Source organism: Peromyscus leucopus, chromosome X (genome assembly GCF_004664715.2).
Source record: "Peromyscus leucopus breed LL Stock chromosome X, UCI_PerLeu_2.1, whole genome shotgun sequence".
NCBI classification, from domain to species: Eukaryota; Metazoa; Chordata; class Mammalia; order Rodentia; family Cricetidae; genus Peromyscus; species Peromyscus leucopus.
Genome location: NC_051083.1, coordinates 69,561,886 through 69,633,974, shown reverse-complemented (window position 1 = coordinate 69,633,974; position 72,089 = coordinate 69,561,886). Strand labels below are relative to the sequence as shown.

At 37.5% G+C, this 72,089-nt stretch overlaps 1 protein-coding gene across 1 annotated transcript; it reads right to left on the bottom strand.

Moving 5' to 3' along the window:
• Positions 1-61,383: 61,383 nt before the first annotated feature.
• Positions 61,384-64,744, bottom strand: Pou3f4 (POU class 3 homeobox 4). Its single transcript, XM_028884584.2, has one exon. The coding sequence runs from the start codon at positions 64,567-64,569 to the stop codon at positions 63,484-63,486; it is 1,086 nt and encodes a 361-aa protein (XP_028740417.1). The 5' UTR covers positions 64,570-64,744; the 3' UTR covers positions 61,384-63,483.
• Between the last annotated feature and the right edge of the window lie 7,345 nt (positions 64,745-72,089).

Below are 72,089 nucleotides of genomic sequence, written 5' to 3'. Positions count from 1 at the left end.
GGTGATATTTTATTTGTGCTGAAATGTGGTGTTATTTTACTTGTATGTTAATAAATAAATTTTGCCTGGAGATCAGAGGTAATAGCCAGTCATTAACACAAAAGTCTGGCAGTGGTAGCACACGCCCTTAATCTGATCACGTGGCATGGAAGGTTTCTGTGTAGTCAAGGACACACTAGGGAACAGCCAAAGGTGGTAACACACACCTTTAATCCCAGTACCAACCATAGAGACCTGGAGGTCTATACAGACAGGCAGTGACAAGGAAGTGAGATAGCTGGGCAAAGAGCCAATGAGAGGGCAGAACAGCAAGGCAATAAATGTGTGGGTAAAACTGGAAGTAACTCACTTTTGGTGGCAGAGGTTATAATGATCAGAGAGACAGGCAGAGCAGCTATGGCTAAAGATGCATCAGATACACAGCTTGGGAGCTTGAATCTGTGACTCCACATGAGCAACCCAGAGTGACCACCTAAGGAACACATAGAAAGTACCAACCACACCACTTTATAGACAAATGCAGCACAGGAATGTGAGAAATGGCCTGGCCCTGGCACAGTCCCCATGGTGGGCACAAGAATGTTTGAGAAAGAACTGGGGGAGTTCCATGATTAAAAGAGCTGGACCACATCCACACGTAAAGGAAAACCCAAGGATGAAAATGTTCTCTACACTAAGTCAGAACTTTGGTCACAGAAAGCCACAGTTGGAAAATACATGTGTACTTCAATCATTTTGTTGTTTTATATTAGGTGATACATTACCTAAATGGGATTTTTAGTAACTTTTTATTGAATAAACTTATTTTTTGACAGGTAGACATGAGTATTTAGGAGCATTTTGTTAGCCCTCATCTCCCACCGTTTTCACTCTCTTTGCTGGTATTATACCTTCTCCTTCCCACAGACTCCCTCCCCACATTCCTGCTGTTTGGTTTTGTTGTGTTTTGTTATAAAGTATAGCCAGGACCATCTATGTGGCCAAGAGTTTGGAAGTATCCACTGGAGCCCAAGGAGCTCAGACCCCTCCTCTGAATCCATTAGCTGCCACAAATTTAGCAAGGAAGAGGAGGGCTCCATGAGCACCTTCTTGATTTAAGATTAGCCACTGATTGACCCAGTTTTGTGCAGCCCAGTCCAGGCAACTGCAGCTGCTGTAAGGTAATGTTTGTATGGCTGTGAATGCCATGACCTGAAGATAGCATCTCACAGTCCTCCCAGTCTTCTGGCTCTTGCATTCTTTCCCTTCTCTTCCCCAGAGTTCCCTGAGCCATAGAGAGGGTTGCATAAATGTTATGTGCAGAGCTGAAAACTCAACTGTCATTTATTCTAAGAATCTTTTTTTATGTGACTTGTTTCTTTTTATTTTTTATAATTTAATTTTATACATCAACCACGAATTCCCCTGCTCTCCCCCCTCCTGCCTCCCCATGCCTTCCTCCAAGCCCACCCCCCATTCCCATCTCCTCCAGGGCAAAGTCTCCCCTGAGGATTGAGTTCAACCTGGAGATTCAGTCTAGGCAGGTCCAGTCCCCTCCTCCCAGACTGAGCCAAGTGTCCCTGTATAAGCCCTAGGTTCTAAATAGCCAGCTCATGCACTGAGGACAGGACCTGGTCCCACTGCCTGGATGCCTCCCAAATAGATCAAGCTAATCAACTGTCTCACTTATCCAGAGGGCCCAATCCAGTTGGGGGCTCCTCAGCTATTCTAAAAATCTTGAGCAGCCATGAGTCACTTCATTTACCAGTACTCATTGTAAAGAGATGCTGGTCGGATTAAGGCTGAAAGTAGCATTTATCTAGAACACAAGCATCTTTAAAAGGCAGCTTAGCATTAAATCAGTTTAGCTAAACAACAGTGGCGAGTCCCCTTTCCCAGAGGCTATGACCTCCACAGCCATGGGGTTTTGACCAGATTTTCCTACCTGAAATGTATTGTAACCTGTGCAGAATGCCTCATAATAGTTACCACCATAATAATCATGCCACTGTTGCACCAATAAGTACATCTTAACTATCAGGTTGGCCTTGTAGTTCTCAGGATTTACAGTTGGGTAACACCATGATTCCTTGTCTCCCTTGGTAGCATGCATGTTCTACACCATGAATGCTAGATAGTCAGAAGGAAGTGTCCAACTTAGTGATAGGTTGCTTTCTCTACTACATCTTACAACCATAGCATTTGGCATCTTCTTCAGTGGAGCCTTATTATCTAGTTTTAATGGTTAAGCAAGAGAAAAACTCAAGATAATTTCACTAAAATTAAGACCAAGGTAAGTATGTTCATTCTTTCCAATATTTTTCAATATAGTTCTTCAAGCATAAGCTATAGCAATTAAACAAAAGAAGGAAATAAATTAGATGCAAACAGGAAAGGAAGAATTGAAACTATCAGTATTTGTAGATGTCATGATTCCACACCTAAGAGATCCTAATTTCCAATAGTTTAGTAACACTTTCTCAAAAATGGAGGACATGAGATAAATGTATAAGAATCAGTCTTCTTTTACATCTGCAATAAATATGTGAGAAATGTATTGTGGTGGTATTGTGTTCCCCAAAATATTGTGTACCGTAATAAACTTATCTGGGGTCAGAGAACAGAAAAGTCACTAGATACTTAAGATAGGCAGTGATAGCACACGCCTTTAATCCTAGCATTCCAGAGGCAGAAATCCATGTGTTCAAGGATACAGCCAAGCATGGTGAATCACACCTTTAATCTCAGAAAGTGAGCCTTTAATCCCAGGGAGTGGTGGTAGAAAGCAGAAAGGTATATAAGGCGGGAGGACCAGAAACCAGAAGCATTTGGCCTGGTTAAGCATTCAGGATTTTGAGCAGCAATTCAGCTGAGACCCATTCTGGATGAGGACTCAGAGTCCTCCAGTCTGAGGAAACAAGACCAGCTGAGGATCCGGCAAGGTGAGGTAGCTGTGGCTTGTTCTGTCTCTCTGACCATCCAGCATTTCACCCCAATAACTGGCCCTGGGTTTGATTTTATTAATAAGAACTGTTAAGATTCCTGTTACAATGTACCATGGAAACAATTCCATTCACAATAACCTCAAATCCTTTGGGATGAAATTAACAAAGCAAGTAAAAGAACTATGTAGTAAAAACTTAAGATACTAAAGAAAACAATACAGGAAGACACTAGAAGATGGAATGACCATACATGCTTATGGATGGACAAAATTAATTTGTCAAAATGGCTGTCCTATCAAAGGCAAAATACATATACAATGCAACCCAAATCAAAAGTGCAATTCCTTTCTTCCTAGATATAGAAAATTAGGATGGAGATACAAATGACCCAACATAGTAAAAGAAATTCTAACCAATAAGAATACTGCTAGAGGAATTAACATACTTAATTTCAAGTTAAACTGCAGAACAATAATAATATAAATAGCATGGTACAAACAACAACCAGATACATTGTTCATTGGACTAATATAGATGATTCAGATATAAACTGACAGAGCTACAACCACCTGATATTTGACAAATATACCAAAAGTGCACACCAGACAAAAATAACCTCTTCAATAAATGATTCTGGGAATACTGGGTAGCCACACATAGAAAAATAAAAGTAGATCCTTTTCTCCAACTGCACAAAAATAATTTCCAAATTCATAAGAAAAAAAATCTACATAATACTGGAAACTCTGAAATTCCTTAAGGAAAGGCATAGTATTCTAGGAGATATAAACATAAAAAAGGACTTTTAAAATAGGACCATGGCTGCTCATGAAATGAGGCTAACATTTGACAGATGAGACTTCATGAAATTAAAAACCTTTTGTACAGCAAAGACAACTATCAATGTAATATAGAAGCATCACACAGAATGGTAGAAGAACACTTCCAGCTATACATCTGACAGGAAGAATAATATCTAGAATACACAAAGAAGTTGAAAAGCCTTAAATATCAGGAAAATGAACAATATAATTTACAAATAAGCTGTGAACTGGAACAGAAAATTCTCAAAGAAGAAATACAAATTATGAACAAACATTTTAAAAGCAGTTCAACACACTTTTCCATCAGGGAAATGCAAATTAAAATTACTTTGAGATTCTAACTCACCCCAGTGAAAGTGGCTATTATCAAAAATCAAATAACAATAGACATTCGTGATGTTATGGAGGAAAGGGGAATCTGTATTCACTGTTGATAGGAGTGTATAATGGTACATTGCTTATGGAATTCAATGTAGAAGTTCCTGAAAAACTAGAAATAGAATAGCCATGTGGCCACTTATACCACTCCTGGACATTGTGTTAGTTACTGCTCTGTTGCTGTGAAGAGACACCATGACCAAGGTAACTCTTATCAAAGAAATCATTTAATTGGGGTGGGGTGGCTTGCTTACAGTTTCAGAGGGTTAACCCATTATCATCATGTAAGGAAACAGAACTGAAGCAACAGTTGTTATATTTACATCCTGACCTACAGGTGGCATGCAGAGAGAAACAGAAGAGAGAGAGAGAGAGAGAGAGAGAGAGAGAGAGAGAGAGAGAGAGAGAGAGAGAGAGAGAGAGAGAGAGAGCCCATTTCTATGCACAGGCTTTTGAAACCTTACAACCCACACCTCCTCCAACAAGCACACACCTCCTCATCCTTCTCAAACTGCTTGGGACTAAACATGAAAATAAATGAGCGTATGAGGGACGTTCTCATGTAAACCACCATTGACATATACTCAAAGGACTGTATATTATGCTACAGAGATACTTTTTATAGCCTTGTTAATTGCTCTCTTCATAATAGTTAGCAAAGAGGATCCACATAGATATCCATTGATACATATTTGTAATATTACTGAGCTATAAAGAAAAATAAAGTTATAAAATTGGAAGGTAAAATGCTCCAGAGAGAAATGTTGTGTATTCTCTTCCAAATGTGGATCCTAATTTTGAATCTTTCATTTTATGCATTTAAATTACAATGTCTTTAGGAGATAGGAAACTAGAATGGGTCCTGTAGTTGTTTTTTTTTTTTAACTCTTTGGGGGCTCACTACCCAGCTCTGGAATAAATGGATGTAGACTTATTCTTACTTATGAGTGCCCAGCCTTAAGCTTGACTTGTTTCTAGCAGCTTTTCTGACTTAACACATGCCTTTTCTCTTTAACTACATTTTGCCTCTGGGTCTTTTACCTTTCTTTATTCTATATATTTTTATTTCCTTATTACTCCATGGCTGGCTGGGTGGCTGGGTGGCTGGCCCCTGGTGTCCTCCTTTCTATTTCCTTTTTCTCACTCCTCTCTTTGATGTTCTCTGAAGCCAAGATTTCTCCTCCTATTTATTCTCTCTGCCTGCCAGCCCTGCCTATATTTTCTCCTACCTTGCTATGGGCCATTCAACTCTTTGTTAGACCAATCAGGTATTTTAGGCAGGCAAAAGAACACACCTTCACAGTTAATCATATGAAAGAGAAAAGAATGCAACACATCTTTGCATCATTAATCAAATATGCCACAGCATAAACAAATGTAACACATCTTAAACTAATATTCCACAACAGGGTCCATTGTGGCGGGAAGATGTCTTAGGCTAGGGAGGCTGTTAGAACACAGGTGATATGAAAGTGGAGAGGGAGAGTATTGGAAGTATATAGGTTTAAGTAAGAATGGGAATGGGAGGACAGGGAGATGAGTGACCAAGGAGAGTGGGTTAACCAAAGTGAAGGATCTATGGGGAAAAAAGCTAGTTGGCAACTTACTGCTTTGTAATAAAAACATAAAGATAAAATAATAAAAAATATAAAGATAAAATCCAATGAAAATATAAGACAAAATAATAGGTAGAAAGGAGATAGCCTACATGGCTGGATAATGTTGTACATAGAGACCTTTGTTTACATAATAAAAATCTGAGTGCCAGTCCCCCACAAACAATAAAGAGCTGAGTAGGATTTTATGACTGTCTTGTTTTTTTTCTGTATCTCTTCTACAACACTTCTCAATTTTCTAATACTGCTAATTTTTACACACACACACATATATTTCTTTTTCTTTAATATATTCTTCTCTCATATAATACATTCTGACCACAGCCTTCTTCCACTCTTCCTAATTCCCCACCACCACATACTTCCTCATTCCCCCAGATCCACTGCTCCTACATTTTCCTTCAGAAGAGAGCAGACCTCCCAGAGATATTAACTAAACAGGGTACATCAATGAAACAATATTAGGTGCAAACCCTCATATCAAGCCCTGTTTAGTTGATTCTGTGGGCCATATTCTCCCTGTGTCCTTGACCCATCTGCCTCTTACAATCCTTGATATCCTGTGTGGTACCTGCAGGTGTCATACAGGGAAGTGAACCTTGATGTGATAAGAATGGAAACCCGATGCAATTTGACTTTGCCAACATGGATCAGACTTTGGCAAGTCTAATGATAGGCTGTTTATTCACAATGTATTTAAGCTCAGTACAATTTGAAAACAAAGTTCCTGATGTAATAGAATCCCTGGTATACAAGGAATTGTAATTACATCAAAACTCAACGCAAACCTTGCAGTTTTTCAGTGTCTCTGTACTGCATGACAAGGTTGTGGCTAGCAGTGAACTGTAATGGGCATACCATATAAACATATATAAATATAAATATATAGTTTAAATGAAATCCTCCCATTTTGGCTAACAATGCCTCCTTCAATCGTCAAAAAACATGTAACATAAACCTGACACCAGGCATGATAATCCCCCTTTGAGTTGTAGGTCAGGGTTGTCTAAGAAACTCTCAAAACATTGTAGATTTTAAACCCTACTGCTCTTTCCCTTGGTTGACCCCCAGAGGTATAAGGTAATTCCCTATTACTACAAACAGCATGAACCTCAGACACAGGGCTCAGAAGCTGACCTGAACAGGAACTGACAGAAAACCTTTTCCCTGAAAAAGCAACCAACACATTCAGCTATGATATTTATAAACTGCAACAACAGCCAGCCTTGAATGACATCCCTAAGTTTGCAGTAGGGGCATTTACACATTGGAGGCAACCAGCAGCTCCCTAATTGGACTTCAGACCTACTCAACAAGAAGGAAATCATCCCTGGTACTGGCAACCTAGCCAACTACCTGGAACTAGTGAAGTCATGGATCTTGGTCAAAAGCCTACAACTGCCATTTTACTAAACCAGCATAATCTCTAAATACATTGTAAATATTTGTCTTTATATCCACAGATAAGGGTAGTCCTCACTCTTCCTCACAAGATCACTAGCAAGTAAATTACTATAATATGTTAAATAACAATCAAGAATGTACTGATTGGTTCCAACTAAAAGAAGAAGATCAGAGTATGACGGCTAATCTTGATTGTCAACTTCACTACATTTGGAATCAATTGAATCCCAAGTCAAGCAGCTGGCCACTTGTGAGGGATGTTTCTTCACTGAATATTTTTGGGTGGTTAGAAATACCCTAAATCTGGCCTATATCTTCTGGTGGTAGACCACATGAATTACCATAGAAGAAAGCTTTTTTTATTTTGTCTGCTTGATCTCACTCTCTCTGGAAAGTTCATCTATCCTGCTGCTGAGGCAATCTTTTACTGATATTATAACCTATTTCTTTGGCATTACATTGTATACTAATGAATCTCTGAGGATTCCAGCATCACAGACTAAACAACTATTGGATTCTTGGTCATCAGATAACAGCCATTATAGTACCATCATGACTACAGCCTATAAGTCATACTAATACACACATACATACATACATACATATGTGTGTGTGTTTGTATATATGTATATATGTATGTATATATGTGTGTGCATATGTATTACTTATAATATACACATATATAATATTTTTAGAGTATAATATTTTAGAGTACACACACATACATTCTATTCCATCTGTTCTTCTAGAGAACGCTAATAAATTCCTTATAAAAGAAACTTTTTTGTAACATATTGGACCATTACAGAAAACTCTAACCAATCAAAATGCTGAGTTATGGAGACCATTCCCAAAGGGTATATCTATACTACAACTCCTATATCTAAAGCTCAGGGATCACTGGGGAAGAAGCAGTGGAAAGATTGTAAGATCCAAAGGAACAAGGAGTTTCCTGTAAGATTGTATCTCCTAGTAATGTCAGAAGTTATACCCATAAATTTTCATCAACATGACTTCCTCAATACAGGGTGAAGAAGGACAATTGACATGCTAATTTAGACAGAGAAAAAAATCAGGCCTTAGCCCTACACAAAAAATTGAAGGCAGCTAAGAAATACAGATAGTGGTAGAAACAGTCTTCTTCAGAAAGTTATCCAATACCAAATGATAAGCCCTGAAAGCATATATACTAGTAACATTATGCAAACAAAGCCGTTTGGATTTATAAATACAACAACAAATATTGGATAAAGAGGCAATGAATTTGAAAGAGTGCAAGGAGGAATATGTGCAGGGGTTTGGGGGAGAACTGGTATAAGCATACTATAATTTTAAAACAATAAAATAAACAACTAAAATAGAAATTGCTTTTGACTTTACAGAATCCCACAGTTAAGAGACTTTACCATTTTAGATAAACAATGTTTTAAGGAGATTTTAGAGTATTAGAGGGGCTTTAATTTATTAGAGAGATTTTAGATATTTTAGAGATACTGAATTTTTAAAGTGTCTCAAATTTTAAAAAATGTGAGACTTTTAAAGTTGGGGCTATGTTATATTGAGGTACTAATATTAACATTTTATTGTGTGGATAAATGAAAAAGGAAAGGTTCTAGTTGAATAGTGATGTGTTTGTATGTCATGTTGACAAGGGGTCAATTACGATGGCTAGTTATATGTCAGTTTGACACAAACTAGAGCCATTTTAGAAGCAGGATCTCAGTTGAGATCATATACCCACAAGATTGGCCTATGAGCATGACTGTGATTCATTTTCTTGGTTGATCATTGATGTGAGAGGGTATAGTTCCTAGTGGCAGGTTCTACCCCTGGACTTATAGTCCTCGAGGTTACAAGAAAGAAGGTTGAGCAAGCCATGAAAAGCAAGCAAGTAAGGAGCACTCTTGCCTGGCCTCTGCATCAGCTTTTGCCTTCAAGTTCCTAGCTTTACCTCCTGCCTTGACTTTCCTCAAAGATGGATTGTGATAATGAACTGTAAGCTGAAATAAGTCCTTTAGTCTCCAAGCTGCTTTTGGCCAAGGTTTATCACAACAGTAGAAACCCTAGCTAAGATGGAAACGAACAATGAGAGCTGGGAGGAACCATCATGTCCAACACAATAACCCAGTAAGCACCTAATACTAACAAGGAAAGAAGAAAAAATACAAATAGCACAAGCAACAAGAAAAACAACAACAACAGAAAAAAAAACTAATAGTGAAGAGCAAGTATCTTTTACTGTGGTTGGTTTTAATGTCAACTTGCCACAAGTTAGAATCACTTGAGCAGGAGCCTCAACTGAGGAATTGTCCTGAAATACTTCATTGATGTGGGAAAACACACCCCAAATGTGAGCAGCACCTTCTGGTCACAATCCATTTTTTAAAGAAGAAAATGTAGGAAAACATGGAAGGAAGATGATTATTTCCCCCTTTCTCCCTGGTGTTTGTTTCCTTTCACTGTTTAGTTGATTTATCATATTGTTGCCAGCACTGATTTCTTTACTGATGTCAGAACCAGAATTTCCATGCTTCCATAATTGATTAAGGGCCAGTAGCTCTTTAGGATCACTCCAGGCTTTGGGCACCATAATGGGACTACTGAGACACTCAACCTCATAGAGTGAGCAACTACTGTATTGATCGCTCCTCCAGTGTGAGATAGCCACCTAAGGACTACTCCAACTCTTGACGTATTCATCCTTAAGAGATGAGCAACCACTGTGTTTCAGAACCCTCTAGGGTATGAGTCAACTCTTGTTATTATTTCAATAGAAGCTTATTTAATTAATTTCTCATATATTATGGTGGTTTGAATGAGAATGGTTCCCATAGGCTCATATATTTGAATGCTTGGTCCCCAGTTGGCTGAAGGTGTAGCCTTGTCTGGGGAGATGTGTCACATGGAAAAGACCATGCCATTTCCAGATAGATACCCATCTTCTCTGTCTTGAAGTTGTTGTTTCAGCATATAAGCTTTCTCAGTTCCTTCTCCAGTATCATGATTGCCTACCTCTTGTCATGCTCCCTCTCCTATGGCCATGAACTCTAACCCTCTCAAATTGATAACAAGTCTCTAATAAACTCTTTCTTTATAAGTTGTCTTGGACATGGTGTCTTTTCACAGAAGTAGAAAAATAACTAAGTATAATTATATATATATATATGTTTATATTCATCAATCTGTTTTGTTTCTCTAGATAATTCTGACTAATACAAACTGTGGTAACTAGAGTAGTTCTGTAGAAATGGAATTGTAAGGATGAATATTTTAGTGGTAGTACCTGGAATTAGTTCTCTAGCTAGATAAATCCTATGGTTACTAAACAGTCCTTTTTAGTGTGGAGAGACCAGAAATGCATGGCATGAGCTATTTAGCAGACTATACAAGATAAGATAAATTGACTCTTCTGATTTTCCTATGGTGATCAAGGAATTTAGTTACTTTGTATATGAAGCTTATGAATATTTATGGAAAAATAAGGAAAATAACGATACTGGCTTGTTCCTTTTAAAATCTTTGGACAAAGTAACAAAAGAAAAAAATGAGGTGAGCAATAGCATTGGCCAGGTCCAGATGAACACAAATAATCTAAATCTTTCTAAGCAAAGCCTGGAAGAAAATCTTTCTAGTATTCATAGGGCTCAAGTTGCAGAAAAACAAACCCAAGCTCTCATTATATGATTACTTGACTAACAACATAAATTTAATTACCAGCCTCAATGTGTGTGAGCGGTTAAAGTAAGGACACTGATTAGAAGAGAATGGGGTCTTGTGACTTGGGATGGTGATGTGTACAAGAAACTTAAGAAAGTAGGGTGTAGATGAATTTCTAAATGGTCTTATTAAATAAAAAAACACAGAGCCAAATATAGGGGTGAAAGCCTTAGGGAAATAGGGAAAGCTACCAGCCAAACTTACCTTACCAACTGTGCAGCTTCTACTCTGAAAAGCAAAAAAGAGAGGATATAAATATGATGTAGATAAAAAGATAGGTTATTGAATCTACTTTTAAAAGACAGCTACTAGTTTTAAATATTTTATATTGGATTGGACTTTATACATTGTATACAAGTTATATATATTGATACAAATTTGAGAATGATTTTGTTAGAAAATACTATATGTATATTTCTAACCTTGTTGCAGATATTGTACTTATATAGTTCATTTAACAATATAATGTAATTTGCTAATCCTTGAAGTTATTATTACCAACTATTAGGATATAAAGAAATGAAAGTTAGTAGTTAGTCATGTTAGATATGTTTTCTTTTCTTTTTCTTTTTCTTTTTTTTTCTTTTCTTTTTTTTTTTGGTTTTTCAAGACAGGGTTTCTCTGTGTAGCTTTGTGCCTTTCCTGGAACTTGCTTTGGAGACCAGGCTGGCCTCGAACTCACAGAGATCTGGCTGCCTCTGCCTCCCGAGTGCTGGGATTAAAGGCATGCACCACCACCACCCGGTTAGATATGTTTTTAAGATCAAGCAGAGATATATTTTAGATAGACAGGTCATCTTCAAACCCTTCAGAGATCTACAGAATATGGTCATTAAGATGTTTTAATGACATAGATTTTTTTTCTGTTTTTTATGACTATGAGACATGTCTGCTCCTGGCAGCACCAATCTACTTCAGAGAAAATATATGCATTGAAGGACTCCCACATGGAGTTAACTTTCACTATGGCAAAAGTTAGCCACTGGGCAAGAAAATTCCCTCACATCAACTGTTGACAGTACACTGTCCAAAATGGACAAACAGGACACAAAACACAGGACTACCAATCCTTGCTAAGACAAATGTGGTTGCAACTTTGGTAACAGGTGTACCCTGAGGCCAGGACAATATGACACCATTGCTGAAATGGCTTTGCAATCCAGAAAAATACAGTGCCACTTTCTTTGAATTCAGCTGAACAGGCAGTGGATTGATGGAGCCTGGTATGCAATGGAACAGTAGCTAAAACAGTTATTCTTGGAGGAATAACTAGGCTGTCGGAGTCTGGCCTCTCAATGGTAGACTGGCATGTCATAAAGGAGATGAAGCTACCCACAAGCCGAGAAGGATGGGAAGCTGAATTCCAAAAACACAAGCAATTTCCAGAATTTAAAATCCTGAATCATGACATGACTCTGGTGGAATTCAAGTTTATGTGGTACATGGAATACTCACACTGAATGTGAGGTCAAGCTGTAGGCCTTGTGTACATCCTGCTCCACAAATGAGTCTGTCAGATATGCTAAAGCCTGTATACCAAAGATGATGCCCCAATGTTGCAGAGAAACCTCAGATGACTGTCCAGGCAGCTGGCTGTTTCTGTCATAACTCATTTTTTTTATGTCACTTGTTTGCCCTTCCTGTTTTACTAGGTAATATTATTTCCTTCTCAGTTCTCCAAGGGAGTTAAAGATTAGATAGTTATAGTTTTCCTTGTTAAGAAATTAAAAAAAATCACTACAAGATGTTAAATGTATCAGTTTAAAAGACATGGTAAGATAGTTTTCTGTTGATAATACAAGATAGGATAGAAAATGAATTAGATACATTTTGGACTCACCAAAATAGGATAGATAATGGAATATTTTTTCTGAACTTGTCAAATGCAAATGGACCAGACATTGTTGATATATTTATTGCTTGCATATACTATATATAGTTATTGTACTATTTATATATAGTTTATCTTATATTAGTTATAACTTTTTTATTATTTTTATTAGACAAAAAAGAGGAAATGTGGTAATATTTTATTTGTGCTGAAATGTGGTGATATTTTATTTGTGCTTTAATAAATAAAGCTTGCCTGGAGATCAGAGGAAATAGCAAGCCATTTTAAGTAAACAAAGAAGTCGGGCGATGGTAGCACATGCCCTTAATCCTATCACTTGGCAGGCAGTATCTCTGTGTGTTCAAGGCCACACTGGAAACAGAGTCAGGTATGGTGGTACACACCTTAAGTTCCAAAACTAGTTAACTATGGAGGTCTGAAGGTCTGTACAGACAGACAGGAATTGACAGATCTGAGCAGGGAGAGGAAATGATATAGCTGAACAGAGAGAGCAAATCAGATGGCAGAATAGCAAGGCATATAGGCGTGAGTAAACAGGAAGTTGTGGCATTTGGAAGCTGCAAAGTTGGTGAGGTAAGGTTGGCTGGTGGCTTTCCCTATTTCCCTGATGTCTCTAAGGCTTTCACTCCTATATTTGGCTCTGTGTTTTTTATTTAATAAGACCATTTAGAAATTCATCTACAGTATAGGGCATTGAATTATCATATTCTGATGGACTAATATCACCAGAGGAAAATAGTCTCCTCACTTTTAGCAGAGGATGTATCATCACCCCAACATCATGCAGTACTGGCATCTATGCCCTTGTCTGAGGCAATTAATTCTGCCTCATAGATAGAGCTGGCATTGTCTTTCCCTAAAGGAGATCAGAGGAAATAGCAAGCCATTTTAAGTAAACAAAGAAGTCGGACAAGACAATATTGATATTGCACAGGGAACACATGCTATTGCCTTTAGACATGTAACTAGACTCCAGATTAAGCAGGGGTGAAGTACAAAGTATGGTCCAGGAGGAGATGAACTACATTCTTCCAGTGGTTTGAATGAGAGATGTCCCCTGTAGGCTCAGGTATTTAAAGTTGGTCTTCAGTTGGTGGTACTTTTTGTGGAGGTCATAGACCTTTAGGAAATGTGGCCTGGCTGGGGAAAGAATGTCACTGGATGAAGGTTTAGAGAGTTTGTAGCCTCATCTCCCTGCTAGTTCATTCTCTGCTTTGTTTTTCTTATGGAAAATAAGACCTCTAAGTTTCCTGCTCTGGCTTCCTGGTCCTTGCTTTCTTGTCATTATGGATTCCCCCTCTGGAACCATAAGCTAAAGTAAACTCTTCCTTCCATAAGCCACGTTTGATATTTTACCAGAGAAACAAAAAGTAACTGATATAACTCCTAAAATGCATTTGTTTTAGAATCATTCAAGCAGAGGTCTAAAGAATGCATGTGGGAATGGAAGTTGAGGGTGTGGGATAGTGGGGGAAAGGACACAACACTAGTTAAGGTGCAGAGGCCCTAAGTTTGATATTGAAGCTCACACAGTTTAAAATGCCAAAAGTTTATTGTATTAATTGGTTGGAGTATTTGTGAAAAGAAGACCTACTTAGAAAAAGCTGGAGATCCCTACTATTCCTTGGATCAAGGTTGATGAAGAGATTTTTTTTTTTTGATTTTTCGAGATAGAGTTTCTCTGTGTAGCTTTGCGCCTTTCCTGGGACTCACTTGGTAGCCCAGGCTGGCCTCGAACTAACAGAGATCCGCCTGGCTCTGCCTCCCGAGTGCTGGGATTAAAGGCGAGCTCCACCACCGCCCGGCTGATGAAGAGATTTTAAAGCCCAGGAAAATTGGAATTCTTGCATGCATTTTGTGTTTAAAACCTACTTTTCCAAAATAGGAGAGACCAGAAGACATGCCTTTCACTGATGCTTTAAAACACAAAATGGTGAGAGGGGCACCAGCACATTTGAAGAGCTTCGTTCTGCTCTTAGGGACTCTTTTGATGAGATGGGCTAAAACACAATGAATTAGCAATCTATAGTTTTGTGAGGAGTTATAAAAATAGAGAAGCTAAGTTACTGCAATATTAGAAAAATACAAAAACAGATATAAAACAGAATATGTGGAAAAATTAAAAAGAAAAATACAACAGAAGCATACATACATACATAATACATACATACATACATATATACACACCTTCCAAAAATCAGTAATGATAAGAAACAAACAAAAAATGGGCTGGAGATTTGCACTCCATGTTTATTTTACATTTATTTTTTTAGTAATCCAGGGATTTCTTCCAAAGTCCTATTTCTTTACCTGCATGAATTTCATCTGTGGGATGATTGATGCTGAGTCACTGAGATGATTCTGGACCAGTTAGGTCAGAGAAGGTCAGCAGGCGGCATTGAAATTTCAACACTTGTGCTCTGATCCCAGGGCAATGTTCAGGGCAAAAGTTTGGCACAGACAGAATGCTGTGTTCACTTGAAAATCCATGTGGAAACAAAGTGAGAGTGTGGGTGGTATCATGTGCCAATGGGGTTATTGGCAGTGGAGCTGAAGTTTTGGAGTACACATACTAACCTCAGTTTGACTAGCAGCAGACCTTATGTTTCCACATTTGCACTGATCTCACAGAGTGACTGATTGTGAGTCAAAAATCTAGGGGAACACACTGACTTCACATGGCAACTGGTGGACATGCCTAAATTCCTGCAAGCCTTAAATCCAGTTGCTTATTTTTATGCAGTCTTTCATCTGGCAAAATGGGTCATCAGTGGAGAAGGAATCTGTTTTGTCATTGCACACGACACAGAGTGTTGTGTCTAGGTGCTATCATGTGAAGAAACATATTCTTTAAAATTGATTTACACTACTGTCATGGTTTGAAAGAGAATGGCCACCCCATAGGCTCATATGTTTGAATGCAGTCCCCAGTTGGTGGAACTGTTTGGTAAGGATTAGATGTGGCCTTGTTGGAATAGGTGTGGCTTTGTTGGAGGAGGTGTGTTACTGGGGATGCAATTCCAGGTTTCAAAAGTCCACCACACCCAGTCTTGCTCTCTCCCTCTCTGCCTGCAATCTGTGATCAGAGATAAGCTCCCAGCTACTGCTCCAATGCGTTGCCTACCTGACTTCTGTCATGCTCCATACCATACTGATAATGGACTAATCCTCTGAAACTGTAAACAAGCCTCCAATTAAATGCTTCTTCTGTAAGTTTCCTTGGCCACAGTGTTTTGTCATGGCAATTTGAACAGTAACTAAGACACCTAGGAAGCCTGAGGTCATTGAACTATTAGCAATCATGAAGTCTGATGTCCACCTGCCACATCACCGGTGCAGAAAACAGCCTCAGGAGGCTGCACTGGAGAGTAAGAGTTGTGAAAGATGAAAAGCCTAAAAGCCCAGTGAGCAAGCAGCTTGCCTTAGGCAGCAAAGTATAGACTGAGAGGTCACCTGCCCCTTTGGAGAAAAAAAGCTTACCTCATTACCTGAAAAAAACTTTGGACCTAGCTGTATATGAAGATTAACCTTTATAGTCCCACATGGGCTAAACAGTTTACTGATGTAGACATTGAGACTATTTGACATTTATAAGCACATCTCTCCAATTAATGGATTTAATTCTTAGTGCATTTTGAAAGTATGTAGACAGTTCTACTTTAAAAAAATCTCAATGCTGTTTCTTTTCCCCCTTTCTGAACCACATATAAGACACTCCATACCTAGAAAAAGGATACCTCGTAGGCTATACAAACTAGAATTTTGGGAAGAGACTGATTATCTGAATATCTGATTATCTTTGACATATTTTGAATTGATTTGTGCATGTGTTTATATATATGCAATGCTGTGTGTCTTTTCAGTCACTCCACATTAGTTTTTGAGATAAAATCTTTTACTAAACATGAAATTCACTGTCTCAAATATGCTGGCTGGACAGAAAGCCTCAGGGATCCCCTTATCTCCAGCTCCCCTGCACTAGGGTTATACATACGAGCCATCACATCCAACTTTTAGATAGGTACTAGGGTTTGAACTCAGATCCTCATACTTGTACAGAAATCTCTTTTACCCACTGATTCATCTCCGCAGGTACCTGAATTGCTTGTTGTGCTCTCTAAGGGGTATGAATTGTTTTATTGTTTTACACATAGATATCAAGTTTTACAGGCTCCAGTTGTTGATCAAGCTAACTTTTCTTCAATGTACACTTTTTGACACAATTGTGAAAGATTAGGCAAATGCAGCTAAGTATGTATATTTTTGGCTTCCCTGTTACATTCCATCAGTATATGTGTATGTGTTTGTGTCATTATCACAGTGCTTTGTTATTTGGCTTTTGTAGTATAATTTGATGTCAAATATTGTGGTGCATCTAGCATTGTTCTTTCTGATTACATTGGCTACTTGGTGCCTTTTTGTTTTATTATAAATTTTATGATTCATTTTTCTACTTCTTTAAATGAAGTCAATTGCATTTTGATGTAGATTATATTAAACCTATAAATCACTTTTGGTAATAGAGCCACTTTTATAATCTTTATTTTGACATTTTGGGAGCAGAAACATGGGGCATCTTTCTATCTTCCAGTGCCCTCCATGGTTACTTCCTTCTGTGTCTTAAAGCTTACATTGTAGATGTTTCTCACCTCCATGTCTAAGTTTATTCACAGGTATTTTTTGTTTTATTTTATTTATTGAAGCAACTGCAAATGGGATTATATAACTGATTACTTTTTATGCTAAAAGTGTTTATTTAATTTGATGATTTTTTGCATTACTACAAACAAAATTAGAGTAGAGAAAAATTTCTTAGTTACTGATTAATTTTCTTTTCTACATCTTAGAGTAATCAATTAATTATTGATTATTTTAATGTTGTAATTTGTTTTATTAATAGATTTTACAAAGAAACCATTTTGGTTTTTGACAGGTCATTATAGTTTATCAGTGAATGACAAAATGGGTTTGAGATATTTTTAAGTAGGCCTTGTAAGTTTTATAAATTAAATCTGTACATTAAATAAGGATAAAGGATTACAAACTAATAAATTATTTTAATTAATATTTTTTGAATTAAGTTTTTTACTAAAATATTCGATGAATTTGTCTGACCCTGTGCTTTTCATTGTATGAAGTTTTTTTAAATTACAAATTTCATCTCTTGTTCTGAATGTCTATACTTTCTTTTAAAATCATTTAATAGCTTCTGTGTTTTTCTTTTACATTTTAGTATTTGACAGATTTATCTATACATGCATATAGTTTTAGTGCTTTTTAACTTTTATTTCCCTGTCTCATCACCCTTTCTTCTCCCACTAAAATGCTTCTTCCCAATAAGTTCCCATTCTACTCTTAATGAGTATGAGTGTGACCTACTGAGCTTAATTAGGATTGTTTCCATAAGCATGAGTAGGAGGTTATTAATTTAAGCATGGGTCAATTTATCAGTAGCTGTACAACTGAAGAAAGTGACAACTATTCCCCCAACCACCATTATCTGTCAATAGCTCCTTGAGGAGTGATAGAGCTTTCTAAGCCAGTCCCCCTTTCATGATGAAATGTTTGTGTCCTAGGTCTATGCCACCATTTCTTGGGAGATTTAAGCAAATGTTTACTCATTTCAGGTAGGGAACTAATGACATACCAAAGTAAGGATGCCAGTAAAATCCAACTTGGTGAGTGAATGAATATCACTTGTGCAGTTTACAAGAAGGTGGCTGAGGGGTTAATTACAGAGAAAGAAATGACTCAAGAGCAGATGTATCACCAAAGCCCACACAACATGACACTTGCTTGAGAATGGTAGAAACCTGGAATACATTACATAACCTGCAGGCAGTTCAACAGGTTGGAGTATGTTTGTTTTAGGTAGCTCAGTTGATCTCAGCCTCTTTAAGGCAGCTCAGCAGTCCTTGCTTCTTCCAGGCAGCTCACCTTGCCTGGGAATATTTCACAAAACTCTTTACTGTTTGTAAAAGCTTGGAAATAGAGAGACCTAGTGAACCTAGGAATTTCATGGAGTTCTGTAGCTGGAGTTTTCTCCAGTCCCACTCGGGCCAACAGCTCCTCAGACCCAAGTAAACACACAGAGGCTTATATTAATAAAAAGTATATAGCCTAATGGCTCAGACTTCTTGCTGGCTAGATCTTACATCTTAAATTAACCCATTTCTATAAATCTATACCTTGCCACATGGCTCGTGGCTTACTGATATCTTTACATCTTGCTTCTCTTGGCAGCACCTGGCAGCATCTCCTGACTCAGCCTTCCTGTTCTCAGAATTCTCCTCTCTCTTTGTCCAGCCTATACTTCTTGCCTGGCTACTGGTTAATCAGCATTTTACTTATTAACCAATCAGAGCAACACATTCACAGCATACAGAGTGATATCCACAGCAGAGTTCCTGAATTCATTTTAAGTTGTTTACTCACTGAGCTCAACAAGCTTCCCTGTAGGATAAATTGTTTAATTTCCTTTTAGGACATCCTGCTGTTTTACCTCCCTTTCAATGTCTCTTAAAATATCCCAATATTTCACCTCACCTTTAACATCTTGTGTCTTAAGGAATTCCTATATATGATGGAAGGTTTTAGTCTTGGAGCAAACTGCTATGTCACACCTCTGATGCTTGCAATGGGAATAGTCCCAAAGTAAACTCTGTCCTCTATAGGTTCCTTTAGGTCATAGTGTTTATCATAGTGACAAAAAATGTTTAATACAGATTGGTACCAGAGAGTAGGGTATTGCTGTGAAGAAAATTATGGATTTTAGAGGAATGTGAAAGACATTGGAAATTTGGACTAGAAAAGTAGTTAAATGCTTTAGGTTTAACAGGCTGTTGTAGTAGAATCCTAGAATGTATTAGTGGTAAGAATGATGTAGACTGTAGAAGTCAAGCTCACATTATTTCAGCGGGAAACAAGGAAGGGCTCTATTAGCAACTATGGCCATTCCTGTGATATTTTGGCAAAGGATCTGACTGCATTTTTCCAAGGTCTTAATATCTTGCCTGAAACTAAATTAAAAAGTAATAGACTCATTCATTTAGCAGAGGAAATTTCAAGACAATAAAACATTGAGTCTGTGGTATGGATAATGCTGATAACTTTTATGCAAGTTTACAATTAAAAAGAAAAATGTGATAGAAAGCAAAAGATATGTCATTTGGAGACATAAAGCACCCTAGGAAACATAATGTTAAAGCCAAGTCATGTATTAAAAATGAGGCTGTAAATGACATTAACACAACTAAGGAGATATCACCTATTTTCTACTATAACATTGGGAAGTGTACTCTCAGGGCAAGACCACCTAACCAAACTTCTAACTCATGAAAGAAGAATGCCTAAGGTTTTTGCTCACAGAAAGTAATTGCTTCAAGTTAGAAAATCTACTGCTAATGTGGTCACAGGGAGTGAAGGTCTAATCCAAACTGGCAGCTCAGCTTGGCAATGTCATACATGTGGAAACTGGATTCTTACTCCATGATTTAATAGAGTCACTGACATCTGACTATGTGTTGTAGTGCTGGAGTCACTGCTAAAAGATGAGTGTGAGAGGTCATTGTATGGAGCCATGAGTTTGGTGGAACCCACAGGATATTGGAGCTGCTAGAGCTTTGAGGCATTGTCCAAGGAGAGATGCATTCAGGGAGTAAAACCAGCCCAAGGTACAAATGTTTGTTACAGGCAGCATATCTGGAGGAGACAGAGCCATCTAAGCCCTCCAGATTTGCTAAAACTAAAGTCTCAAATATCTGTCACAGAGCTAAAGATTTGTCTCTTTCATCTAATGTCTCAGCCACTGTGGCCCTGTTCCTCTTTTTTTTGTAATATAAGGATATATTCTATGACTTTTTATGTTGGAACTATATAATTTTTATTTTATTTTATATGGGTATACAGTTATGAGATTGCCTTATATTTAGACATTTAGCAAGCATGGAGAATTTTGAAGTTGAACTAAATACATTTTTCACCATGAGCTGGACTTGAGCCTATGGTAACCAGGGACTGGAATGCACTGGTTTAAATAAGAAACATTTCCCATAGGCTCATGTTTATCTGCTTGGTCCTTAGATTTTATACTTGGCTCCACTTCTGGTTTGCTCTCTGTTTCACATTTGCTGTTGAAGATGGGATCCAGTAGCTTCCTGTTTTAGCTAACTGCTGCTATCTTCCCTCACCATTATGGACTTTCCTCCCTAAAAACATAATCCAACACAAAATCATCTTTAAGTCAGTTTTTGTCATGTTGCTTTATGACAAGAACAACATAAAAGTAACAAACACAAGTCCAATATGCACACCATGTGCCAATAACCACAGCTGCAATGAATTCATTGGTACAGTGGCCATGTCGTGTGGATATCGCTCTATATAAATAAAACACTGATGGCCAGTGACCAGACAGGAAGTATAGGCAGGACAAGGAGAGACAAGAATTGGGGAAACAGGAAGAAGGAGGGAGAGACACGGCACCCACTGCCAGGATAAGCAGCATGTAAAGACGCCGGTAAGCCACCAGCCACGTGGCAAGGTATAGATTTATAGAAATGGGTTAATTTAAGATAAAAGAACAGTTAGCAAGAAGCCTGCCATGGCCATACAGTTTATAAGTAATATAAGCATCTGAGTGATTATTTTATACGTGGATTGTGGGACTGTGGGGCTTGGTGGAACCTGGAGAGAAGCCCTCCAGCAACACCATGTCTTGATGATTTCCAAAAGATAATATTTTGCAGCACTCCTCCCCAAACATTGACCCTTCTTCTACAGTGTTTGCTGAGCTTTAGGAGTGAAAGTGTGTGTGTGTGTGTGTGTGTGTGTGTGTGCGTGTGCGCGTGTGCATGCGTGTGTGCGTGTGCGTGTGTGTGTTTATAGTGTGTGTTTAGGGCCAAGCACTCCTTATTGTCTGCAATTTGACCAATCTCAAGTCTCTATATTATCCCTTGTTCACTACAAAAAGATGCTTCTCTGATCAATTCTGAAAGCTGTACTAGTCTATGTGTATAGAGATATGTGCATATAAGGCAGCTTGATACCATATCCATTTAGCAACAAAATAATCGTAGGTTTGTCCCTATTACTTATAATCTCCCATCCACAGGTTTTTGGCCTGATTTACAGTACCAAGCATGAGTTCCCTCTTGTGGATCAGGCCTTAAGTCCAACCAGAAAGCAACTTTTGAAAATATTTGTGCCATTGAGGCACCAATGGACATTTCTTTAGGGACTGCTATTATAGCTCACAGGATTCTCTCCCTCGGAAAGACTTAATGACTTTTCTCTCACAGCTGTCTTTATAGCACCTTCTGGGTCTCTGAAAGGTAGGTAGCCAACTGGGAGGAAGCTTCAAGGTCAGTTCCAGTTTGCTTTATTCCTATGCTATAATCAATGTGTATGGACTATTCATCAATATAGTTTTATCATCAAGTTCTAGTGGGAAATCAAGAGCAATGACAACAGCCCATATTGTTTTGTGGGCCTCTGAGAACTCCTTGACAAACAACTCACATCACCGGGTACTGGGATTTTTATTTATTAATGTATGGCTTCTAAGAATGCCATTATCCCCGACGTACAGTCCTTACATTTAAACTCTTTTTCTTTAATTGTGTTTTAATAAGCTTATAAAATAGTAGGTTTCCATATATCTTTTTCATTTTCTTTATTTGTTTCTCCATAAATTCATATGGTGCCTTAAAAATATACTTTTTTGAAAAACGTTATCTGTCTACTCTGTTGTAAACATTTGTGATACTTAAGAAAATTCTGGTGGATTTTTAAACACATTTTATGCATACTATCTTGCTGTATATAAACAATGATAATTTGACTTCTTCCTATTCTTTTGTTTCTTTGTCTTGTTTTACGACAATAGCTAAGACTTTAAGTTCTATATTTGAATAAGAACAGAGAGAGTGGGTGCTCTTATTTTATCCTCAGTATTAAGGAAATTCTGTGAGTTTTTTCACCACTTAGTATAAGGCTTGCTATCTGTTTGCTTTATTTTGTCTTTATTGGGTTGAATATATTCCTTCTCCTCCTAGGTTTTTTTTTTTTCAGGACTTTTATAATTAATGGATGTTGTACTCTTCAAAATGCCTTTTCTGCCTCCCCTAAATAATATGTATTTTCCCTTAGATTTATATATTTATAAAAACCTGAAGCACAGAGCACAGACCATGAAGAAACAATTCTTACTGGCTTGCTCTCCATGGCTTTCTTATAACCCAGGACCACCTGCCCAGAGCTTGCACCACCCATAATGGGTGGATCCCTGACACATCAATTATTAATTAAGAAAACAAGATAGTCTTATGGAAGGAAGCATTTTCTCAATTGTGGTTACCTCTTTGCAGATAACTCGACCTTGTGTCAACTTGACATAAAACTAGTCAGCACAAAGGAGTTAGTATGTGCAACCTATAAAGAACTAGAAAACAAAGCATAAAAAGAAAATCATCTAATCAATAAGTGTGCAAATGAGTTGTTCAGGCAGTACTCTAAAGAAAGAATAAATATGATCAATAAATATTTGAAATAATGTTCAATATTCTTAGCAATTACAGCAAGCTAACAGCCAACATCAAATTAAATGGAGAGAAACTCAAAGCGATTCCACTAAAGTCTGGAACAAGACAAAGCTGTCCTCTCTCCCCATATTTATTCAATATAGTACTTGAAGTTCTAGCTAGAAAAATAGGACAACAAAAGGAGATCAAAGGGATAGAAATTGGAAAGGAAGAAACCAAACTTAAAGTATTTGCAGATGATATAATAGTATACATAAGTGACCCCAAATATTTGGCCAAGGAACTCCTACAGCTGATAAACACCTTTCATTATGATGCTAATGCACTTGTAATGTGGCAGGATACAAGATTAACTCAAAAAACATCAGTAACCCTCCTATATACAAATGACAAATGGGCTGAGAAAGAAATCAGAGAAATATCACCCTTTTCAATAGCCACAAATAATATAAAAATACCTTGGGGAACTCTAAATAAGCAAGTGAAGGACCTGTATGACAAGAACTTTAAGTCTCTGAAGAAAAAATTTGAAGATACCAGAAAATGGAAAGATCTCTCATGCTCATGGATAGGTAGAATTAACATAGAAAAAAATGGAAATCTTACCAAAAGCAATCTACCGATTCAATGCAATCCCCATCAAAATCCCAACACAATTCTTCACAGACCTGGAAAGAACAATACTCAACTTCATATGAAATAACAAAAAACCTAGGATAGCTAAACGAATCCCGTACAATAAAACAACCTCTGGAGGCATCACGATCCCTGACTTCAAGCTCTACTATAGAGATACAATAATAAAATCAGCTTGGTACTGACATAAAAACCAACATGTGGACCAGTGGAATTGAGTTGAAGACCATGACTAATCTCCACACCTATGAACATATAATTTTTGACAAAGAAGCCAAAACTGTACAATGGAAAAAAGAAAGAATCTTCAACAAATGGTGCTGGCATAACTGGATGTCAACATGTAGAAGATTGCAAATATATCCATATCTGTCACTGAGCACAAAAATTAAGTCCAAGTGGATCAAAGACCTCAACAGAAAATTTAAATTATATTGAGATTTTATCTCACCATGTTAGAATGGCTATCATCAAGAAACCAAATGTCAAGAAATGCTGATGATGATGCAGGAAATGTGACTCTATTTCTCTGCTGATAGTACTTCAGTTTGGTGTGGTCACTGTCCACTGTGGAAATCATTGTGTGAGTTCTTAAAAAATAAACTAAAATAAAGAAGAAGAACTCTTATTATGTATATATGCATTTGCTGAGTATATAAAAAATAATCTAAGTTGGGGTAGCATAGATATACTTTCACACACATGTTTAAAGCAGTACTAGTCATGATAGTCAAGATAAGGAATCAGCCTAAGGATTCATAAACATAGAAGTGGATAAAAATGAAGTAGATATACACAATGGTGTTCTATTCAACTGTAAAGAATATAATTATATCAATTGCAGGAAAATGGACATACCATAATGTTAAAAAACTCAAACATACAGACAAATACCACATTTTGACTCATATATGTATGTATATATGCATGTATATATGCATATATGTGCATATATATGCATGTATGTGGTATAAAAGCAAAAAAAAGAGCACTGTGTAGGGGGGATAAGCTGGACTAGTGAAGTTCAGGAACAATGGGGAATATAGCAATGAGGCAAACATAAGCAATATACAATGAGATACACGCATAGAAATAGCAGAATGAAACATTATTTTGTATGCTGACTGTATAAGTTTGTTTTTTCAGTCTATGAAAAATCACCATAACCAAGTCTCCTTATAGAAGAAAGAGTTATTTGGCTTATAGTACCAGACGAATAAAAGTCCATCATGGTGGAGAAATGTGGTATCTTGCTGCAGGCATGGTGGCTGGGACACATGCTGAAGGCTCACATCTTAAACTGCAAACTGAAGCAAAGGGGCTAGTTGAGGAATGGTGAAATGAAACCTCAAAGCCACCTCTAGTAAGACCCTTTATCTAACAAGGCCACACCTCCCAAATCTACTTACATTGTGCTACCAACTGGGGACAAAATATTCACACACCTGCGCCTATGGAGACATTCTCATTCAGACTACCACACTAAGAATTATTAATGACAAGACAGACATTTCTGTCAGCTAATCTACTGATTTACTGCTTTTTATTATCGTATTTAACCTGCTACATGTTTCCTCAAATGTTCCCTTATACCACACACCTCTAGTTAAATTTCATGTCCTCTAACAGATTTTCTTCCTTTTATTCATGATTTGTTTACTTGAAGTATCCTCCCCTGACTGAGTTTGTCAAAATCCTGCACATTATTTAATCCAAGCCCAAATAGTGTTGCCTCCTCTCTGATGTTTTCCAATGGCTCAATTCGAATAAACATCACTATTATAGTTACTTTAGTGTTTTATAGTTCTAATATGAAATTCACTCACTTTTTATACCTAAATGCTTTAAAGGGTTTAAAGAGGTTTTACCTTTAGGGTAGAATGCTTTATTGATATATGATTTACTATGATTTGCAGCAGAGATTGTTTACACAAAAAATAGGTGTGTGAAACTGACTAGATTCCTTATTCCTTGGATTTAGGAATATGATTTGACTATATTTTGTTTAATGTTATCTGCTTTACCTACCATAGAAGTTATGTTTTTAAATACTAGAGCATGAAAGAACTCTATCAGTTAGTTTTTCTTGTATTGTAACAAATTCCTAACAAAGGCCACTTATGAAATTAAGAATTTATTTTTGGAGTTCATGGTTTGTGTTGAACAGTTTACAGTTTATTATGGCAATGAAGGCATGTTATTTGTGGGACCAAAGGCTGCCTGCTCCATTGCTTCAGGAGTCAGGAAGTACAGAGAACTGAATGATGCTGCTCAGCTTGCTGTCTCCTTTTTGCGGTCTAGGATTCCCATATCACAGGTTGCTGAGAGTATCCACATTCAGGTTTAGTCTTCCCTACTAGTTAATACTTCCTGGAAACACCATTGTACCCAGAGGTGATGCACAATTAATGGAAGGTAAGTAAAAGCCAAATCAAGTACAAGGTATATGCATTAGCATTATGAGTGTAAATACCCTATGCGGTCATTTTTTTTTGCACTAGAATTTACTTCAAATACAGAAAGCAGAACCAAAACAATGGAATAATCCTTTTTTTCTTATTCAAGCTACTTCTTTCATTTGCCAAACCATGTTTTGGGATATTTGTACACTGCATGAAGGTGTATTGCTCTGATTGGTGTAATAAAAAGTTGAATGGTCAATAGTTAGGCAGGAAGTATAGGCAGGCCTTCTGGAGAGAGAAAAAAAGAGGAGATTAATCGAGGCACACAGGAGATTCCATGGAGATGCGGGAAGTCAGACATACAGAATAAAAGAAAGGCAAAAAGCTACGTGGTAAAACATAGATTAATAAAAACAGGTTAATTGAAGTTATAAGAGCTAGTAGGAAAAGCCTAAGCTAATGGCCAAGCTTTCATAAAATAAGTCTCCATGTTGCTATTTGTGAGCTGGTGGCACAAAGAAAAATCCAAATGCAGAAATAATTCCCTGAATAGGATTACACTGAATGAAACGGAAAAGATGAAACAATCTCTAGTTCTTTTTTCTTTCAGCCCAATTTTAGAAGCCAGCAAGAAAGTAGAAGGTATTTGGGAGAATACTTACCTATCATGATTGTAATAAAGAATAGTCACATGAATTTTATGAAGCATGCCCATTGCTCTGGAAAAAAAATACATAGGCATGTTCAGGCTACAAAATAAGAATTGTGTTATATAGGTGATTCTATGTATGAATTTTGTTTGTTTGTAAATGCTTGTATTTTTGTTTAAAACTTGCACTGTACCACACAAAAATGAAAAGGAAAATAATTTAAATTGAAATTGCCCTTTACTTTAAACAGTAACACATAGAACATAAAAATCTGTAGAATGAGTACAAAAGGAAATTGTAGATAAAATGTAAAAGCTTAGGCCGGGCGTTGGTGGCGCACGCCTTTAATCCCAGCACTCGGGAGGCAGAGCCAGGTGGATCTCTGTGAGTTTGAGGCCAGCCTGGGCTACCAAGTGAGCTCCAGGAAAGGCGCAAAGTTACACAGAGAAACCCTGTCTCGAAAAACCAAAAAAAAAAAAAATGTAAAAGCTTAATATTTTAGCTGAATGTCAGTGCTTTTTCATTTTGTACTAGAGCCTACAAATTTCATTGCTAATAGTGAAGGGATTAAAGCTTGGTCAGATTTTATTCACTGCTATATCAATCTACTTTGGTTAGCATTTGGCAATCAGTCCTTTAGTAGACAGCATAATAATTTTCTTTTTTTTTTTTTTTTTTTTTTTTTTCGAACAGGTTTCTCTGCGTAGCTTTGCGCTTTCTGAGCTCACTTGTAGCCAGGCTGCTCGAACTCACAGAGATCCGCCTTGCTCTGCCTTCCGAGTGCTGGGATTAAAGGCGTGCGCCACCACCGCCCGGCCAATAATTTTCATAGGATATGATTTGAAACAAATTCAATCAGGGTGTGAAACCTAACTCCATTCTTTATTTTTGAGCAAGTTACATACCACCTGTAAATCAGCCAAGCTTCACCCTCAGAGATTTTGATTCAGTAATTATGGTGCATGAATCAAGGAGTCTGACTCTGTAATCAGTTTTCCAGGAGGTTTAGATATATAGCTTATCTTTATGTATACTGGTTATTTGGGAGACTCTAGTTTGGATCTTCTCTTTCCTTTTTGTGTATTTTTTATTTTTTTTTTAGATTATTTCTTATATTTTTTGAGATTGTAATATAACTAATTCATTTATCCCTTCCCTTTCTTCCTCTCAGGCCCTCCCATGGGCCTTCCTTGCTCTCCTTCAAATCTGTGGTCATTTTGTCTAGTAAATGTTGTTATATTTCTTTCTTAGAATCAGGGTCTCGGGCTCTAGACTAGGTTGGCCAGGAACTCAGTGTGCAGTTCAGACTGACTTCAGGGCTTTGGCAATCTTCCTGTTCTAGCCTGACAGGTGCTGTGATTACAGAATTGTGCCACCACATCCACCTGGGTTGCATCATTTCTAAATTGCATCTGTCCAAAAATTTGTGTTTCTATGGAGAAGATGAACTATACAGATCCTTGCTCTGCTGTGCATCAAGATTAGGTTCTTTTCATTCATTTTAACAAAGGCCAACCTCACCTTTATGGTATACTTACATAGCTAAATTTTTCTTATACCCTCTTCTGGTATAGGTGGTTGGTGGAATATGCATAAAATATTAAGGACAATTTGCATAACCAGTTGGATGTTGGTCATGAATAGATAGATCCATTTGGATCTATCATCAGTTACCCTTTAAATGAAAAAAAAAAATAGACACTGATACTTAATAACAACTAAACAAATTTCTATTCCACTGAAACAACAATGCTGAAAAGATCAGAACAGGCTTTGGGTAAAGGGAAAAGTAATGCAGATGCTTCTCAGAGCAAAGATGAGACCTGTTTGGGGGGTAAAATATCTTGGTGACAGAGGGCAGATGCAAAAAATGCAGACAGTTGGAGAATAGATTTAGCAGAACGCAGTGGCGCAACAAAAATTGAAATGAAGTTAGACCTTTCAATTTCATCAAAGGCTTTTGTGACACAGCCCCTGGGAGTGCCACTGTTAATACTCCTATGGCTTTACTGCTACCCAGGTGTGATTGCTGCATCAATTAAACAACATTACAAGAACACATGGAGTACCTAACTATGCCTGTTCCTACTCTCTAATATTTTCACCATCATAATTATAACCCCAAATGGTTCATTATAGATAATTAATATTTACTCCATACTTTAACACTGTAAGTGTTGCCAGGAGGTGGCAAGGTTGGGTTTCAGTATTAAATAATTTGCCAATTTGTCCTGCTCTGCTTGCTGCCCTGTTGGTTTCCCAGTCATTTCATCTCTCCCGCAGCTATTCTCCCATGGTGGGGGAATCAGAGAAGCTGAAAAATCAGTAGTTCAGATTCTTAAGCAGAGAGACCACGGTTTTCTTGTATGGCTGCACATTCTCTATATGGAAGAGCATAAGATGATGCATTGAATGTCATCTCCCATGATATTCTATTCTAAATATGAGGTGGGTTGGGGTCTATCAAGGACGTAAAAGAAAGCCACCACATGGGTTTTCCCTCTTCTCAGTGTCTTACTTTATACTAACAAATTTAATCAGACCATTTCTCTTTCAAATAACTTTGTAATTTAAAAAAATATGTGAGAATAAGTCATTATAGAAGTACACTTAAGAAAATAACTCAGAAACACTGAAGATAATTTCTGTTCAACTTTACAATTTGGAGAATGTATTTTAAGGGAACCAGAGAAAAAGTGTTTTGTTTTATAAACCAGTCAGGAAGGCCTAAGTTTAAGGAATTTTTGCAAAGAAAAGTTTAAAAGAAAGTATGCCAATTGGACACTTTAAAGGATTTTTGGAACATGGGACTATTAGAGTGAGTTCTTTATTTCATGAAACTTGGAGCATTTTCTGAAGTAATATGAATAAGTGTTTTTCTCTATGAATTTTTAAATATTTGAAGATAGGGATTATGGTCCTGAAAAGTCATGGCATATCTGTATCTCATAAGAAAGAGATAAAGAAAACTGTTTATGCCAGTTTTAAATATCTGTCCCTATTCTAGCATAACTTTCTGGATGCAAGAAAATAAAAAGAGATGAGTCTTATACTACTGGTATCTGGTACTCCAGGCTCTTTACCAAGATTTGATCATTTAGTTACACCATCCTTCCTGTTGAACTTATTCCTAGTCCCTGTATTATATAACATAAAACTTTGGAAAATTTAAAATGTTTCTTGCATAAAATATTGACAGTGATTCTTCTATCACTGTCAATTTGAGATTTAATAAAAACTGGTTTGTTTTTTAATTGTGCAGCAATTATATTACATAGATATGCAAATATACCACACACACACACATGCTTGCACACACACACGCGCACACACACACCCTAGACTTTCTCTCTTTTCTTGGACTCACTTCTATGTGTTATCACTGTGTAACAATTTTAAAAAGAAGCTATTCAATAAATGGAAAGTGGATTTCACATTAGAATGCTCTTCTCAAATATGATTTACTTTGTAAGCATACATTCTTATAATTTCCTTCATTTAAAAACACAATAATATGAAAAGTACCATCAATAACATGATGTCAAACTAGCAGAACAATTCATCAAGCACTTGGTTTTGCTCACTAGAGATACACAGGGGATAGCACATGATGCTGAAAACAGTGTTTTGATTTCTAAGTTGAAGAAATGACATCTTGCAATTGCACCCTTTTTTTAGGCAGGAAGTAATGTTTAGAGACTTTTGTAACAAGTCTGTATCATTAAAAAAGAAATTCCAGCTTTCCTTCTTAGTACCCATTTGTCCATTTCCTTTTGTCCTTTTCCAAGTCTTGATTCTATTTCTATTGTAATGATAACAAACAAACAAAACAAGAGAGGGAAATAAGGCCTGTCTTTACTCTTTTATTTCTCCCTTGGCTATCAGATGGCTTAGTTTTCAGAAGCATCTGTAATGCATCCTTTTGCTTGATGCAGTTTTGAATGACATGGTTACAGTTGACAATCTCTTACAAGATCTTTTGCTCTGAGGAGAAATATTTTGCTTAAATATTAAAAGGTGTCTTAAAGTCTTTCCATATGTAAGATTTTCATCCATTTTTATGTGGAAATAAGCTCTCTTAGTTTCAAAAAAGTGTCTTTACACAAGAACCTGTCATAATAGTTTTAACAGGGTCACCATTAATACAACTAAAAGTAAAAAAAAAAAAGAAGGAAAAACCTTTGTGTGGTAACTTGATGACTTTTGTCCCAGATAGGCACATGCCCAGACCTTACCTTCTCCAAAAAGTCTTTCTTAGCCACTCAGCTTCACTGATCTCTGCTTCCCCCATGTTCTAGTGTTTTCAATTACTTATATAAAATGATTGTAGAATACACTAACTTTCCCACTATCACATAACAGTAAAATGATGATTGTAGAGCTTCAGCCTAGGCACCCTGAACTCTAGTCACCATTCAGTACTCCTACTTTCTTCAATGTAAAGTAAATCCACTTCTCTAGCTTACTCTAGCTTAGTAAACTGGGCTCTATTTCCATTGCACTTAAATTTCTATCTTTTAGTTTACTAACATTCAAGTGTATATAAATATACTGTTTTTCTACTCTAAACCCTTTCTCATTTCCCAGTATATCACGGTGATTTTGGAACATCTTTAGGCTTCCCACCCCTGAGGATGGCCCATTTGTGTTTGTCTAACACATTTGAAAAGCACTTATTTTTCAAAGCTTCTTATAAAATAAGATGAAAGAACTGTGAATCTATAAATGATGAATAAATGAGCCTGTGAAAGCAAATTCTCAAGTAATCTGGGTGATAGAAATGAAAATCATGCTTCTTTTGAGATTCTAAAGGATGTATAAGCTTTAGCTTTTCTAGAACTCAGCCCTGTTGCTTTATGTAGTGTAACTTTCAACAAATCATCTCTGCATCTGTGGTTCTAATTCCTCTGGTTAATGAGATTCTTAGAATAGCTAATTGAAGATCCCCTTAAATATATAAACATTCATAGATTAGAAATTACTTTCAAATGAAAATTAATTTCAGCAGAGAATTGTGTACAATCCCTTTTACTCCTATGGTTGACTTATGTCCCTACATACATATTATTAAGGGAAATGAAGTTATAATCGCCACTATGTAGAGTGACATTCAGTACATACCATTTGATCACCTTCCAAGTAGTTTATGTTCAATACAGTTCTAGAGTAAAGGCTCTGCTATTACCTTAATTTTATCTATCACTTATCTGTCTGTCTTCCTGACTATCTATCTATCTATCTATCTATCTATCTATCTATCTATCTATCTACCATCTACCTATGTATGTGCAATACATACATGTGTGCACATGTATATGGGGGTGTGAATACCTGTCAATTTTTTCCTATCACTTTCCATCTTACTTTTCCAGACCTAAGCTGACTGGCTAGAGAAACTCTCAGATCCACTTGTCTCTGCCCATCAGCACTGGGGTTACAGATTCTTGCTCCCATGCCCAGTTTCTACATGGGTACTAGGGATCCAAGCCCAGGTTCCTAGGTATGCACAGCAAGCACTGAGCCATGTCCTCAGCCTTAACTTCATTTGTTAAGCTAAAGAAATCCATAAAGGAGGGATGATTAAACACTTAGATAAGGTCATATGATTACAAAATTGCAGAATTACAATTGGACTTTGTCCAGCCTGACTCCAGAGACCATGCACTCAATTTCTTCACATAGTAATAATTCTTTTTTATTGAAAATAGATTATTTTCTCATACAATACACCCTGACCACAGTTTCCCATCTCTCCACTCTTCTCACCATCCTTCTTTTCCCAAGATCCACTTCCCCTCCATTTTCCTTCAGGGAAGAGCAGGTCTGTAAGAGGCAACAACAAAACAAGATACAATAAGACAATACAAAAACCCTCATATTGGAGCAGGACAAGACAACCCAATAGAAGAAAAGAGTCCCAAGAGCAGGCAAAAGAGTCAGAGACACACCAGCTCCCATGGTTAGGAGTCCCACAAAAACACCAAGCTAACAGCTATAACATATACACAGAGGATCTGGTACAGACCCATGCAGGTCCTGTGTTTGCTGCATGAGCCCCATGAGCCTTACTCTGATCTCTTTAGTCCACTTCTCCCAAGTTGCCTTTAGATGTACTTTTACTAGCAACTGTTTTACAAGGAAAAAGATGGGACTAAGGTCAAGTAATGATAATGTTGATCTCTCTGACTGGCCAAGTCCACACATACACATAGTGAAGTGGATAATTGAGACAACTATCAAGATAATTCAAGGCAAAAATGGATTCTTGCTTCAATTATCTGACTATTTCAGATGAGTGTTTTTTGAACAGAATTATCCACCTAATTGCTTCAATTTTCCACTTCACTTTGTCTGAGATGCCCCAATTTGCTAGGGTGTTGTGTTGATGAATATACCTCCCCAAAGCCACTATTTTCTCTTTCATATTTCCCAATTTTATTCTAGTTTGACCCTTAAAATTTAAGCTTTTTGGAGGAATTCTATGGTACTTTATTCTTGGAGATTTGTCTAGTGAGAGCTTTGGCAATGGTATCTCTCAGGTCTTATGGAAAACTCAGTGGAATCATTTGTGAATGATTGAGTCTATCTGAAGAGGCTTCAAGAAACAAACAGTGCAGTTTAATGCCAGGTACCACATGTGCAGGTGATCAACACCCATAATGAAGCTGCTGGATATATATAGTATGTGGCTAGACCTGCATCGCCAGAGCTGCAGTGCCAGGAACAAACTCCTTTTTATCATGGAGACATTATCATGGACCCATAGCCTTTGATTTGCTCTGAAAATTTGACTGGAAAAGTGCCATTTCCTTCTAGAGGGGACACATACACTCACTCATATATACATATTCAATGCATATATTTGACTGTGTCTGGCTGCTGCTCCTGCACACTTGCTATCCGTAGCAGTAACTGCTAATAGTCAGCAGAGACTGGCTGCAAGGAATACTGAGAGGAAAGTGAAAGGTGAAAGAGTCTAGTGGAGTTGCCTGGAGGTGGTGAATACTTATTAAATGAAACTGTCAAACTGATTTTCAAAGGGCTCTGTTTCAGAGACCTGTTAATGAGTTGAATTCATTTTCCATGCCAATTACTCAGAGTCTAAGTTTCTACAGTAGCCTGCTGTTAGCCTCTCATGTAAACAGTCGGAGCTGCTTATGTAGCTCTTCATAGAGCCAAGCTGACTCAATGACTGAGTGAGTATTCACTTGCCAATATAAGTCTATGTTGTAGATTGTTCAACTTCATCCTAGGAAGGTATCCTTCCAAACAATTCTATCTCCCTTGGGTCAGTTTATCTGTATAAAATCAACTTAGTGATAGGATATAATTATATTGATAGGATATTTAAAATTGAAATTAAAACAATTCCTGTAGGCACTGCCTTTTAACCATCCTGGAGTCATTAGAATATGAATAAGAAATTCATAGGATATCCTCAAATTATATTTAAAAAGATCCACGATGCTCTCTGAAAAGATATGTGAAGGTGTGATCACATTTTTCTGAAATTTTCTTGTTTATATTTTCTGTATTGTAAATGGAAGTGCAGAGGCAAAGCATTAGATTGACAAAAAGCAAAAATGTACTTTCTGCATTATGCTCACTATAAGGCCCAAACTTATACATTTTTTATATTACAAATTAAAGACATGCATAGTATATTTCTTTTTCATTATACAAAATGGGGACATCCAGAATTTTGTATTATTTATAATGAGTGGTATTTAGTACACATACTCAGAGCTTTAAAACTCTAGTAAGAAATCAACGATTTACTGAAATTGCTGTATGAAGACTCTTCCTCCCAAACCTTAAAAGATCAACATGATTCCAGAAAGGATTATGATGAGAAATTAGTAATAATCCCTTTCATTTAATGAAATGTAAACTTGATAAACTTTCTTTCAAGACTTGTCACTATATTCAGCTTTCCATTTATAGATTTTTGAACTCTGAATCTGAAAATCAGGGATGATTTCATGGACATGGTACTTAGGTAGTCATGATGACTCAACACTCAGCAAGGATGTTAAAGTTTGAGGCTTAAGGATTTTGCAGTTACTCTCTTGAACTTTGTAGCAAATTCATCTTTGAGTTGTGTTTTACTTATGAACTACAACATGATAGCAAGACATGAGATAGGGAAGTAGAACCTGGCTTTACTTATAATTCCTCCTCCTCCTCCTCCTCCTCCTCCTCTTCATGCTGCTCTTCCTTTCTAGACAGAGTTCTAAACACTCAAATCTGTCACATAACCACCAATTCTATCTACTTCCAGGAACAAGAGAGGACCATGGAAATCTTTGACTAGAATATAAGACTTTGGCCCTAGACTGGCAATATTGTGGTACGTTTGATATATACCTTGGTATTAATGAGTTTCCCTCCTATCCTTAAATTCCAACACTGAGTCCTGGTGTTTGTTGCATCCTACCATCTGATGTAGATCAGGGAAGTGGGCTTTGAAAAGAGAAGAGCTTTCCTTCTCTTCCTGTCTCCTTTCAGAACTGAATGCCACATTGGTCCTCTGTCTTATAGGAATTAAAACCCAGCAAACAAAGAGCATACACCAAATCATGAACTCACCATACTGGTATCCTTCATCCTGACAGACTGCAGTATTGGATAGCAAATTAAAATCTCCATGACAGATTAAGAGAGAAGCCACAAAAGGGTGGGAAAAGCTTTAATAACATTTCTCACTGGGATTTTGAACAAGAGGTTATTTTGTCTTTTAATTTTGGAGCCAGTCATGTTAAAGAGGCACTTGACTCACCTGTATTAGGTGATAATTTTAGTGATACACTGGAAAACTAAGATACTGGCAAAAAAATTCCTAAGTTGATAATGCTATGATGGATCATATCCTAACTACAAGCCAGGGAACTGGGATCTGAGAAAAACTGCTATTATTTCTCTGTGATGATAAAAATGTCTTTCCATTCTCTAAACTTTAATCTCTTTATTTGTAAATAAAGTTTGTTTTTGGTTGAATTACAAGGACTTTCAAATGCTACAATTTTGGTTTTCTTTTAATAAGTTATTATAAATAATTTTTAATTTAAGAACCAGATTACTCAAGAAGAATCATTTCTCTTTATATTAGTGATTTTTAACAAGGGTAATTTTGCCTAATAGTGAATCTTGGAAATATTCTGAGATGTATTAGTTTCTCAATCTTCGTGAAACAAGTATGTGCTATTATCATTTAATATATAGAGACAAAGTATTGTCAAAACAATACTGAAAAAAATAACAATGCTGGAAGGATTGTCATTCATATCTCAAGCTATATTACAGAGTCAGAGAGATAAAAGCAATATGCTATTGGCACAAAAACAGACATGTAGACCAATGTAACAAAATCTAAGAACAAAAAAGCCCATGTAACTAAAGCCATTTAATATTTGACAAAGATGCTAAAAACACATACTGGTGAAAAGAAATCATTTCCAACAAATGGTTCTGGAAAAATGGATGTCCACATGCAGAAGATTGAAATTAGACTTGTATCCATCACCTTGCACAAAAACTAATCACAAATGGATCACATACTTAAATGTGAAGCCTTACAGTGCTAGAAGAAAAGATGGGCATTACATCTGTATAGAAAAGAACTTTCTGAATGGTACTCAATTTGCCAAAGAATTAAGTACAACAAATAACAAGTGAGACTTCATAAAACTAAAAAATACTTCTTCACAGTTAAAGAAACAATCAACTGTGTGAAGAGGAAGCTATCATAATGGGAAAGAATATTTGCTACCTATACATCTGACATAAGATTAATATCCTGAGTATATAAAGAAGAAACAAAGAATATATACATATACATGTACATATACATATACACACACATATAAATGGCCTATTTGAAAAATGGGCCTGGGACCTGAACAGAGAGTTCTAAAAGTAGAAAAATTGGCTATAAAGTAACTCAAAAAAATGTTTATCATCCTTAGCAATTACGGAAAGGCTCAAAAACAACTTCAAGATTTCATCTTTCCCAGTTAGAATGGCAATGATCAATGGAACAACTAACAACAAATGATGGAGGGGATTACGGAAAAGGGAACTGTTGATAGGATTGCAAACTGGTGCAACTACTGTAGAAATCAGTGTAGAAATCTCTAAAAGCTAAAAATAAATCCACTGTCTGATCAAGACATACCACTCCTTGGCATATGCCTAAAGGACTCCACATTCTATGCCACAGAAACTTGCTCAGCTATGTTCACTGCTGCTCTGTTCACAATAGCTAGGAAATAGAAACAAGCTAAATGTCCTTCAACTGACTAATGATGAATGAATAATGAAAATATGATACATGTATGACCATCTAACAAAACCTCAATATGAGATAAAAAGCTCTCTTTTGAGTTTTTGGTCAGGGTTTTCCAAGAGATTCACAAAACATTATAGGCTATTGTTTTTGTCCTTGGTTGCCCCCAAGAGGTGGAATGTAATACCTACTTCTGAAGATATCATGCAGTTCAGACACAAAGTCCAAAGGCTGCTGAACTGAAACTGACATGAAAGCCTCCTCCTTGAGAAGGAGACACCATGCAAGTTTTCAAAGGAGGGAAACAAGCAACAGTTCTACCAGTTATGGCACCTATGAATCACAATAAGGGCAATGTAGTGTGTTGACTCTAATGATGCAGTAGTGGCATGCATACCTTGGGAGTAACCAACAGTTCTCTAATTTGACTTAACACCTACTCAACAAGAGGAAAATCATGTCTGGTACTCGGGATCTAGCCAACTTTCCAGAGCTAATGAACTCATGAATGTTGGAGGAGAACATACAGCTGCCACTTTATTAAACTACCTTAATCCCTAACTACATTATAAATATTCGTCCTCATACATACCCACAGATAACTGTATTCCTCATCCCTTCATCAAGGAAACTTCTCTTTACAACAGAAGAAGACCATTTAAAAAAGTCACCAAAAAAAAAGCACAGTTATGGAGCCCAATAGCAATAGATACATCTACAACATTGCTGAAGAAGGTGCAGGGAAGACCCAGAGGAACATGGAGTTTGCTGTCAGACTGAGTCTCCTAGGAATGTCAGAAGTCACATTCATAAAGTCTCACCAAAATGATTGCCTAAGAATGAACTGAACAAAGACAACAACAATAAAAATTCTAATGTGGAACTCTAATAAGGCCTAGGAAACCTCAGTCCTACAGAAAGAACTACAGGCAACTAAAAAATGCTGAGCCCAGGAGCAACAATCTTCCCTAGAGAAGAGCACACAAATTGGTTATATAATACCAAATGGTCAGTCATATGAACATATACATATAACTAACAATGCACATACTGATCAAGTTGAACTTATGTATTTCAAACTCTCTCTCTCTCTCTCTCTCTCTCTCTCTCTCTCTGTGTGTGTGTGTGTGTGTGTGTGTGTGTGTGTGTGTAACAAAAATTATTGAAAAGAGAGTCCTTGAATTTGAAAGTGAGCAAGGTTGGGAATATGGGAGGGTACAGAGGAAGGAAAGGAAGGGGGAAATGATGTAATTATATTATCATTCCAAAACTAAAAATTAATAGATAAATAAAATAGATAGATATCAAAATATATTAAATTCCTTCAAAAATAAGATTATTGCATACCATTGACTCAATTCATGGAACTGTCTTCTCACACTGATTGAATCAGGTTCTAGACCCAACTTCCTCCAGTTTTGTCATTATTTGAGTAAAATAGTTAACATTTTGGTGTGTTGTGTGAATCCTAAATGGTCTTATAATAAAAACCCAGAGCCAGATATCAGGGTGAAAGCTGAAAGAACAGAGAAGCAGAGCAAGCCGCAGCCACCACCTCTTTCCTCACCAACTCCTCAGCCTGAAAGAGCATGAGTTCCTGTCTTCTCCAGCTTTATATTCCCTTCTCTACCTTGTGGATATATTTTATTTGTATGTTAATAAATAAAGTTTGCCTGGAGATCAGAGTATGTAGCCAGCCATTTTTAAGTGAACAAAAGTCAGGCAGTGGTTGCCCTTAATCTGATCACAAGGGGACACACTAGGGAACAGCCAAGTGTGGTAACACAAGCTTTTAATCCCAGTACCAACCATAGATACCTGGAGGTCTAAACAGAGAGGCAGTGACAAGGAAGTGAGGTAGCTTGGCTAAGAGCCAATGAGAAAGCTGAACAGCAAGGCAATAAAGGCGCAGGTTAGACAGGAAGAAGCTCTTGCAAAGTTATGGCTGCAGCGTGGTGAGCTAAGGTTAGCTGGTGGTTCTCACTATTTCTCTGATCTCTATGGTTTTCACCCCTGTATTTGGCTTTGTGTTTCTTATTTAATAAGACTGTTTAGAAATTTGTCTATACTGCCCAACCATATCACTTCCTATCTCAGCCTTCCTAGTGCTAGATTTAAAGGTATGTGATCCCAAGTCCTAGAGTCAAAGGTGTGTGCCACCACTGCCTGACTCTGTTTCTCTTTTAGACTGGATTAATCTCATGTAGCCCATTGTGGCCTGGAACTCACAAAAATCCAGACGGATCTCTGCCTCTGTCTCCTGAGTGCTAGGATTAAAGGTGTATGGCACCACTCTCTGACCTCTGTGGCTAACTCTGTGGCTGGCTCTGCCCTCTGATATCTAGGCAAGTTTTATTTCTTAGATTACAAACAATATATCACTATATTGGTGACTTCATTTCATATCTATAATGTGGTGGTATTGTGTTCCCCAAAATATTGTGCACCCTAATAAACTTATCTGGGGTCAGAGACAGAAGAGCCACTAGATACAAAGGCTAGAAAATGCTGGCACTCACACCTTTAATCTAGCATTCCAGAGGCAGAAATCCCTCTGGATCTCTGTGAGTTCAAGGCCACATTGGAAACCGCCAGGCATGGTGACTCACGCCTTTAATCCCAGAAAGAGAGCCTTTAATCCCAGGGAGTGATGGTAGAAAGGAAAGATATATAAGGCGTGAAGACCAGAAATTAGAAGCATTCAGATATGAGGACACAAAGTCTTCCAGTCTGAAGACACAAGACCAGCTGAGAAGTTGGCCAGGTCAGGTTAGCTGTGGCTTGTTCTATTTCTCTGACCTTCTAGCATTCACTCCAATAACTGGCCACAGGTTTGATTTTATTAATAAGACTCTTTAAGATTCCTGCTACACTATAAAATAGTACTAACTGAGGTAATCATAACACTTATTTTCTAAAAGATAAAATTCACTTGTTTTGTAAGATTTTATAAAGATGAAATAATTCAACATATAAAAAATGTATTGAGAATTTATATTTCATACATGTCCAGTTAATGCCTTCATTCTAAATGGCTATTGACCCAACAAATAATATGTTAAAAACTTATTGACATCAACACTGAACTTTGAATATGTTATAAGATTACTGGCAGTATTAGCTGTTTGGTCTATATTTCCAATGTTTATTAAATCAAGCAATGCACAGTTCGAGGTAGTAGACTTGTTCCACAAAAAGTAAAAAGTAATGGTGACATCCTGTTTGATTTTTTGTGGCATTTGACTTTCAAGAAAATAATTAAACTTAAACTGGATTTTAGTAGTGAGTTCAATACTACAGGTTTTTATAGCTGCATGTTTGATTTTGTGGCCCAAAGGGCTATAACTATAAATGAACACAGAGAAATTATTGTTTAAATGAAATTATACATGTAATATATCTAATATAATTCCTGGAATAAATATATGTTCAGTAAAAGAAAGTTATTATTATTATTACTGAAGAGTGCTGAAACATCAGTGACAAGGAAATAATTTAGTTTTCTGTTCACTGGATCATCTCTTGGAAGAGATTGAAACTGAAACACTTTCAAAGATTTCAGATAATCTATTATCATGCTGCACTTTACAGCTGAATAAATCAGTAGCTGTTACTTTTACAGGAAGAAAGCGAAGAAAGGACTGTTATGAGAAAGGTCACAGATGTGAATTTATGGACAGTTTTATGAAAAAGCCATTAGATGGCAACAGCAGTTCACAAAGTTGTCCTGCTATTTAGTACTTTACCTGGAGGTGCTGACTGGCAGCTGAAAATCACAGAAAGGGAGAAACCCCGGGCTTCGAGGCCTATGAAATGACATAATACCTGTTCAGGTACATAGACGGCACCCAAAAAATGATAAATTCTAACACTCTCCAGCCCTAATTTTGCAATTGTCTCGTAGGGATTACAATCTCTGAATTTTTTCTCAGAACACTCTGATTCCATTCCATTTTGAAACAGATTGGTGAACCCTGCGAAGAGAGCTTCAAATATAAAATATCATTGACAATTATCCCTCCCTTTCTCTTAAAAGAACAACCCAATGCAGCCTATACAGCAATGAAGACAAATGCCACTCAGAAAATGAAGACTCCTCTAGCTTTGCTCCTACTATCTCAGTCCCCTCTCCCCTGTCTGCTAACAAGTGTTCCAGCAAAGAGCAATCTCAGATAACCATGCTCTTTCCTATAGAGAGATGAGATGCTTCTCAACTATTTCTTCCCACAGAAGAAATGCTTCTCTATGATTTCTAACAGCTTTTTATCTCTTATAGACTAAAATTCTTAGCTCTTTCAACAACTCTTTATTTAATATTATCTTCTATGATCAGAAATGTTGAAATTTATCAGAATAATCATTGGTATACAAATCAATGTTAGACTGGATTATTAGTCCTCATTTTTCCATTTTTTATTAATAAAACTATACACACATTTTTCCAGGCACATTGTAGTAGCATCATCAAAGTGTAATTAAAGTCTATCTGGACTTTTCATTTACATTTGCTAATGAAACATTCAGTGAATATCATGTTTAAAATGTGGGAATTGTTATTTGGTTTATCTTCTTGCCCTCCTGTGATCCACTGTGGGGACTCGATACCCTGAGCAAACCGTGATTTGAAAAGGAAAATGGGGAAAGTTAGAAACATATATTAATCAAATCCACAATGTATCCATGTACAATCAATGAAACAAAAATGGTCAGGGTCTGGGCAAATGATCCAGAGACCTATGAGGGAAAGATTTGTGATTTATTCACTGACCTTAAAGGATGCCTTACTACAGAGCATCAATACAACAATAGTCAATTAATACATCAAGTAAAGCCTTCAGTGGTTGAATATTTAATAAAGACACAGAATTTTCTAGAGCCTAGGGTTGGCACAGGCTGACAGGAGTCTTCATTCTTTACATTGAAAGTTTATTTATTTATTTATTTATTTGTTTGTTTGTTTTGGATTTAGAAAAATAACACAAGAGCCTTTAGTTATACATCTTTCTTTTTGATACATCTCTACCCCATGCTTACTCTATCTAGTACAATCTGTCCCAATAATATACAAAATAACAACTCACTCAAATGGCAATTTTCTGCAGAAGTAAAAGGTGGTTGTGAAATGCAGACTTATCTTAAGTCTGAAATTCTCCTCAGTAGAACTTCTGCAGAAGTGGGCTTTAAGATATTTTCTTCCAGCTTTATTGTTTCACTTACGTACAACAATTATATTTTTGAACAAGTTGTCTTTTCCAAATCTCACCAAATTCTGGACAATGGATCTAAGGGGAAAAAATTAACAAGATTGATAGCTGAGAGGGTTAGAACATTAGAGCCAAATTGTCAAGGAATCACAATTAGGCTTCCTTCTTTTGCATTTATTTTTCAGCTGCAACTAGTTATGGGTCCCCACAGTGCACCTGCACTTTGCCACTGAATATCCTAAAAAAGGCAAGTGGCCAATTATGTTGGCAAGTGGCTAATTATGCACACCAGGAGCCAATTGCAGAATCAAAAATGTACACCCTAAAACAGGAAGACCTCTTTAACATGTTGAATCTTAAGGTGACATACGTACTGTGTATTTATCATTTAATAAAAGAGGCAACAATCATGATCAGGTATCAACAAACATTTACGTATGCATATACTTATATATGTAGGTATTTACTTATAACTATTTTGCAGTAATCAATTTGCCATATGCTTTGCCAATATCAAGATGAGACAGAATGTCTCTGCCCTCAGAAAACCTAGAGCTCTGCTAAGATACAGCTTGTAAATATGGAACAAAGCCAATAATTAGAGGTAGTGTGTTAGAGATGGGCTTTTTACAAAATAGACTTACAATGGAATACAATAAACTAGTTTTTTTTTTTTCTTTTTTTAACCTCCCCTTTCTTCCTCAGTGTTGGGGAACATCTCCAGCCTAGATACTGTTCTAAATGAACAGTCTCCTGTGCTTTTTCTTGAAGAGTTTCTGGGTTATACATTGCCCAAACTTACACACAAGTTGCTTGAGTAGGCTCAACAAAACAAAATTCAGAAGCTCAGAAGGATTTTACTATATAAGAGAGAGAAAGATGGAGGTAGAGTCACCTTTCTACTTAACATTTATTTTTATTGGAACATTTCCTGCATTTGTGTGTTGCTCAAGGGTTTATGATTTTCATAAAACTATAGTGAGACTTTGAAGGAGACTACAAAATCCTCATTTTACAGATCTTGAACTGAATAAACACTATTTGGTCTGTCATTTATAAGGTTTGGAAATAATTAAAATGCCAAATTTAACACAGGAAAAGCAGCCACTTGGGAAGCCATAGGCTTCTTTAAATTTTTAAATGTCAGAAGCACCTGTTGTTTACTATTAGCCACTTCATTGATTTAATCTAAAAATCTCGATTAGTGGGACAATCAGTGTATAATTGCAAGCAATTCTTCTAAATCTTCTGAGTTATTAGGGGCTAGGTTATCATACAATTCTGAATTTTTCCCTATAATTCTATCCACATCCCACAGTATCCACGGGGAATGAATAACAATGCTAGCAGTACCAAAAGACTCAAAATTGAATACTTTCAACATTCCCCTAATTCTTTCTGCTCTTCTTTTAAAATGTAAATAGGCCATGAGAGGAAAATGGTTTTCTTTAGAGCTTAAAGCTTAGGTAAGTATTTATTGTGTTGTTGCTAGTCACTGTGGAAAAGAGGACATACAAAGTGCATGCTCTCAGTAAGTTTAAAACAATGGGACACTCATGTCACTAATGTAAGTTAATTTAATCATATAGTCCAAATTTTTATAGTGAAATCAAAGTTTTCATAAGGTTTTGTATATTTATTGCAGAACAAAAATTAAATTGAAACTGTTTTGAGGGAGGGAGGTATAGAAAGTTATTTGGGAGAACCAGAGAATGCATGTGACACTGTCAGATCATCAAAGGATGTTGGTCTGAACTGAGAAGTTGAGGAGAGAAAAGAAAATGCAAAGATCAAAATTTTCATTGCTATTTTGAAAGGTTTTTATTCACAGCTACTAAAATGTTTAGGGGATATAGCTGCAGATTGTGTTTATGCCCCCCCCCAAACCTCTAATAGAGTGTAATGGTAGAGATTACCATGTTATCTTCATGGCCATCCCAGTATCTAGCACATAGTACATATTCAAGCAACAGTTGAATGAAAAAGATTGCAGATATCTGTTCAAATTATAGATAATGCATGATTTTGTGTTAATTTCTATTTAGTTTTTTTTTAATTTCTATTTAGTTTTAAGTCATTGGAGGATCATAATATTAAGTTACCACTACCAGACAAATGTTTGACTTTTCAGTATGTATGAGACTCTGGAGTAGGCAGTACTACAATGAATGAAAGACATATACATCCTAGAAGAGTTCATAGTGCAGTAGTGGAGATAAACAAATTATCATAATTCAGCATGCACAGAATTATGTACAACTTGATGGAAATAAACATCTCATTCCCTTTATCTAGCATTTTCACTGCAGATATCTTTTTCTGTTTTCCTTTCATCTATTATGTTTTGTGAAGTTAAGAATCATTTTGAACTCAGGACTAAGAAAAGAAGTTAGGTCCAAATCCTCACTGAGAATGGAGGAAACTTGATAATTTAGATATTCATTCATCCTTCCAAAATAATGTCATAAAAATCATGTGGAATATAATGGATTTGGGTTGTTATTCTGCCAATGGATATTTTGTATGAATTATTTAAGCTCTCATAAACTTCTTAAAATTAATATAAAAGTGTTTCTATTTAAATTTTTAAATGATTCAGTATAAGCATGTTGGTTGCACAGTATATAATACATAGTAGGTGATAATTACTAGTGATTCTTTATTTATCCTTTCAATGAAATGAGGATCTATATATATGACAATGGTGTCTCGAAGGTTCTGGGAAAATAAAGCACAGTTCTTGACTTATAGGTTGAAAGTGTAATAGGAAATAGATATTCTGGGAGAAAGAACAAAAATATTTTATTAGTTGAGCATAATATAGAAACTAGTTTTGTAAAAGAAATGATAAATAAACTGCATGTACTTTATTACTTTTAACTATCTTAGGAAGACCAAATTTCCTTTTTGTCTTTGATTATCATCAGAGGTAAAAGGTATCAACCCTTTACATTTTTTGACTCACCTTATTTCTAGCTAGTGGACTCTTAGGTTACCCTGTAATAGGACACACACACACACACACACACACACACACACACACACACACACGAGAAATAGTAGTGCTTAAAGAGAAATTGTATGAGAACAAAATTCTAAACAAACTAAAGTGAGTTGAAAAACTACAATTGCTGTAATGAGTTAGTATAGTATAGTAATTAGGAACATAGAGTCAGATAGTAACATTTGATGCTCACCCTAGCATTTATTAACCCTAAGACCTTACACAGTTTTCAGCTCTATCTGAGAACCTAAATTTCCTGAATAGAATGAATAAAATAAAGATAGAGATAACGCACATTAGGACTATTACCAGGATTAAATATGATTTAATTTTTAATGTACATAGGATAATGGTATATAATAAACAACAGCTATAGTTGTTGCTGGTTATATCAGAAACACATGTAGTAGCAGTAAAATGATATACCTCTTATAAACTTTAGATACAAAAATGGAAATAATAGAAATAAATAATAGGAAGTTTACCTGTAATTAGAAAACAGTGGCTTGTGAGTTAAGATCAGAAATATGTAAACCTCTTTTAAAACTGGAATTGTAATAATAGGTAAGTGAACAGATCCAGTGAATTGATATGTCTTTCGATGGAGGAAGCAGGAGAGAGGAAAACTTTAGGTTTTAGGCACTGGTAAATTACTGTAGGCCTTGGGCAGACAAGATTTAAACAATACTAGGAATTAAGTGATTTTTTTTATCGTTGTCAAAATGTTTCTGAGAATAACATAGAGACTTACAGTATGAAAATGTTACTATTTAATAATTCAATAAATAGAGTATTATTCCATTAGAATGAAACTGTAGACCTGGAAAAATTATAGAAAACTTTTCTGTATGAAAATTAGGCCATTGTGATACTCACCAACTCATTTTTCTTTTCTGTCCAACTGTAGTGTCTGCCTTCCCCCAAACTGTTGAAAATAGAAAATTATGATTCATATCATCTAAAAGCAGCTTAAAATGTTACCTTTGAAATGAAATTTTGACTGAGTCTCAAATTGCTTTATGTTCAGTACTTTAGTTTTTCCACAATTCAAAGAAGATAGCTGGGTTAGAAGGTAGCTTAGTAGCAAAGACCTAGTCTGGCAAGCACAAGGCCCTAGATTTGTGTCTCAACACAACACACACACACACACACACACACACACACACACACACACACACACACACACACACACGAAGATAACAAAGATGATTCTCTAAATGACAAAATTTTATGGCCAGCAAAATTGCTCAGCAGGTAGAGCCACTTGCTATGGATATCGCTCTGTGTGCTGTGAATGTGTTGCTCTGATTGGTTAATAAATAAAGTGCTGATTGGCTAGTAGCCAGGCAGGAAGTATAGGCGGGACAAAGAGAGAGGAGAATTCTGAGAAGAGTCAGGAGTGGTTAGCCAGACACAGAGGAAGCAAGATGTGAAGGCAGAGCTGAGAAAAGGTACCAAACCACATGGCTAAACATAAGTAAGAAATATGGGTTAGTTTAAATGTAAGAGCTAGTCAGTGGTAGGCCTGAGCTAATGGCCAAGCCATTTTTTTTTTTTTTTTGGTTTTTTGAGACAGGGTTTCTCTATGTAGCTTTGCGCCTTTCCTGGAACTCACTTGGTAGCCCAGGCTGGCCTCAAACTCACAGAGATCCGCCTGGCTCTGCCTCCCGAGTGCTGGAATTAAAGGCATGCACCACCACCGCCCGGCTCCAAGCCATTTTAATTAATATAAGCTTCTGAGTAATTACTTTATAAGTGGGCTGTGGGACTGTGGAGGCTTGCCAGGACCCAGAGAGAAACTTTCCAGCTACAGGCACTTACCACACAAGGCTAGGGACCTGAGTTTGATGCTCCAAATCTACATGATGTGAGTAGAGAACTAATTCTAGCAAGTTGCATATATATGTCCACATATGAGCTGTGATATTCTTGGTTGCATGCAACACAAAATAAAGAAAAAATATTTTTTTTAATTGTGCAAATGAAAAATATTTTTGTATAATATATTCAGATCACAGTTTCCGTACTCTAATAAATTCCAGATCCTCCCACCTCTCCACTCACCCAACTATATGCCATTTCTTTCTCTATCTTTTTAGGAAACAAATGAACAAATGGAAGCAAAATAAACCATAATTTAAAAGATGAAAAAACATGAGACGCTCTGGCACACACACACACACACACACACACACACACACAGAAACAAACCCCATAAAAACACAAAATCAGAAACTGTAATATACAGACAAAAGTCAAGTAGGATTAAAAATGCCCAAACAAACAATATGAAACAGAAGTCTACAAAAAAAAAATACTATTGAGTTCACTTTATATTGTCAGTCTACTGCTGGTCATGGGGCCTGCCCTTAAGTATGGTTAATATACCCACTGAGATTCCATTAAAGAAAATTATATTTTCTTTTGCAAGCAGTTGCCAATTGGAGATAGCTTCTCAGTTAGAATGGCAACTCATGTCCACTTCTCTGACTCAGCACTGGGACTCAATCTGGCTAAAGCCTGTGCAGCCCCCAATGCATGCTGCCACAGTCTTTGTAAATTCATATGTTATTCAGTTCAGTTAAGTCTGGAAGATACTGCTTCTTTGGTGGCATCTATTCCCTGGATCTCACAATCTTTCGGCTTCCCCTTTCACAAAAGTCCCTGAGTCCTGGTGGGAGGGTTTTGATAAATACATCCCAATCAGAACTAAGCATCCCCAAATTTCCCATTCTCTGCACATTGTTCAGTTGTGGGTTTCTATGTTAGTTCCCTTCTTGCAACAAGAAGCTTCTTTGATGACGACACTGATAACAGAATCACTAGGAGTCATTTTCCTGCTATGTTACCTAACAGAACAGTAATATTTGGCTTTTCCCCAGGTTCATGGCCTATCTAGTCTCAGGTTCTTGACCACCTAAGCAGTGTCAACCATGCATTCCATCTCATGGAGTGGGTCTAATTCTAATGAGAAAGTGATTAATTACTTCTACAGCATTTACACCACTATTACATCAGCATATCATGCAGGCACTCACAATTGTAGATCATGGGGTTTATGTAGCTGGGCTGGTGGTTACTTTTTTCCTCTGATAGCATGCAGAGTATTTTCTAGTATCATGAGCACTAGTCAGTAGGGGTAAAGGCTATAGTTATGCACAAACTCAGCTACTCTATGTTCAATGACATATTGAACATATGTAATGAACATATTGACATATGTAAGTGGTGTTTTCAGCAATAGGGCATTACTATCAGTTTATGGAGAGCAAACCAATAGTCTTCACAATAACCTGAGATGTTTAAGGGTTTCCATAGGATCCCTTCAATGCAATCTCCATAAAAATCTAAACACAATTCCTCACAGAAATGGAGAAAAATTACAACATCATGTAGAAACAAAAGAACCAGAATATCAAAAACAATCCTGAGATTAAAATAAAATAATAAAATAAAATAACTTTTGTGATAGTACCACCCCTGATTTCAAGTTGTACTACAGAGGTATAGTAATAAACACAACAGGATATTAGCATAAAAGTAGACACACTGGTCAATGGAACCAAATTGAAGACCCAGACTTAAGTCAACACACGTATGGACACCTGCTTTTTGATAAAGAAGCCAAAAACTACAAACCGGATAAAATATAGCATCTTCAACCAACTGGACTGGTCAAAATGGGTAGCTGCATGAAGAATGCAAATGGATCTATATCTATCACACTGCACAAAACTCAAGTCCAAGTGAATCACAGACCTCAACCTAAAACAAGACACACTGAAACCGATGGAAGAGAAAGTGAGGAATAGCCTTGAAAACATTGACACAGGAGACAACTTCCTGAATAGAACACCATAGCATAGGCACTAAGATCAACAAATAATAAATGGACCCTCATGAAACTGAAAATCTTCTGAGGCAGAGGACACTGTCAATAGGGCAAAATATCAGCCTATAAAATGGAAAAAAAAGATCTTTTCCAATTATAAATGATGCAATTTTAAATATAGATGTTGTCAAGCTACTACTGTAGTTTTTGCTAGTATTACATTATAAACATCATTGTTTTAAAATCTAAAACATCTCTTAATTTTTTTCTCTTGAAAAAGTTTGATGACTTATTTTTTACGACTTGTAATAATATTGGAAATCTTCCTAGGATCACTTTTGAAACAGAAGAAAATGATTAACATATTTTAACTCATGCCAGTATGACTAAAGCTGACGTCTGTCAGTCTGGGAAATTTATACCAACATACTTGAACTTTCGGTGAAGAAAAAATTCTAAACACAACTAATTTGGATGTGGATTATATATAGAAGGTGATTTTTATTATTTTTATAAGACCTGACATCTAACCTAATGCTCAGACAAAAGAAATTTTTTTCATATAATGTATAATTATTCTATAAAGCTTTAGATACTTTAAACATTATCCAGGAAAATAACAATTCATATAAAACAGTGAGGCAGACATATATGATAACATGTGCACTAATGTTCGCTATCTGATAAAATTAAAATTATTTATCAGTCTTTGGCTAGAAAGGTTAGAAAGGAGTCAGATGTTTCATGGTTATGCATGGATCCACATTGAGAATGTCTTTACCTTTCTCCAAGGAATATAAAGTCACTGTCACTCTAAGGATTAGAGCCTTTAAACTCAGTTTCTAGCAGCCCCTGTATAATCCTACTCTTTACAAGGAGTGGTTTAGTTTGGCATTATTTTTCATTTTTCTTGTAGTTATTGTCATGGGAACAAATTAACATATACTATACTATTCTGTGTTCTCATTACAGATTTTGTTTTGAGAAAGGATTATTTTTTCCTATTTTTCTCTTGTTGTAATGTTCATTACAGGAATAAGCTACAATAGTGTTAAGGCCCAGTGCAGTCTGTGAAAGACTATAAACATTTAATAGACTCATAAACATAGACTTTAACCTTTTCAATATTCTGCACTTTGATTGGTTGCCTATACCAGTTTATCTCTACAGGTTACTAAGACTGTAAACAGGAGGAAGAGAGATGGATAGTGAATCACACTGCACAAGCTCTGAAAAGGTCAAAGTTGTACACTTGCTTATTCTTTCACCTAGAATATATAAGGTTTTATATTTTCACAGAAGTCACACTGTATTTCCGTTTAGAGTGGGAAAAGAAATATGCAAATATGAGTCTGCTTTTTCTAAATGACAATAAACACAGAAGAAATGATGTGTAACCTTTTTGTAGGACTCCACATATTTCTACAATGGAGGTATTTTTTAGTTATTTTCCTTAGTGGAGATACAATAGTGGTTATGATTGTTAAATAAAGAGGATGTCACTGTTTATTGTTCATATTTTAGATTGAGAAATACATGGACATTCCCAAACACAGCAGTTTTCAACCTTGGTGTGACAAGACATGGTTGTCTTTCACTGTGTTGTTAGGCATGCCAAGAACAATGGATTACTATGGTAGTTGATGTTGCAAAGTGTCACTTCCTTGCCTTGTTAAAATAAATAAGAACAGATTCTAGGTTGTCTAGATCATAACTCTCTCAATCTCTCGTATTACAGTCAATGTCTGGGGAATTACACATAATGCTGGGGAAAATCTATTGAACATGTTGCTCATATAAATGACAATTGTCATAGGTGTTGCTAAGGAGAAAATGATGGGAAGCACAACAGTAGTCAGGGTTAAAACAGAGACTCTCTGTTCACTCTACTAGAATACATTACAGCAAACTCACACCTTATGTTACAGTATGGAATTTAAAAAAGGAAAACACATAAACAGAGCAATAAGACTTAATGCTAAAAAAAATACCACAAGCCAGAAGTTATGTGTTTTTGCATGGATTATATTTTTAATTTTCACAACCCTATTAGATAAAAGTAATATTCCCATTGCACAGATGAAGAAATTGGAGCCCCAAAGTTAACGAACTTCGATATCACATAGCTCATTAAACTGCAACTCTGGAATATTTAGGAAAATGATGAGTTGAAAAAGTCATAAAAATTGCTGAATGGTAGGAAATAGTAGGAAAATAATTGAGGCAACTTTTGAAATTGTTACCCTGATGTCTTAGGTGGACATGGAAGTATACAAGTCTGTAAATCCAGAACTCAGGATGTAGAGGTAGGACGATCAGTAGTTCAAAGTTACATAGTGAGATTCTACCACAATAATCAAGAAAACAAACAAAATAAGAATGTGCCTTAGTTTGTTTTAGATACAAAGCTTCTGAAGATAGCCATAAATAGTCAAGTAGAGTGCCTTTTTCCGTTCTCTTCTCCATTCTCCTTCTCCGGGCAGCTGCTGAGATTTACAACTTGCCCATCTTGGGGGTTTTCTTTTAAACTCTAATAAAATTGTCAGAGGGAGAGGGGGAAGAAGGAAGAGAGAGAGAAAGAGAGAGATACAGGGGAGAGGGGAAAGAGAGAGAACTTTTAAAAATTATAGTATATAATGTAGAAAAGTTATTGATATAAATACATCTGGTGTTAACATTTATGTGTGTGACTTGTGTGTGGAGGGCAGAGGACGGTCGTGCATGTTGTTCTTCAGGAGCCACCAACCCACCTCACAGGATTGAAACTTGCCAAGTAGGCTAGGCTAAATATCCATAAAGCACCAGGCACCCACCCATCTCTGTGTCACAAGCACTGCTATTAAAAGCACATGCATCCACCCAGTCCAGCTCATGGATTCTGGAAATGGAACTCAGGTCATCATGCTTGCAAAGCAAACATTTTAGTGAGTAATCTATCTTGACAGCTCCATAGGATGACTCCTGACAAGCCCCAAATGGATTATTTATTCAACTAAGGATTCATTGTAGCACGGCTCATCATTGCATTGATGTGACTGTACCCCAGTTCATCATTTCATCTCTGTTACCCAAAGAGCATAAATGATGACAGTAGCAAGTCTGCCCAGAAGTCTTAGGTAGGAAGACATACTCATGACATTGTCCACTGTTTTGCTAGCTCTTTCCTCTCAGATAAGCATGCCTTTGCATCTCATTACTCTCTGTTGTTAACGTAAGAGTGCAAATGCAGGACAATTGAACATGATTTTTTTTATTCCTCTGATTATTTCTTTTATCAGTGTTAGGGAACATATTTCACACTGAGCATATTTTCCCCAAAATAATTGGAAATTTTGAAATAGTGCTGCGAGCCTTGCTTTGTTGAGTGCATTTCAAAAAGGAGGAAAAGGAAAAAAAAGAATGCTTTCCATACTTAATGAGTCTCTGTTAGAGACTCAGGTTTCTTTAAGCTCTGAAAATCATCCTAACAAGTCAACTAGTCACACTGTAAATATCAATGCCATTTCTCCACAGGTTCCTGAATTCATAGGAATGAATTAACACATTAGCAGTTCACAAAAAGGCACTACTGAAAATTTTCAGTGAAGCCAGGTTTTAACTAAGAAAAAGTTTGTTAACAAAGAGCTTTTTTCCAGCATTTTGAGGTTTTGTTTTTCCTTTCTCATTTTAAAAAACAAAGTCCTTAAAATTTCTAACAAGAATTTCTGTCTCCAAATGTATTTTTCATGCTAGTCTTTGCCCGGTGCTTTTATTGTGTCGTAAATCTCACGCAATGACATGCATGCTGTGAGTGGAACCATCACACAGAATCTCCTTGTTTTGGAGTTTGATTTCTAGCACCTGCTGGTGAGGCTTTCCCTCCTTAACTCAAACAGGAGTTAGCAGTTCCAGAAGTGTCTGACAGACCAATCTTCTAATCGTGTAGTAGCTGAAAATAGGGAAGGAAGCTTCTCACATTGCTTAGGTTACCTGTCATTTATGCAAATGGAGAGAAGAGGAATAGGAAGTGCCTTTTCCAACATTTATTGCATTCTTTGACTTTATTCTCTTGAAAATTGTATACAGGGAAAGGATTCAAGCTGATCAGAGTTGAAATTCAGTTGGACAAACTTACAAATAACAACTTAGTGTCTGATTAACAATTACAAGTATCTCAATAAAGAAATACAGTATTATTAAAAATAACACAAAGAAATGATATGCTCATGAGTGCTCATAAGACAGCAATAAAAATAGTTAGCACCTTCATTGACAATAGTACATATCCATTTAATTAACAGTTGACTTTGAATATTTCTATTTTCTTCCTCTCTTACCCCAGGGATGGTTATTTTTTTGAAGCAATGCCCATTTATTTATTTCACACTCTTTACATTCCACTTCAATAATGCCACACTAATAGGAGACACTCAAGAAATGTTTATTAAATTGACTGATGTTGCTATTTTTAGTATACAAACTTGTATATAAAATTTGAATATTTATTCAGCTAAAAGTGCTGGATTTTGAAATTCATACGATTATATGTGGAAAGGTAGAGACTAGCTTTAAGGTATTATGTATCTTGGCCTCCTCTTGCCACTTCTTAATTTGACACTGAGTTTTGGGTGGGTGCTACACAAGTCTGACAGTGAGAGGCATGGAACAGGAACAGAGCAGGTCTAGAGCATTTAGAGCAAGAAATATTTTACAGTAAGTACACAGTTTTATTGCAGGTGAGTTGAATTTTTATGTGTTCTTTGAAGAAATAAATGTTCGCATACTATCAGAAAGCAATGACAATATCATTCATAGTCTTTCCATCACAGAGGAGTCATCATTTCTATCACATTCCTCACTGTCAAATGCGTTAAAATAGTCTGTATTAAACTATTAATGGTTTCTGTGCTGAATGCCTGTTTTGCCTTAATGCATTTAAAACATGGCACCCTCCCCACAGTCATTTGAGCAACTTCTTTGTTTTTCAGAAAGTGCAGACTGATATTTGTATGATGGGGTTAGGGGCTGGGGTTAGGGGCTGGAAAAACATTCACTGGAATGGTTGTATTGTCTCAGCTTAAGATAATTTATTTTAATTCCTTTTAAGGAAAATTTGTAAAAGAGCATGTATGTGTGCGTGCATTAATGCATGTGTGTGTGCGTGCATGAATGTGTGTGTGTGTGTGTGTGTGTGTGTGTGTGTGTGTGTGTGTGTGTGTGTTTGGAAGCAGCTTGGAGATGCTCCTTTAAATTTAACTATTTTCCTGAAAATATTTCCCACATGTTTATAATTATTTTAATTGAAAGTATTACATATCTCAAATGTAAAACTGCTTTGAATATTGCTGTTTTCTGTAACCAAATTACATGCGTTTCTCTGCTAGAAGCTTAAAGACAAATTTAACCAACAATTATTATATTTATGTGAATGCATTTTATTTGCTTTCTTCACCTATGTCACATGAGTTTAATTTGTGGGACTGAATGGTGAGCCCATGAACTTCCATACTCTCACACAGCAATGAATGAAACCCATAGCATAGAGTGCCCTTCAATTGTGCACAGGATGCCTATTGATATTAATGAGCTTTTTGCACAGATTGTGTGTGGTCATTTTGTGTGGCCTGAAGTGATCATTTTGTTGTGATTTGCATATTGGCTGTTGCAAAGCACAGTGTGGGGACCATTTACAAAGTTCCTAGGGTTGCCTACAGAGGAAAAGTACACTAGAAACTTGAAGTTTACTAGTTTTTTTTTTAAAATTGTTTTAGTACATTCTCTAAGTTAGCCTTAAATGTGGTAGTGTGAAGTGCCAATCAGATGTACAGAGAAAGCTGCAATAAAAGAATTTTAAGTTTGACATTTTAAAAATACTCAGTTATTCCAATGTATTTTTAATTCATTAATGAAAATAAAAGTTTCCTAGCTCAACAGAAGACTTCAACCTATGTCATGCAGAAACAGAGTACTAAGAGGTAAACTATACCACAGGGCTTGATCAGTTGAATTTCCCCTTCAGGCGAAAGGCTGCAGTTCTCAAGGTAGGAAATGGGTCCTTTGTCTTGTAGACCTGCCCTTGGAAAGCTAGTGGGACCATCTGGAAACACTACCTAGTCATCCATGGCCAATGGTACGGAGAGGACTCAGGGGACATGAAAGAGCTACTTTTAAAATACAAAACAAAACAAAAAGCTAGTTTCACTTTTGGTGTAAAATTTGAATGATTTTAGGATTTCTCTCTTGAAATAGTATGTAAAATGTAGATGATTAAAGGAAGTTTATTTATAATTTCAACCATTCTCAACTCAGAGACTAAGAATTTAAACTTTCAGATTAAAACACTCAGTCTCTTTTCCTCTGATGAAAGAAGGGTGTTTGTAGAGAACTGCTTGCTCTTCATAGGTGAGCAGAGCAAGTTAAGCCGTACCCTTTAACAGTGACTACTGTGTAAGGTCCTTCACAGAGTCACTACCAACACACCTCACAAATTTGAGTTTTTCCCCTTTACTTTTTATGACACATACCTCTATGTTTGGTTCTGATCATTTCTACATGCATAAATTCAAATACTTTGTGGCTAGATATTTTTAAACAATACTAATGTAAACTAAATATGGGTACTAACACCTTGATAAGTAGACCAAAATGACAAAACATTAAGAAAAATACAACTATTCTGTGCAACAATTCCACCATAATGCAGTTCTTTATGTGGTTTATAATATATACATATATTATAATTATATATCATTTGAAGCCTAATAAACTACTGCATCTAGTTATAGCACCTCTAATTGCTACACTTTAAAAACATGATGTCAGTCAGCAATCTTTGCTGGGGTCCAGGGTTATCTGTGTTCATATTGAAGCTGTATAAGAAAGAAAAGTTTTATCAAAAATTATGTACAATGAACTTACTTTTAATATTTTGGGGAAGATACTAATATGTATCTTACAAATTTACATTTAACATGACTTTTTCATAGGTATGTGAAAGGGAGAAAGAGGAAGGGCTGCATAGATACGGGAATCAGCCACATTTAAGGGTTTTATAATATATGAAAAATAGCTAAAGGAAATGAGAAATAATAGTAATACATTCCATGATCACCTTCCTTATAGGAATGGCTGATAAAATATTCATTGCTAACAATGCAAGCAGCTAAATAAGTGCGTGTGTGTGTGTGTGTGTGTGTGTGTGTGTGTGTGTGTGCTCACACATGTGCATGCACGTGCTGGATTAAGGTGAGGATCACTGAAACTAGGTCTTTTGATATTTTATAGATATAGCAAGGTTTTTATGAAGTAAAGTGTTTTCCCCCTCATTTCAGTTACCTATACATGAATAATGTGGGCACAACTTGAGTATCTAGAAAGACAAAATGCATATTCAATGAGTTGATCAATATCCTCATCTTTTAGGACAGTCTGTTGGTATATGGAAGAGGGGTTGGATATAGGAGACTTGGATGTTTGCAGTTCAGGGTATGTATCTATATCTACATGTTAAAGATTGTTGTGTTCACCTCAAAATATGCTACCCCACTTCTTCCTTTAGAGAGCAAAACTATCTCATTATTTTTTCTTGGTAATAAATAGTGTTGTAAACAAAGCATAGCATTCAAACTAATGAGTTATATAGTGTGCGAATGGGTACAGATTCTATACTTGTATTTAGGAAAGAAATTATGGTGAACAAATGTCCTTCCATCTCCATACACATGGGTCTTAATTTTCTAAATGTCCTGTACAAGGATAGTATTTTTGATCCCTATATGTGATTCTTTCCCAATTCTTGGAGGTGGCAGAAGTTAACTGGATTTGGTTTTTCAGACTATGTTCTTTTAAATGGTGACATGAGTTTGGAAATGTCCTACCATCCATGTTTTTTTCTTCATCAGTGCTCTTTTGAAAAGGTACCTCTATTTCATTTTATTTTTAAAAGACTTAATTGATTTTGAACATACTGTGTATCCACTTGTGTTAATATTTTGAAAATTAATATCTTTGGGTAAGTTGGAGGACTACTACATTAAGAATGCTGTCTGGAGCATGTATAAAAACATTCTACTCTTATTTTAAAGAACACATGAGTGTGAGTGCTAGCAATGATTTCTACAGTATTGCTTTTTCTTCTTGAAGGACTTTTGGATTGTTTATTATTATTATTACTATTATTATTATTGTTAAGAAATTTTCTATTCATTTTACATACCAACCACAGATACCCCCTCTTCCCTCTTCCTGACTCCCAGCTTTTCTCCCGACCCATCCCCCCATTCCCACCTCCTCCAAGGCAAGATCACCCATAGGGATAAAACAGAGCCTGGCACAGGCAGGTCAAGCTCCTCTCCCCTGCACTAAGTCTGTGCAAGGTGTCACACCTTAGGCACTGGGCACCAAAAAGCCTGCTCATGCACCAGGGATGGATCCTGATCCCCTTGCCGAGGGTCCCCTAAGCAGTTCAAGCTAAACAACTGTCTTGCCTATCCAGAGGGCCCAGTCCATTCCCATGGGTGCTCCACAGCTATTGGTCCACAATTCATGGGTTTCCACTAGTGTGACTGATTGTCTCTGTACATTTTCCCGTCATGATCTCAATGTCCCTTGTTCATAGAATCCCTCCTGTCTCTCATTGACTCCTGGAGCTTGGCCTGGCACCAGGCCTTGGATCTCTGCATTTGCTTCCATCAGTCACTGGTTGAGGCTCTATGATGACCTGGTATTCACTAATCTGATTACCAGAGTAGACCAGTTCAGGCACCAAGGAGGACCCTAAGAGGGACACATAGATAACCCAGCGAAGGAGAAATAGATGAGATCTACATGAGCAAAATGGGGGTGGGGGGTAGTGGAGGGCAAGGAATGGGGGATGAGAATATAAGAAAAGCGGAGGTTCAAGCTGGAACAGGGACAGAGTGGGAGAGCAAGAAAAGAGATACCATGATAAATGAAGGCATCATGGGAATAGGAAGAAACAGGGTTCTAGAGAAGATCCCAGGAATCCATAAGGATGACCCCACCTTAGTTGAGATAGTTGAGAGGGTGCCTGAACTGGACTTTTGGATTGTTGAAGTCTCACATGTTTGGATTCTAACCACCAAGCTGTAGAATAATTTGCACAACTTGGAGGTTCCATATGTGCCTTTAGAAAGATCTGAGAAGTGGGAGAAATACACTTTTCTCTTTTTCAAATTACTTTCAACCTCCAGCTATTTCCTACATTCTTGTTCTCCTTGGTCTCATCTCTCCTTTATATAAAAGATATTTTAAGAACAGAAACATATGTTCAACTTGTATCACTACAAACAATGAAAACAACAATGACCGACTACAGAACAAGGGAAAATTTTGAATACTGAATATTTTCAAGAAACAGTGTTTGCTTTCATTAAAGACAAATACTCCCCATGTACTAATTTAGGCAATAATTGCCTCAATTTGGTTCTTTTTAAAGGTAAGAAACCAATTTCCTTGCATCGAATTTTCCTCTTTTTGTTGATAGAGAAATAATTTCTGAAAGTTAGCAATTTATTTCTCTCTTTTACTTATGTACAAGTATGTAAACAACCAACATTTATAGGCATGTGTCGATAGGTTGAAGTTTGTCTTTATTTATACATGTGTAACACCTGCATACTTACTGTAGTCTCATCCTACTCCCCCTTACAATTTCTCTCTGTTTTATTATTCTGACATGTTGTTGGGGTTGAAATTTTTTGCCTTCATAGCACTAGATATAATTAATTATTACTGTTCATTTTAAATCCATCAGTTCTTCCTAAGAGAGGGCTACATTTGTAAAGACCTGAAAAAAAGCCAAGACAAAAGCTACTTACTTGTGCAAAGGCATTGGTGGGGAGCTGGAAAAGAAGCTGCCTTAAAAAAGGGAAAGTCCTATGCAAAAGCACCAACAACACTGGATTTTTAATGATAATATTCTCATTATACATAGATTGATAACGTTATCATAAAAGTCTGCTAGGTTAAGGTTAAGAAGAAAAAAGGCAATAAAGGAAGTCAGCTTCAGATAGATATATATGTATAATGCATATTAATATATTAATAAAGTACTGATGAGTCCTCTGTCTATACAGTCACATAAATGTCTCCTAAAATATCTGCATGTGACTTCACCTGAGTTCAGGATAAACTGAAAGTTAGTAGTTGTGTGCAGTTCTTTAGTAAGAAAAAAAGAACATTATAGGTTCAACTCTATAAAATCAATATTATGGGCTGGAGAGATGACTCTGTTTAAGAGAGCTTCCTCCTCTTCTAGAGAACTCCAGGTTGGCTCCTTGAATCCATGTTGAGTGGCTCACAACTACCTTAAACTCCAGGGGATGGAACACCATCTTCTGACCTCTGAGAACACTCACACAAATGTAGCACACACACACACACACACACACACACACACACACACACACACACAAAATACATAAAAAAATTTAAAAAACAATATTATGTGTAAAGGGGATATATCCAGATATATCCATGATTATACAAACAATATGTGTCATAGAAAACAGTCACATGTGTATGTTTTACTATACAGCTATAAATAATCAGGCAATCTTTAAAAGTTAAGGCATCATTTGTGATTATCATTACCTATTAAAGTGATTAAATAATTATGATTTGTCTAAGAAAAATATCTCTATCAGAGTATAAGTAGAAGGGGTCTGTATTGCTGGAAATTTATATATTGTTTATTTATTCAAATGCATCAACCAAAAAATAGTTGGACAAAACATGTTTGTACATGTAAAACCTTAAAAGAGAATTGTCTCATATTTGGCAAATTACTCATTAGCTACCACTACAGGTAGCAGTCCCTTATTTCATGGAAGGATTTATGAAATAGATGTAAAATTATATGTGGGAATGGAAAGATGACTATAATAAATCAAAATTCTCCCCAATTGTCTCATTCTTTTCCCTCTTACAAGCCAGATAGATAGGGATGGAAACCAACAGTTTCCTTGAGGTTTCTGGGCCCAGGGAGCACCTTAAGAAAATCAATACATGAAATCATATCCCGGTATCTTACTAGAAGGGAACTGTCAGGAGTGTGGAGAAAAGAAGCATGAGGACATGTAAGGAACATAGAAGTCTCGGGAAGGTTTGGGTCTAATTTGGGGGGCTGCAGTGAGGTAGGGTGGGGTGAAGAGAAGTAGACTAGAAGACACTGGTTGACAAAGACATATTCTAGGAGAACACTAATAAAATAGTCTTACCCACCTGGCTTTCCACCATTGAGGTGTGCATTTTATGTGAACACATGGGTGTGGGTGAACAAACAGGTATTGTGTGTAAGAGTATATTTCTGAGCCTTAAGGGCAAAAGTCAGAGGAATAACAACCGGAATCAAAATAAAAACTAATAATTTCTAACCCGAAGCAAAGCAAATGCCTTGCTCATCCAGGATGTACCTCTTTAAATGCTCCACCTCCCACATAACACAATACGGCCAGGAGAAGAAAACATTTTTTTTTGGAAAAATGTTTTATTTAAACCTTTTAAATCTTTTACAACAATAAAATATTGCGTCAATATAAACCCCTTGACTGAAACTGTTCACATCAAACATTACAGCGAATTGTTTTCTTTTTGACACCCAACTCATCTTTGAAACAATTTCTATTTAAACACAATGCAGAATTTATTGAAAATAAATAATTGTTGGCAACTGCAATAGGCAATTTGAATAAAATAGTTGAAAAAGCAACTCTTAATGAAAATAGCGTTTATTATACATCAGTTACTAAATGAATAAACTAAATGATCTTTTTTTAAATTAATAACTTCAAAAACGTTTAATATACAAAACTGTACAGTTATAAAGTCGGCAGAAATATTTGGGTTAACTCAGGTTTGAACCATAGCGTTTAACTGCAAAGGAAAAAAAAATCAAACAACCCACCACCTTCAAACATTTGGGAAACATGAATTCAACTAGGAAAATAAAATCGCAGAACTAAAACCTAAAAGTAAGAGAATTCAGAGGTTTGACAAAAGAAGAAGAGGGAGAAGGAGCAGGAGGAGGAGAGAAAGAAAGAGAGAGAGAGAGAGAGAGAGAGAGAGAGAGAGAGAGAGAGAGAGAGAGAGAGAGAGAGAGAGAGAGAGAGAGAGAGAAGGAGAAAGAAAGGGGAAGTAAAGGAAAAGAAAAGAAAGGAAAGGAAAAAAGAAAAAAAAAATAGCAAAAGGGTCGGGGATTTGAATTAATATATGCTCTTCGACCTGCGGCTAGAGGAGACACAGTGTGGTCAACCAGAGGCCTGGCAGCCCATACTAGCGCATCTTCTACAAGGGACACAAGTTCTACAAGGGGCACAAGGTTTTCTGGTCCTTAGGTAGTTTGAAGCTTTGTCTACCACAGCTTCGCCTGCAGGCTGAATCCTGAGATCAGCCTGGCGTGCTGAGATCCCCTTCAGGTCATGCCCGCCATAGCTGGCTGGGCATGGGCGCTTTGCTGGGCCAGCACAGAGTGTTTGTTGGGGACGAGGTGCACCTGTGAACCTGTCCTGTGGACACGAGAAAAAGCTAGCCATAAAGCCACGGCAACCGCTTAATTTTGGGATCTCTACATAGCCTAGCGAGATTTTTTTTTAAGTTTTTTTTTTTTATACAGTAATACGATACACACAGCTAGCTACACACACACGTTTGCACACACACGCACACACGCAAAGAAATACATACACACATATTTTTTATTTTTTTTTTAAGAAAAAAGCATTAACTCAGCTGCCCAGGCGATCCGATCCCTAGCTCGCTCAGTCTTCGCCATGGGCTTCCACCAGCTGTGCTTGTCAAAGACGCTGAGATGGGCTCCCCAAGAGCTCACTCAGACCTTGGTATATACAAGAGGGAGGAGGTGGTACACGGCTGGACCAGAATCTCCAAGACTTTTGCCAACCAGTTTATTGTCGCTCCGCACTAAGCAGAGGGTGCCTGTTAGCCCACCCCTCACCACCCTACCGAGAGTGTTTCTCACCCTGAGAGCGAGCCGCGAACTGGGAGGCACTGGCCCAATCTGTCGCCAGCGTCTTTGGGTCGTGGTCTCCGGAGACAGCCACCATTTGTGAAGGCAAAGTCTTTCATCTGGGAGAGTGTACCATGGTGTAGGGCAGGTTGTCAACCTGACTATGCTGGCAGCCTGTGGGAAACTTCAGGCACAGGCATTTACGATGGTGAATTCAGAATCCTTCTGGTCCCTCAAACCCCATTCTTCGCGCGCCACTGCTGAATCCTTCTGGGGCACCGGGATTTAAGCTGTGGAAGCCTTCAGAGACTCCACGGTTGCGGGGGAAAAAGGGGGCAAAAAGCAGCGAAATAGCCTCTCTTCTTCAGGCTACTTTGCAAACCCTTTCAGTTTGCTTGTTCTGCCCATATAGGCACTAAGTCCCCGAAAAGAAAAAAAAAAAAAAAAAAAAACAAACAAAACAAAACAGAAACATCAACTTTCTCCATCTTATCCTCTCCTCTCCATGCAGATTCGAAAGTGTGGGAGTGCAAGAGGTGAGCATTTTTCTCTTTCCTCCTTCCAGCCTCCCTCCCTTTTTAAGCAATTAAAAACCCATCAGCTCAATGAAGAAATAATAATAATAGCAATAATAATGTGTAGTGGTCGATTAGATACAAATTATCTCACAAATATTGTGTACAGCTTGTAGTAAAACACCGCAGACATTTAGAAACGCTATAGAAGTTTTAAAAAATGCAAAACTAGTCTATTGTAAAACAGATTTCACCTGAAATACAGCTGCTATAACCAAGGCGCTGAAAGGTTATTCATAGGCACACATCTGTCTTCCCACCCTCTCCCGCCCCCACCCCTGTTACCCAGCTCCTTGCCCTTTTTAGAGAGGAGCAACCAAACAAATCTTACTCAGAGTAAACAATATGTATTGATCAGCAGAAAAGGTTGGAGGGAAATTGCTCTGGCAGCAGGGACTATGAGGTCCCCGCCTGGACTGCTTAATATAATTTTGTTTCAGAGTTGAGAAGCCTGAATGTGTGTGTGTGTGTGTGTGTGTGTGTGTGTGTGTGTGTGTGTGTGTGTGTTTCTTTTCTTAACATAAGTTAGAAACCCCTGTGAAAGAAAGAAAGAAAGAGCTAGCAAGCTAGAGAGAGAGCAATAATAAAGAATGTAGCGATGAAAGGAAGGAAGGGAGTGAGAATGATTCGCACTGCTCCCAGTGCTGTGGGCCACCTCCGGGCTTTCTCCAGTCAGAGATCGTGGCAGGACGCGTCAGTTTTCACTGTGTGCGAATAAACCTCATGTGGCTGCTGATCCCCTGGTGGAGTCATTCTTTTTTCTTTTTGTCTTCTATTACAGAACCAGACACGCACCACTTCTTTCTCCAACTGGAGGCTGTCAGCCAGCGAGGAGATCTCCTGCGCTGCAGGCTTGGGACACTTGAGGAAATGCGTTTCCAGTACGCCCTTGACACTCACCTCGATGGAGGTTCGCTTCTTGCGCTTGCGGCCCTGAGCGGCGATCTTGTCAATGCTGGTAGGGCTTCCTGTGGATGAATCAGCCTCCTCCAGCCACTTATTTAGCAGGGGTTTCAGCTTGCACATATTCTTGAAGCTCAGTTGCAAGGCCTCGAACCTGCAGATGGTGGTCTGCGAGAACACGTTACCATACAGGGTGCCCAGTGCCAGCCCCACGTCGGCTTGTGTGAAACCCAACTTGATTCTTCTTTGTTTGAATTGTTTGGCGAACTGTTCCAACTCATCAGAGGTTGGAGTCTCCTCATCCGAGTGGTCCTGGCAGTGGTGCGAGCCCAGCTCACCGTGGTCTGGAGGCTCCCGGAGCACTGGATGCAGGCTCTGCGTGGAGGCAGCGGCTGGTGGTGGAGTGAGTCCCCCGTGCTCCAGCATACCGCTCACCGTGAAGCCTGGCTGCGAATACACATTGAGAGGTTGGCCGGTAGACGTGATGGACGAGTTTGGAGCTGGGCTTGCTCCCCAGGCATTCGGATGGTTAGTGTGGGGCGAGTGGTGGGCTACGTGTGGCGAGCGGTGATGGATGATTGAGCCCAATTGCAGATCTTCGCGTCCTGGCTTCACGTCCGGCTGGTCCAGGGGGCTGGTGGCCAATGTGGAGGACCATGGGCCCCCGTCGCTCAGACTGGTCACCCAGTGATGCCCGAGGGGATGCCCATTGCTGGGAACTCCCTGCAAGTAGTCACTTTGGAGAAGTTTCTGAGGATTGCGGAAAGGACTTCCCTGCTGCATTCCGGCAGAGTCCGCATGGACGAGGGAGCTGGAACTGAGAATGCTGTAGGGATTCGAGGCAGCTGTGGCCATGGTCGATGAAGATCCTCTACTAGTTATAATGTGGCAAAGGGAGCAGCTTCAGCCTTTGACATCTATGGTGAGGGGGAACCAAAGCCGCTAGCGCAGGTTACCGGCACCCGCCAAGGCCAATCGCAGTGCGACTTGGCCTGGCCAGGCATAAACTCAGCCAATGATGGTGCGGGAGGCCGAGCTCGCTTTCCAAATTAGGCTGGCGAAGCTCGGGAGTTTCAGTGAGACCCAAGCAGGAAGTGAATCAATCTTTAGGCTCCATTGGCTGCCTAGCTCAGAGTGGCAGCGGCTCTTTTAGTTAACCCTTTCCCCCCTCCTGGAGACTACGTGGTTGCTTGTGATGGAGAAGGGATATATTTGTGTGGAGTGGAAGTGAGGAGGCTAACTTTGGTTTCAGATCTCCCTTTGACTTATTTAAATTAAAGAAAGAAAGAAAGAAAGAAAGAAAGAAAGAAAGAAAGAAAGAAAGAAAGAAAGAAAGAAAGAAAGAAAGAAAGAAAATTAAAATGTCATTTTGATCTTAGTGCACAAAAAATTTTCAGGTTTAGTTAGCGCTTTGGGTTACTGTGTGGCGGGGACTGCAAAATAAAACGCATCTACAAACTTTGAACAAAGTAATGTCTTAGGTCAGAACCCAAAATAAAAAGTTCATGATTCAATAAAAGCGATTCCAACTTATTGCTTATTTTACTTTTTTTGTTTATAAGAAACTAAATCGATCTAGGAAAAAGATTTCTATTTTTTTCTTAAATTTTTGATTCAGGGCATGAAGAGTTGAGGGTTTGCAAATGTAAATCTTAAAGCGATCCTTGGAAGACTCAAGTCAGTTTGAAGTTTGCTGGTTAATTGGAAACCTGGCTTTATCTTTGCTTCCCTGTCTGTTCCCATTCGAGGTCTCTCATTTTATGTAAGAGGCGCTGCTTGCTGAAGCCCGCAGTCATCTTTCACACTCACCCTAGACGCACAGAAAACCCACTCCCCCACTCCCAACCTGCAGACTGGAAAGTGTTCATAACACCATGCCCGCCCAGTGTTGTCCCCTTGAAACCTTTACATCTTGATTCCTTGGCAGTGTGAGGGAAATACTGAGAAATCTGCTTCCTCTGCTGTTCTTTGAAAATTTAGAAAATCAGAGAGAGAGAGAGAGCGAGACAAGGAGAGAGAAGACAGGAGAGGGGAGAGGGAAGAGGGGAGAAGAATAGGGTTATGGGAAAAAGAGAAGAGAGAGAAACTGGGAGAAATCCGGAGAGAGACCTTGGTGGCTTGGCATCTTGTACAGCTTTCCCACTCCTTCACAGCTGCCTCAAAGCTTAAATCAGATTTCAGCCTGGGGGACCCGACTGTTTTCAAATTTTGGTTAAAGGAAAGACATACCCTCCCAGGCTTTTCCGAGTTAGAGAAGAGCATGTACACGTGCTCCACAGCCCCATGCAAACGTGTTGTTTGGAATCAGAGTTGGGGGAAATGCAAAGATTTTAGAATTACAGGAGCTGGGAAAAGACAGTAAATACACAGTACCCCACACCAAATCAGAAGTTTTTTTTTTTGTTGTTTTTTTTAAAGACCTTTTCGCTGGGTAATTTTGGAGGAAACCTGGCTGTGTAATTATATTTGCTCTTACAGAAGACGGCATCAGAGTTCCCTTATTGGTTTGAAATTCCATTAAATATATTGCAAGAGCTCCTAGGTTAAGCTTGATTTAAATTTGCATACATTTTCATATATTTAGCTGAAATAAAAGAAGGCTTGCAGCTACCAGAAAGTCATTAAGGCATTAGTTTCTCTAAGAAGACAGATCTGAAGAAAATGCAAGAAAATGAGAAAAAAATTTAAAAGCAAGGTGAGCTTATTCTGCCATTCCTTTATATAGCTAAGGAGCATCTATTTCCTGTGAAATTGGTGATTATTCTTATGACAGCACAAAATAATAGGAGCAGAGATTGGTAAATGTAAACGCGCGTTTGTTAGGTGAGAAAACCTGGCATCTGTTTGAAATCTTTCTTTTGCTCTTAAAGATAAACACTTAGTAATTATTGTTAGAGAGGATCTTTCGCCACCACTGCTTCACCCTGCTCCCTCATTGAAATTGTAGGTTCATTTGCTGATGCCCTATTGTAAGGGCTTATCTGCTTTTAACCTAGGAATCGATTCATTCCCTCTGCCTCTCTCTCTCTCTCTCTCTCTCTCTCTCTCTCTCTCTCTCTCTCTCTCTCTCTCTCTCTCTCTCCCTTCCTCCCTCCCTCCCTTCCTCCCTCTCCCTCCTTCCCTTCCTCCCTTCCTCCCTCCCACCCTCTGTCCTTCCCTCCCTCCCTCCCTCCCTCTTATACTCTTGTGCGCAGGCACTCTCTTTCTCTCCATCTCTGTGTGTCTGTTTCTATATCTCTTCTCTTTTCTGTGGAGGAATGAGGTAGGCTGTTTCTTACTGCTGAATGTATGCATTATCTTTTTACAAGAATGAAATCCAATTTGTGCCTGAACTTATGCATCTGACGAAATAAGAACTCATTAAAATCAAACAAAAAGAAGTTGTTGGTGCTCGATTAGACTGCCTGTTTGGTGATCATTTGCTAATATTTATTGGGTCAGCTGAAAGGTCAGAGGAAATGTGTTGAAGAAACTGTATGTGCAAAACTCCGATCATGATTATTGCCATGTTGTTGGTATGTTCCCCACCCCCACCTAGCAGCTGCATTTGGGTGAAAGAATTGCTTATCTCAGTCTGGCTGTTAAGGAGGTGAAGATAATTATCATCTGATAAAGCTTTTTGGTGAAAGGGGGTCCTTTTCTAGTTCTGACTTGCAGGGGTGTTGGAGTACACATTACTCTTAGTAATGGCCTTGCTTTGCTTTGGTAACCCGGTTTTGCTAGTAAAGCAAAAGTAGCTCAGACCATTAGTCCCAAGTCTGGAGGTAGGGGGAGGGTAGCAAAAAGATACATCTACACCCAGGAACAGATTTTTCATAGCCCCATTTTCTAGCCTTTAATTTCAAAATAGATGCATATTAGGAGCAGAAATTCTTAGCATTCTCTTTCCCTCCCTTCCTCCCTTCTCTTGCATCTTCTATCCTCTCCCTTCTTCCTCCTTCTTTCATTTAAAAATTGTTGTTATGAATATGGATAATGCCTATCTCATTAGGTGCAATCATTCCCTATGGCAGTTGTAAAAAAAAATTGCCTTGAATACGACCCATTTTGCTTTCTGAAGAAAATATCTACATGTAGTCGAATCTTCTTGCTGTTCTAACTAATCTACTAGAGAGGTTTCCTTCGCCCTCTCCTGTCAGTCTAACTTCCCAAGTGTAACAGATGCCGCTCTCAAGCGCTCCTTTCTGTGGCTTCTCTTTATTCAGCCTTGCATATTTCTCCCCATGATTTGGGTTTCCATAGAGAGAGGAATAAAAGGGGGGACCATGGTCACAAATCCCCTGCCCCATGCAAAATAAAAGAGCCTCATTCAATAGTCGACCCTGTCTGGACATGGGAGAAAAATAAGTCCAAGCGAAGCTACTGTTGCAAAGAGCTGGTAACTTATTTTTCATAGACTGCAATTTGCCTTAAACTCCAAGTCACTCCTACCAAGCTCGATCTCTCTGGCATCTAGGCTAAAGACATATCTTGGTGTGCTCCTCATCCAAATCTTGAAGTTCACTCTAGGTCCTCAGTCTGATTCCCCTATCCCCTCTAGAGCTAATGGTTTGAATTATATGACAATAGCTATCGAACCTACTGGGCTGGGGCAGCTAAAAGTCGTCCTAGATAGGAACTGGGCTTTGAAGTGGAGGAATTGCAATTGTAGCAAATCCACTACCTTTCTCCAGCAAGACTGCAGAAGTTTCAATTCCTGGGTCATGAAAGCATTGGCAACATCTTCATTCCCTGTTGAGCTGTTTCACACACCAGTTTCCCACCCCACATTTTCCATACCCCTACTTTCCTTTCAATGAGGGCAATACAATTCATTTGGAAAAGAAAGTCAGATTGGCTTGATTTACTTATACTTTTGTTTATCTAATGGTTGAGGGTTTCATATGGCTTTCCTTCCTAACAAAATTAAAGGACGCAAGTTTCTGAGTGCCTTTGCAGAAGCTCAAGCCCTCTTGTTTCCAAGCAAGGAAGGATTCACAAAAGAAATTAAGCAGATTAATGTGGTTCAGGTCTCGCTCCTGTAGAAGCATGCTAGCATGGCTCCAGCTGGGCAGCCTGCATCCAGACTCATTCTGAAAGTGCCTCAGCCATGGTGATCATGACTCTTGCAGATTTAATATTTGTGTATAGATTATGAAGCATTCTCATTATGTGTACAAATTGGGGAATGGAGGAGAAAGGCTGTCAGGAGCTGAAGCTGGCAGAGGGTGGGGGTGGGGGTCGGGAAAGGAGTATAAAAGGCCAGATTTCATTGTGTGTAATATAGCATGAAGCTGCAGACAGTAGGATGTGGCACATGGGCATGACCTCTAGACTGAAAACTTCACCTTCAACACAAGTTCACTTTGGAAACAGGACAAGTTAGACTGGGTTTGCTAGGGACAAGTGCACATTTTCTTTTTGAAAGCCAGGAGCTCATAAAGAAGTGGAAACAATTGAACAGCTTCTGAAAGCAGCAGAGAAAGAAGCGTATTCCCCCAGTATCTGTACATTGCGCTCATAAGACATTTGGAATGGGAGGCACAGCTACCCTTCAGAGCAAGCAGCATGCTGTTCAGTGTAGCTCCTCTTATATATCCCACTCCTTTCTTTCCTTTTTCATGTCTTGTCCTTTTTTCCTCCTTTCTTCCTTTCCCATCTTTCTTTCTGTCTTTATATTCTTTCTTTTTAGAAAACTATAGCAAGGTAAGGTAAGGAGCTCACCATATTCTGGGGGATAATTTAAAATATAATAATTTAGACAACATTGATAAGTACCAAGGACTCAAATGCAATGAAGTTCATTTTAAGGGTCGCTTGTCTTTTGTTGAATGTAAAGAATCAGTTGCATATAGTAGAAGCTGCAACAGAAACATGGTAATGTACAAAACTACAATATTATTCATGGCAATTTTAGTATGAATACCATAATCTGTGAGAACTAGACATTTGCCAACTAAATTTAATGTTGATGGGGGAAATGCTGTGGCATTGTGTGGCTGAGGCACAGACAGGATGGTTAGAATATAAGAAGAGACAATAGAGCCCCTGGCTGCTTAGGGAAAGGATACTTGTTTCCACAGCTACATTCCCAGATCTCCTTGACCCAGTCTCAGTTTCTCCCCTGGGGTCACCTCTTCCCTTGCTCATGCTATTGTCAGTACATGAACCCTGATCTTATGGGGTCCCGGGGAATGAACTCTAAGGAGACAAGACTGTGTAGTACTCAGCATGGCTATCACCCTCCCATCAGGAATTGAGGTGTCTAAGAATAATTGTGAGGGGGTTGCTTGGCAGTCACTTGTTTTGCACTGCTGACTGAGTCTAGCTTTGTGAGACCCAGTTGAGAGTTTTACAAAATACATATCTCAAACAGAATCACTGTTCTATTTTTGTTTTATATGGAGTCACAGAATGATTTTATACATAAATGGCAGCAATAGTTTTTTTTTCAATTTAAATTATTCTCTAAAGTCAGAAATGGTGGATGTATTTAAAGATGAGAAAAATAGTTCTATCTGTACAATCAATCAGAGGGCATGTAAAGGAACTCTATGGACTGATATTGGAAGCATCTATACAACTCAACTAATTGAACAGTATTACTTTTCAAATAAGTAACTTTAGTGGTTACTAGAGCTTCTCCAGTTGAAATTCATTTTTTTCTTCATAGAATGAGTAAGGTTTTAACATGCATAGTTGTGAAAATGCTCTGAATTCACTCAGAGATCCCATCTTCTCTGCCCTTATACTCCATGCCTAGTGAATACTGTTTATCTGAAATGGCTAGCGTCCTTACACCTGAGCATGTATAGGAATATAGGAAGGTTTGGTTATACAGAGAAACAATGACTCTTTATGAGAGGATCTTTAGTAAATGATTTGATTAATATTCAGGGTTAATCTTACCATTTTTGGAGTCACATAGTAGGGAAAACCAAAGAATCAAATGTAGTCAGATGTTTTGACGTAGACATTTTTAAATTATTGTCATAGAAAGTGTAGATACAGAACACTGTTAAGAGCTATGAGACAAACATATACATCTCTCATACAGAAGCATTGTTTGGAGGAAAAATTTTCACGTTGTAAAGACATCTTGGGAACTTGTTTAAAACAAGAATATCAGTGCTTCCACTTCTGTGATGTTGTGTTAGTTCTTAGAGAAGGGATGCTGGCTTCCTTGGTGTTCTTAAAAGTACCATCTTCTGTAATGTTTCTTCGTACTGACAACACTTTCCTCTGGGTCTGGATTTGTGGAATCCTTTTGGCTCCTATACTTCAGAAGAGGTTTATCTAATCTAACACTTGATTTCCAGTTCTTCTGGTTACATAAATTGGTCCATATTATGCATTTGCACATGCACATATGTGAACACATGTCAGCCTGTGAATTTTATATTTAAGAACTTTTAAGAGCCTCTTTTCAACATATAAGAGCTCAATTGGCTAGTAGAAGAACAATAGCTCCTGACTAGGTCTTCTTACTTGGTGAATTACTTTGAGGCTAGTGTGCTGTATATTCTGGTGTTCTGGCAATTTCAAGTCTACTTACACCAACATAAGGAGGGTGACAGGTAACAATATTATAGAACTAACCCAAAGTAAGGAGGACAATTTGGGAAGTAACAGGACCTAATACTTCCTGGGGATCTTTGCTGTCACCCTGATGAAGTAAAGTGACTTGGGCTGACCTTAACTCCTGAACATATACAAACAGAGGTGGTTTGAGCTGATGCTTGAGTTAGGGGTGAGGAAAGATCATGGTTATTTTGAACATTCAACTGAGAAATCTTGTCTTAATTCTGCAGATGGTAATTCTGAGTCAAATGAGTTCTATTGTAAAAATAAGACAACTATAAGAAGGATGTATTTTGTTAGTCCCTAGCCACCATGACCACCCAACTTCTGTGTCTCTAGTCTTCTGTTTGGAGCAGAATCTATAATATAGAGACTAGGTTGATTTCTTCCTCCTTATGATGGAAAAATGAGTTAGGAATCTAGTGTAACATCAAAGCCACTGTGATGTTCCAGGGCCTTTTGAACAGCCTTGTGCCTTAGATTAGTCTTGTTGAGAATCTTTGTCCCTGGGCAGCATTAGCATCTTGCAGTACAAACTGATCCTAGGCCTAAGTACACGTAAACTCAGTGTATCCCTCTTTAGGCCCATGTTAAGGTAAAGCATCTAAAGTATTGCCTTTCCCCCAAAGAATGCCCAGACTTGCCACAGAAAGATGCTTTTTCCAGCTCTGCTCTTTCAGTCTTCCCTCCTCCTGCCAATGGGGATTCTCTCAGGAGAACAATACTCCTATAAGTGTGCATTGTGGTGATATTCATACTAAAATTTTTTGTTTAGGCACTATAAAGTTAATTTCCTCACAATGAAGAGAGCAAGA

Coding starts and splice junctions, on each gene's coding strand:
- Pou3f4 (XM_028884584.2), bottom strand. CDS start 64,569: ATGGCCACAGCTGCCTCGAATCCCTACAGCATTCTCAGTTCCAGCTCC.